The 71543-nt window shown below is 44.9% G+C and overlaps 2 protein-coding genes and 3 long non-coding RNA genes across 12 annotated transcripts; 1 reads left to right on the top strand and 4 right to left on the bottom strand.

The window, feature by feature from the left end:
• The first annotated feature begins 13970 nt into the window (after nt 1-13970).
• On the top strand, nt 13971-15950 carry LOC109786861 (uncharacterized). 2 transcript variants are annotated; one of them, XM_020345424.4, is made up of 2 exons: nt 13971-14341; nt 14490-15950. In XM_020345424.4, the coding sequence occupies exons 1-2, from the start codon at nt 14008-14010 to the stop codon at nt 15788-15790; spliced, it is 1635 nt and encodes a 544-aa protein (XP_020201013.2). In that variant the 5' UTR covers nt 13971-14007; the 3' UTR covers nt 15791-15950. The 2 variants fall into 2 exon arrangements, with proteins under 2 accessions (XP_020201013.2, XP_020201014.2); XM_020345425.4 differs by having other exon boundaries at nt 13977-14341; nt 14493-15950.
• A 5077-nt stretch (nt 15951-21027) lies between these two features.
• LOC109786860 (uncharacterized) lies at nt 21028-26491 on the bottom strand. Of its 6 annotated transcripts, none has more exons than XR_012204915.1 (10): nt 25968-26470; nt 25825-25865; nt 25604-25698; nt 25353-25468; nt 25174-25278; nt 22473-22645; nt 22240-22337; nt 21928-22082; nt 21761-21832; nt 21028-21661 (listed from the first exon to the last, which is right to left on the bottom strand). It is a non-coding gene; the product is annotated as an uncharacterized lncRNA (long non-coding RNA). The 6 variants fall into 6 exon arrangements; XR_012204918.1 differs by having other exon boundaries at nt 22549-22645; XR_012204919.1 differs by lacking the exon at nt 25353-25468 and having other exon boundaries at nt 22549-22645.
• A 2921-nt stretch (nt 26492-29412) lies between these two features.
• LOC109761032 (uncharacterized) lies at nt 29413-35464 on the bottom strand. The gene is made up of 4 exons (XM_073510424.1): nt 34724-35464; nt 31932-33646; nt 31589-31837; nt 29413-31463 (listed from the first exon to the last, which is right to left on the bottom strand). The coding sequence occupies exons 2-4, from the start codon at nt 32218-32220 to the stop codon at nt 31435-31437; spliced, it is 567 nt and encodes a 188-aa protein (XP_073366525.1). The 5' UTR covers nt 32221-33646; nt 34724-35464; the 3' UTR covers nt 29413-31434.
• Nucleotides 35465-42360: 6896 nt separating this feature from the next.
• On the bottom strand, nt 42361-44554 carry LOC120976683 (uncharacterized). Its single transcript, XR_012180975.1, has 4 exons — nt 43901-44554; nt 42727-43818; nt 42558-42633; nt 42361-42467 (listed from the first exon to the last, which is right to left on the bottom strand). It is a non-coding gene; the product is annotated as an uncharacterized lncRNA (long non-coding RNA).
• Nucleotides 44555-44645: 91 nt separating this feature from the next.
• Nucleotides 44646-60092, bottom strand: LOC120975769 (uncharacterized). Of its 2 annotated transcripts, none has more exons than XR_012180973.1 (3): nt 59801-60092; nt 59348-59725; nt 44646-45152 (listed from the first exon to the last, which is right to left on the bottom strand). It is a non-coding gene; the product is annotated as an uncharacterized lncRNA (long non-coding RNA). The 2 variants fall into 2 exon arrangements; XR_012180974.1 differs by having other exon boundaries at nt 59348-59671.
• Between the last annotated feature and the right edge of the window lie 11451 nt (nt 60093-71543).

Raw genomic sequence — 71543 nt, 5'->3', positions numbered from 1 at the left:
CCTTCTCATTAAAGACTGGATCTGCGATTTAATACGTACGACGTGTAATTAATTTTTTTTCCAACATAAACAGTGTGCTCTAACAATTTATGTAGGGACTAGGATAGTAATCGTGGAGATTCTGGTCCTTATCAGGATTTGGGTTGATAAAAAAAGAGAGAAGTGCATATTTCGACCCCCCAAATTTTGCTCTTGTCTAATTTGCAACCCCTAACTCTAATATCGTCTACATTACAACCCTAAACTCTACAACCGGCTAGGATTAAACTCTCCCTTCCCCATTGACCTGTTTTGAGCCGTTCACCATCCAGTCAGCATGTCCAATCCCACGTCAGCAAAAAAAAAATCAAATTTTCTGAAAAAAATTAATAACATTTCCTGAAAAATAAATAAATAAAATGTAAAATCCACAAAAATATAAAAATTCCAGTTTTTCCAGAATTTTGAATTTTTTCTTGGAATTTTTAGAAACAAGCCCATTTTTTATTTCCTAGAATTTGAACCTTTATTATATTTTACATTCTTTTGCTTTTACATAAATTTTTATTTATTTATTATTTTTCCTGGAACCTTTTACAGATTTTTCTGAAAACTTTGAATTTTTTGCTTACGTGGCTTGCCGACTGGATGGTCAACAAGTCAAAACCGTCAACAGGAAAGGGAGGGTTGAATCCTGACTGGTTTTAAGAGTTCGGATTTGTCATGTAGACTGTATTGAAGTTGGGGGTTGTAAGTTAAACAAGGGCAGGAGTTGAGGGTTGAAATATGTTGTTCTCTCTTACAAAAATTATAGTGCATATAATATAGTTTTCAAAGTTAAATTTTTTAAACTTTCTTCTAGTTTAAAAAAATACAGTATTAACATTTATGATCTGAGTATATACCAGAGGAAATTTGTGACAAATCAAATCTAATGGTATTGTGAAACATTGATGACTTTTTTTTATAAATCTGGTCAAATGTTAGAGAAATTAGCGAGGAGTGAGTACTAAAAAATAGCTAAATTAATCTAAAAGAAACCAAGTGCACTGAAGGAAATGATATAGTTTTGGAGGTGGAAATAAGCCGAGATATGCACACATTCAGTTTTTCTGAACTTATCTACATTATTGGGGAGCATTGGTACTTGGGTCGATAGTGTCACGATGGGGGACCGCTTGCCGTGGATGGTATGAGATTATGAGGCGTGTTTGCATGCTGCAACTTGACGCTGGTCCATCCGTGTATGATCGATCCGTTTTGAAGGGGACGTGGATCGATCGCGAGAAGTATCAATCAGCGAAATTAACGGCTCCATAGGCTTTGTGTCGAGCTACCAACGAGCCACGCAAACTGATTATATATAGGAGTATCATTCTACTTTTAACAGCAACTGTACCTAGTCCACAAACCTGACTATTTTTTACTACTCCCTCCATTTCAAAATATAGTGCGCCCGCGCTTCCCGAGGTCAAACTTTGACCATAAATTTATCGAACGAGACCGACTGCGGCGGGTGAAAAAATTACATAATTAAAAACTTCTTTCGAATACAAATTTACTGATATAATTTTTGCTCCCGCCGCAATCGGTCTTGATAGTTAAATTTACGGTCAAAATTGAAGCACGGAGATAGAGGAAGCACTATATTATAGAATGGAGGGAGATAGAGGAAGCACGGAGATAGAGGAAGCACGGTCGATGTATACTAGTACTAGTAGTGTTGTTTTGTCTGGCATCCCAAGCACAAGTCTCCAGGTACGGGCTTTACACGCCCCAAAACTTGTCACCTACCGCATTGTGCAGTATGAACACGTACACACATACAAAATGATGCTGCAGAGGTTGTTTCTGTAGTCCATATGCGGCTACAAAATCTCACTCTTGCATGTTTCTGCTTGGTTTACTGGTGCCACCGCGAGGAAAATGACAGCAGCTAGAGGATGGAGATTGTCACGTCCTATATGGAATTCTCTCTGGATGGATGATTAGGTGTCGTGTTGCTTACTTGACACTGTTCAAGACATTCCAAAGCAGCAGCAACCTCTTCCTGGGTTGTTGCTTTCCTGTTATCTCACTCGATCAATCACTGGAAAGCAATGATGTGCATCCAAGGTTGTCCTCTCCTCCTTGTCTAATACCACTCCATCACCCGTTTCTCTACTTAATAATTCTATTATAGCCGTGTACGCATATGGTAGTCAAGAAGAGGGCGAATCTTCACCGGCAAATCTACATTTAGTTACAGCTCTGGATGCATTCCCTGAATTTGTGCAGGTTCCAATATGTGTACTACATGGGGTCGTGTTCTAGCTAGAATACCATTTAGGCAACGATTTGATCCAAATTTGCGATAATAAAACTATCAAATGAGGTTCGTGATGTCTTGCTGTTCCTTTCAGACAATCCTCATGTATTTCCTCTGCCCATTATGGTTTTGGCATGACCTGGGGTTTAAACTTCAGTAGAGTGAGAGATGGGAAGCACATGCATCTTTTCTGGAGAATACATACATTTAATCGAGAAAACCCTGGACGAAGTCAATCGCTAGCGAAAAGAATCATGCTCATTAGTTAAGTTGACTTTTTTTGGAAAGGAGGTTAAAACCCCCAGCTTCTACATGGCTATCTTTATTTATTATTCAACAAAGATCTAACAAGAACATACATCAAGCCGCCCAAAGCCACCACTCGTACCTACAAAACTCAATAATCTAGAGTGCTCTCACTCCCCATATCTAAAACCGGTATCATCGCCGATCCATCCACATAACGTATTGGAACCAATAGCCGGTGCAGCAGACCTAAAGCGTACACCGCATGCACACCTTTTAGAAGCCGCCATCATCATCGGACCGCTGACCCATCTTCAGGAGAGAGATCCGCATCATCCTTGCCAGTCCGTCCATCCGTCGACGCCACCACGGCGCGCCACCGCCCTGCGCTCGTCTATCCAGATGCGAAGATTCTGGAGGATCTGTCGTGCGTAGCACCTGCCGGTCAGGCATGACTTGACATGTCCACCGAAGCTCCATGCAAGATGAAGCCGCTCCACCTCCTTCCTCTGTCTTCCAGCTGCTCAACAACCGATGCTTCCAAGAGAGAAGCGACACCGTAGTACCGCCATTGTTCGATCTGAAAGACCAGATCCTAGGGTTTCCCCCGGAGCAGCACGAGTGGGTCGACAGAAGTTACACGACGATGCCTTCATTAAGGTAACGGCACAGAACGCTGCCATCGCCTGCCATTGGTTCTGTTTTCACCGGCAACTCTGTATTCCCGACTCGCAGCCGGGACTAGATGACAGATCTCGAGATCTGACCATCCGGCCTCAGGCCGACCACCTCCGACGGAGGAGATGGCCACCACCGCCGGCTTCACCAACCAGATCAGATCTGTCCAGAGGCGCCGCCGAACAGCCCACCAGGCCCTCCACGCCGCCGATCCGACGCCCGATGGCTCGCTGCCGCGGACTGCAGCCACCACCCTTCCCGGTACAGTGACGCGCAACGCCTGCCGTTGCCGCCGCCCGAGGCAGGGCCGGACACCAGGCCGCCGCCTGCAGTAGCCGTCACCCCCGTGCCACATAGATTGGATCGGTTGTGCCACCACGCGTTTAGGGGCCTCACACCACCACTAAGACGCGGGAGAGAGGGAGTCTTCCGCCACCGTCGTCGGCCTCCGGGCTTAGCTCGGCGCGTCCTCCGGCAGCGACGGAGGTTTGGGAAGAGGGAGATTGCGCCCTCGGTGGATAGGGTTTGGACGCCGCCTGCCATCAATCTACACACAAAATCAAGCCATGCGGTCCACTGATCCCAATCAACACTCATATGAACGGGATATTCAACGTAGTCCCAAATATTACCGGGGAAAAGTGGCTATCAAATTTAATGGTGAAATATGCCCCTACTTTAGAACACATCAAGGCTTAAGGCAGGGGGATCCTTTATCTCCTCTACTTTTTGATCTTGTTGTGGATGTGTTAGCCATTCTAATTGGGGGAGCAGTAGAACAAGGTCTAGTAATTGGTCTAGCCAAAGATCAAAGGGAAGGGGATGTGTCCATCTTGCAATATGTTGTTGATACCATCCAGCTCTTCCAAGATGATGTGGAGCAAGCTAGAAATGCTATAAGAATTCTGATTATGCTTGAAGTTATGTTAGGTCTAAAAATTAATTTTCATAAGAGTGAGGTGGTGCGTGTGGGAATGGAGCATGATAGAATAAAGTTGTTTGAGGAAATTTTTACCCTTGGGAGATGTTCTTTCCCCATAAAGTATTTGGAGACCCCAATTGATGAGAAAATACTAAAGAACAGTGATTGGAATCCTCTTGCGGGGAAGATGGAAAAGAGAATGGGAGGATGGCTGGGTAGATTTCTCAATATTGTTGGGAGAACTATTCTGATCAACTCCTCCCTGTCTAGTCTGACATTATTCATGTTGCCCTTCTATGGTCTTCAAAAGGGATCAAGAAGTATGATAGACCCAGAGCTAGTTTTTTTTGTGGAGTGGGGAAAAGGAGAAACAAAAATATCATTTGGTTGCTTGGAGTGTTGTTTGTGGGCCAAAAGATTTGGGTGCTTTGGGGATTTTATATTTGGAATTAATGAATATTGATCTTCTTGTTAAAATGGATGTGGAAGCTTTTTAATATAGATGGTTTGTGGCAAAGAGTATTGTGGAACAAATATGTTGGTAGCTCAACTTTAGGGCAGATTCAGTTAAGATAGGGGATTCTCATTTTTGGCAAGGATTACTGAAAATTAAGGATCTCTTTCTGTCATGTTGTAAGTTTTGTGTTGGCAATGGTAATAAAACAAGGTTTCTAGAAGATAGATGGGTGGGGAAAGATAGTTTATCTGTGACTTTCCCCAGACTAAAATTTCCATCAATCACCATATTACAGTCCATGATGCCTTGTCTGTAAACTTTTAAGTTTTAGGAGAGCTATGGTTGGTGAAAAGGCAGATCATTGGGTGAGTTGGTAGATCTCTGTAAAAATGTATCTTTGAATGAAAAGGAGGATAAACTTTCTTGGTTGTTAGCCAGTTCTCGGGAATATAATGTCAAGCCCTTTTACTCTGCTATGCAAATAAGAAAAAAGTCCTGACATGTTTCTTTGGAAGGTCCAAATTCCTCCTAGAATTAAAACCTTCCTCTGGCTTGTCTTCAAACAAAGTATCTTGACTAGGGATGTGTTGTTACACCAGGGAGGAAAATGTGAGGCTGGACGCCTCTTCTGTGGGAAGAAAGAGTCTATTGGTCACCTCTTTTTCCAGTTCCTCTAGCTAGGTACATTTGGAATATTGTGAGTTGCATTTTAGTAGTTCGATGTGATTTTTATGATGCAAAAACTTGTTTTCATGTGTGGCTGAAAAGAATGGGCTAGGTGAAAAAGAATATTTTCACTATGGGTGTTGCTGCAATTATTTGCGGTATTTGGAAAGCTCGTAACCTTGCTTGCTTTCAAGGAAAGTAGCCTTATGAGTCGAGTGTTTTTTTATTTATAGTTTCATTTTGGATTAACGATTGGAGTGTCTTGTAGGGGAAGGAGGACGCAAAGCTGGGGCTACACCAGGGTGCAAAACTTCTGGAGCGAGTCGCCATTGAAATCTTCCATGCAAAATGGATATGAGTGTCGTGTGTGCCAAGACTGGAGGATGGCTGATCATGGATGGAGGCGTAGTGATCATTTATGAAGGATGTAGTTGCTTCCGGTTAAGACAATGCTTTTGTTGGTGTTTAATCTCATCGCAGATTTGGCTAGCGATGTATGATGTTGGGTGCCAGCCATCAATTTGCTTCCACTTGCCTCTTCCTAGGTTAGGGGGGGGTATTTTCAAAATCTATTGGTGTTGCGTTTTGGATGTACCAAACAATTTTGCTTCGTTAATGATATCAGGGGAGTAATCCCTTTCATTAAAGATAATAATTATACTTACAAAACCCTCTTTTCATTGCACAATATTGTAGAGGGGCGGGTACTATAAGGACAATGGTGTGTCCCCAGCTAAGTATCTTCCAAAATTCTTGTAGTACGACAATAACCAATGATAAAGAGGCCTATCTTAAAGAACACACCATTTGATCTCATCAAGCCCTTCAAAAAGGGTGAGTCAGCTGATACTTCAGGCATAGTTTTGGAATGAAGGTATTTTTTGTGTAATAACTGTAGCCACACACTCATCAGAAAATAGCTTGTATAGCCATTTGGTAAGCACATATTTTCTCTTAATGACTAGCACCCCTCCCCCCTCAACTTGGTCGTTAGGTCTACATAAGATATCCCACTTTGCTAAGTGATACTTTTTTTACGTTCGTCGCTCTGCCAGAAGAATCTGAACCACAAGTAATCAAGTCTTCTTCGTACCCCCTTTGGCAATTCAAAGAATGAGAGCATGAACATAGGTAATCTTGTGAGCACAAAATTTACAAAGACCCGGTGTCTTCCTTACGACATTAGTTGAGTTTTTCTCAAACTTGTCTTCGACGCATTTCCCTTCTTTATTTGTAAGCTTTCGAAAGTGAATAGATAACCCGGAATAGCTCAAGATAAGCTTATGGACCTTACATCCTAAAATTTGTTTATAAAGATGTTCTTCCTACTTTGCACACCCAAAGTAGAAGGTTTACTTTTTGAAAATTAATTTTAAGCCCAAATAGCTGAAAGAGGAAAATGATCAGTTTCATATTAATAACCTTGTTCAAATCATGTTCCATAAAAAAATAGAATCACTCACTAGAGATCACACCACCCACCATGACGTCCTCATTAGCCTTTGCTATTGGTACAACCAACAGATACGCAACAATGTTAAGGAAATTGACAACAAGAGTCCCACTGCACAACCCACTCCTAGGTTTGAAAGTAATAACTGATGTCATCATCACTGACTTTAACACCCACACTAGCACCTTGAACACATGCCTCCAACTGTTTCCTCCAGGTCGGGTCAAAACGCTTCATTCGCATAGCTTGTTGTAATAAAAGCCACTTGACTTTATCATAGCACTTCTCAAAATTGACTTTCAAGACCACTCGGGGAAGTTTATTAGAGTGTAACTCATGAATAGTTTCATGTAGTACAACCATCCCCTCCGGGATGTGTCTCCTAGGCATGAAAGTTGTCCGAATAGGTCGAACTATAGTGCATGTTACCACGGTTATCCTATTGGTAACCACTTTGATAAAACTAATGTTAAGCAAGATTGGACAAAATTGCTCAACCTGCACGACGTCCTCTTTCTTAGGAAGCAACGTAATCATGACTAGGTTGAGATTAAACAACTAAATCTATCCCTTGAATAAGTTCTCAAGCAATGCCATTAGGTTGCCTTTCATAGCCCCGACATCTCCTATAAAATCATGCCGGGAACCCATCTAGTCCCAGTAATATCTTCACATATTGGAGGATATCAGGAAGAATGCGAAGAACAAATAATAAAGGGGGAAATCACGAGGAAACACAAGGGAAGCCATCACAAATCAACACACAAGTGGCAACAAGAGATACACATGGATAGATCCTTGATCCCAATCATCCACAAAAGGAGCGAAGGGAGAAATATAGGGCTTTCCCAAAGTCCTAAGAAAAAGAAAGCTTGAGTTCCACATGAATAATCTTCTCCATGGAAGGAGGTCTTGTGCTCATGGAGCCTTTAGTACAAGGGTTGCCTTGTACTCCCCGAAGTCTTCGCCCGTTGGTTTCACACTCCAATGGAATCCTCTCACTCGAGAGGCCTTGACACCCACTAGGGGAGTTCCCAAAAGAGGAGACACATCAGAAAAAGCTCTATATTAGAGTTATAATATGTTATAACCTTGGAGAAGAGGTACGTGCAGGTATATAGAGGTCGACCCACGAAAGAGTAAGTGGAACGGCAAGATGCATGGGCCAAACCCAAAGTCACTGCATACGGGCAGGGGGGCAGAGACTCTATGGTGGGATGGAGTTTCCAGGGAGTATCTGGGAGGGCCTTGGAGGCTTCCAAAGGATGCCAATTGAGGCGGGAGGGGGGTAGACCTAAAGCCTATGGGGTGGCCCAGAGTCTATCTGTCCCGGAAACTCTAGGGCATCTCCAGGCAGCCTCCGGGGATTCCAGAGAGTTGCATGTGCTGGCAGAGTGGTGGAATGGAGGCTCTGGGGTACCTCTACAGTGAACCTCTGTCGCCGTCTTGGCCTTGCCACTGGGATGCAATCTCCACGCTCTGTGCCTTCGTCTTCCTTGTCTCTTTTTCACTTCGTTGCTTCCCTCTTAGACAACGTCATTGTTCTCTTGTGCTTAACCTCCTCCATTGCACGCGTTGCCGCCGATGTCATTCCTCTCAGCCTCCTTGCTCGTGGCCTACTACACTGACGCCGCCATCGCGCGCACACTGCACTTCTCCTCCCCGTCCTTTGCCTCGGCGCCCTCCTTCTCGCTTCTTCTCACGGACTTCTCCAGCGGCGACGGCGCAAGCAACTAGTTCGTTGCGCCGCCGACGGGACCACTCGTCTGACACTCTGTTCTCATCGCGTCGGACATGGCACTGCGGCCACCGTCCACTCCAGTCGCCGAGCCACTCTACTGGAATTGTGTGTCATGTGTATCTGTTAACTCTTAAGCATGTCTGGTGTATTCAACCAAACACCATGTAGTACATTATGCCAGCCAACGCATGCCACCAAACGCCATGAAAAAATCACTTCCCCAATGCAACCAGACTATATGCAACCTACCAAACTACATGCAAAAAATGGTTTTGAGCCTGCATTTGTTTAGCATGTCCCATTTGAGTCGCACATACAAATGGCCAAAAACAGAGTAGGCCACGAAACGCAAAAATATGAAGGAGAACCTAGGTACTGGCGCACCCTATATGCAAAAAATATTTAGTAATTCAAAAAAAATTAAAAAATTCCGAATCTTTTTTGGTATCAAACATGATCAAATATTGTAGTCATATAAAAAGATTTATCAGAGAATGTCTTTCATTGTATCCTGGGTCAAAGATTCGGCAAAAAATGCTATATTCAAGTACTATACACGTTATATTGTCATCATAAACTTGTCTTTTTTGCCCTAAAGTCAATAGGAATCATTTCTTGTCCAAATTTTTTATACGAGTACAATATCTGATCATGTTTGATTTAAAAAAGATTTGGAATTTTTTGAACTTCTTTTGAATTACTAAAACTTTTGGCGCATATACGGTGCGCGGTACCTGAGAGCACCAAGTTCCCGTCCACGAAACACACCCTTAGGGTGTGTTCAGTTGAAGGGATGGCCTGGAATGGCACGGGTCCGACCCGCCCCTATCCCCCGTTCTCGCGTTCAGTTGAAATTGGGATCAGCACGCACTGGTTTCTTCCGAGCGAATATTCCGCCCAGATGCGGAACGAAGTCATACCCCGAAAATGGCCGGACCACGCGGAACGGCTGCCTCCCTCGCACTCGTCCTTAGCCCCGCAGGTGCGCCGCCTCCCTCCCCTCCCTCCCCTCCTCCCTTCCCCATGGATCTGGGCAGCGCCGCTGGTCCACTCTCCCCGTCGGCCGGCGGTTGCCTCCCCCTCCCCCTCCTCTCCCCTCCCCTCCTCTCCCCTCCTCCCCCACTCCATCGCATCCATGCCGGCCGTTTCCTCCCTTCCAGATGCCTGATAATCTCTCTTTCTCTATCGTTTTGCAGCAGCTCGACGGAAGGACTCCAAGCAGCGGGTGCTCGACGGCCGGACTCGAACTGTGAAGGTAGAATAACCCCCCCCCCCACCCCCTGTATATGCAGCTACTGTTCATGTTTATTTGTTGTCCAATGTATGTTTGCAATATATATGTTGATGTAAGCATTATTGGTAACTTGTAGATGGTCATGAAGATGAACACAAGAAAAAAGATGGTTAGGGGAGCTGCTGTTTTTGTTGCACTAGCTGCAATGGCTGCTGTTTTTGATGCTTTTGAGAATTTCTTATGTGAACTATATGGTTGTATGTGCAACTTGTAGAAAATTATGTTCTGTGCTGTCATTCATGTGTTATAAACTTGTCAATATCTATTGTTATGTTGTTTTTAATCAAATTACAAACGAAATGCTGCCGAAATTTTAAATTTTAGGTCGTTTCATTTTTCATTACGTGCTTCCAACCAAACACCAGAACGGAACCGACCCGTTCTACTCTTTTGCTCCTACCAAACAAAGGAATGGAACGGACCCGTTCCTCTGGAATGGAACCATTCCTTCCATGACAGTTGGTCCCCCAACTGAACACACCCTTAGTGACTCAAATTGAATGACTAGCTCCGCTACCAAAGTCCATGGACGCATCTTGATGTGTTTGTGGAAATTTGGTGATGTCCGATTTGATGATCCGTGGGGTTGCCCTAAGATAGCTACCCTGCTACGAAGGATAGCTCCAGTTTTAACAGTGTACTGTAGCACTATCACATGCTCCTCCTCCCAGAGCTGCATCGTGCATATGCCTAGCATAGCTGGCTAGCTACATGTATGTACTCCTTACTACTCTACCAATACACTCCACATACACTAGCTGCTGCTAGCATACATGTATGCATGAAAGTGCCCAAAGTTAAAGCTGCCAGTAAAAGTGAAAATCTTTTTGCTCTCCTGACAGTTAGGCCAACTCCACCGCGCGACCCCAAACGGACGTCCGGTTTGGCTGGATTTTGTCCCTTTGGGGCGCCGATGGGTTTGCCCATGTCCGCGTTTGTCCGATGGGTCGTGCGTGCGCCCAACGCGCGGCCGCACTCCAAAACCTGTCCGGGGTGGACGTGAATAAAAAAATATAAAAACTTAAATGAAATGACTAAAAAAGTAAATAAACGCAGTTAAAAAACATAAAACATATATAGGGATTACGGCCACAAAACGGCCCAGTTTCTCAGTCCACTTAAACGGCCCAGTTTCATAATTAACATAAAATCAAAATAAAAAACGCCTCCCGCGCGCTCCTGCCGCGCCCGTCGATGCCGTGGCCGTGGCCGTCGCCGTCTTCACTGGCTGCCGGTGTCGTTGTCGTCGCTGACGAGGTCGACGTAGTCTGGCGGCGTCCACAGGTGGGCCGGCGGTCCATGGTGCACGGGGACGGCGGGCTGGAAGGTGGCCGGTGCCTGCACCACCTCCTCCCGAGGCGAGGCCTCCCGCTCGGGCGACCGCGGCGGCGTGGGGCACCAGTTCACGGCCCCCAGGGCGGCCGCCATCTGCTCAGCGGAGCACGACCAGCTCCACCCCTGGCCCACCAGGTCAGGGTGGAACGCGGCCACCGGCGGCTCCTCCACCACCTCCTCCTTCGGCGCCATCTCCAGCTCGGGGATCGCGACGTCGCCGGCCGCGGAGAGGGCCATCGTCTCCTCGAGGTCCGCCCATTAGCGCTAGTCGTGCGTGTGCTTGGAGTCCTCCAGCACACGCGCCATGAGTCGGGCCTCCTCCTCCGCCGTCATGCGAGGAGGTGGGGGTGGCGATGGAGATGGCGACGGCGACGGCGTGGGCGTCAGGCCGCGCACCCGCGTACGCCCGCGTACCTGGGGAGCCGCTCGGGGCTCACGTGGCCGCCGCGGCCCCGTTGACGTGCCGGCAAAGAATGACGCCCGCCGCACGTCGTGCTCATTGCAGAGCCAAGTGTCCCACAATGGCGAGTCGGGGGTGTACCTCTCGTCGTAGTAGAGGTCGTCCGGGAGGAGGCGGCGGCGGCGCTGGATCTCCTGGTGGCGCGCACGGCCGCTCTGCGGGACGGGCGGGATCGGCACGCGGTCGGCCGACAGGTGCCAGTTATTGGGGAGGTGGACGTCGCTCCAGGGCAGCGGCGTCCTCGTTTCCCAATACCGGCGGCAGACGGCCGCCTCGATGTAGTGCCGGTCGCGCTCGCCGGCGGCCGTGGGCGCGATGGAGAACGCGGGCGGGGCGGGGGCCCGACGTGGTGGCGATGGCGACGCGGGCTCCTCCTTCTTCACCGAGCCGCGGCGGCGTCCCGACGAGGAACCAGCCTCGCGGTCGTGCTTGCCTTTGCGGCCGTAGTTCCAGAGGCCCATGGCTGCGGGCGGCCGGCCGGCGAGTTCTTGGCTAGGGTTTGGGTTCGGCGCTGTCGGGTTTCGAGGAGGCCGCGGGGTGGCGTGGGGCAGTGTGGACGACGACTCGTCCACGCTTCCCACTTAAAGAAGGACGGCGACCTTTCGATGTGCGGATGACAGGTGGGGCCGCCCGCTCGTGCGCATTGATGTGGGCGGGTGGGAGGTAGGTGGCCGCTTGCCACGCAGCCTCGACGCGGACGAGGCGCGTGTCCGTTTGGTGTCCGTCGCGACCCAAACCCGGCGCAAGTTTGCGCTCGAAATGGGTCGGCCCGAACACAAAACGGACAAGATGGGTCCGGACCGTCGCACGCTGGACCACCTCGTTTGTCCGTTTTACCCCATACGAACGGGGGGCGAACAGGATAGGGTCGCGCGGTGGAATTGGCCTTACTAGTACAAGGTCACTTCTAGGCTGGCTAGTCTAGGAGCAAGTAATTCATGCACTCCACACATATGCACACATGCCTGCGTGTAGTTTATGCGCAGACGACAAGCGGCAGTGGTGCTCATGAGCTCAAAGCCAGCCCTGTCACTGATCTCCTATATCTCTTTCTCACACTTGATCATAATCAAATCATAACACCCAGATGCAGCTAGCAAGTAATTAGTGAAAGACTTATTTTAGTTTCTCCCTCCTCAGATGTCAATTGAAGTACTATATATAATCCAAAGAAATCTCTTACCCTAGATGATAGGATTGGAATGCTTCACACAAGTACTATACTCCCTTCATTTTAAAATAAGTGTCTCGATTTTAATACAAATTTATACTAAAGTTAGTACTTGATACAAAGTTGAAACACTTATTTTTGAGACGAAGGGAGTACTGATTAAGAGTCGGCCGACTGGAATAAATAAATTAAATTTGTCGATTAGTTCTAGACGGTCCGATGAAAAAAAACGGTGGTCAAGAGTGGTATTCTTCAACCTCCTGATATCCTTGTTCATCTTCTTCCCCAAGACCTTCTAGGACCACCGGCCTAACCACCTGCCTCTGTAGCCTGCGGCCGGCGGCGCTTTCGTGCCAGCCTCGCCGCCCTGCCCTCCCCTCACCACCGCTCGCCGCCGCGCTAGCCCCAGCCCCGGCCATGCTTCTAAACCGGTGAACCACCAAAATTTCTTACGAGACACCCCCTCGCTCCCCATACCGTCAACCTTTGGACTCGCCTCCGCCTGCACGTCGCCGGGTACGACTCCTTCCTGGAAAATGCCTTGCCAGCGCCCTGGTCCTCACTACGCTCAGACTAGCCACAATGGGTAGTAACATAAAGTAGTAACATGCCCATGTTACTACTCTATGTTACTACCTCTATAGTGGGGAGTAACATATGTGTGGTAACATGCAACGCTTCATTTATTAGGCTATAGACTCATCTTGTATTGATATGTGTGATGTTACTCATACTAGTAGTAACTAGCTATGTTACCATATGCCTCTCTTTCTTCATTTATTGCTTGTCACATCATCTATTTTATCTAAATATGTGTGATGTTACTATCTATGTTACTCCCAGTGTGGGTAGTCTCACCGCATGCTTCCTTGTGACTGACCCGAATTCTAAAACCCGGCAACTTACCCCTAGATAAATTTTGAAATTACTGATGTACCGGTAGTACTTGTATAATTGAGCCCTACCCCCTACCTACACAGCCCAAGGCATATGAGAAGAGAGCAGTACCCTGCTATCCGGTAAGTACTAAAAGCCCTAGGCATGTTAGCAAGCTTATATTTCAGAACCCACACAATCAAGAGCATTAATATGGTAGGCATACCATAGTGAGTGATAATAGGCAGTAGCTAGCTGTGCTGTGGGTATAGCTAGATGTGTGCATCGCTGCACTGCACACACAGTGTGTCAAGCGTGAGGACCATCGATGAGGTAGTGTGCTGTGTAGTAACAAGTACTACTACTATACAAGTGTATGTACTAGACAGTACAGTACACCACCATAGGCATAGGTGCAACCATGCATCTATTCTTTGGCCTGCCTCTTTATAAGAGCCTGCTTGCTTTCCCCTCCGGCCTGCAGCCTTTTGCTAGAGAGAGCACACCACACACACACACACACACGCTGCGCGCAGGCAGGGCCCTAAAAGTAGCTTCAACACTGCAGGCATCTTGTCTTATTGCGCCATTAGCATCTTCCTCCTCCAGCGAGCTAGCGTTTAATGCGCAAATGCTCCCTCTGTTGCTCCAATATATCCACACACGAGCTAGCCTACCATCACCACCAGCAGCATCAGCAACAGCGGCAGAGTGCTCCCCTCTTCCTCAGCTTACCTGCGTCCCATTAATTAAAGGTACGCGCCATTTGGTCGATGCGCTCATCTGTGCATATGCATGTTGCTGGGTCGGTAGTTGCATGTGCTTCATCATCGGATCGGCCTCACACAGATCAGAGCCTCGCTAGCTACTTGGATGTATAGCTCATATCCGATTTCTTATTAGTAGGTGCTGGCAAGATGGATCCTGGCTTCTGCAACGACATGATCCTAAGCGAGAGCGCGTGGAACAGCGGCGGTGGAGACGGTGGCGCGGCCGGTGATGTCGTTCATGTCGTGGACGGGAGCGGCATGACGGTGCTGGAGAGGCTGGTGCTGGACGAGGCGCTCGCCGCCGCGATCATGGAACTGCAGGGCATCCAGGTGCCGTGCGGAGGTGGCAAGCCCATGGCCGGCGGCCTCGAGGCGGCCAGCCTCGCATTCGGCGCTACGGGGACAGGACCCGTCACGCCTGCCTACGCTGAGGTTGACGGGGTTGTCCTGCAGCGACAGCAGCATCAACATCGCCATCAGGGCGTGATGGGGATGCCTGCCGACTACGACCTCGTACCAGCAGCACGAGCTGTCACGTTGGCTACTGTACCTGCGGCACCTTCCTTCCCAAAAGGCGCGGCTGCCGCCGTTGACCGCGCCGGCGTCGTCGATGCGGCGGTCTTTGACTCCGGCAATAACGGGCCCACATCGGCGGCAAAAACAGGGACGACGAGGCAGTGGGACGAAGCCAACGGTGGTGCCAAAAGGCAACGCCGGTCAAGTAGAAAGAGGAGGGCCGCCGATGCACCATGCCCAGCCGCCGACGGGCACTCGCAGGAGAACCCTCTCTGCAGCATCCTCGCGTCCACCAACACCGGGGATGGCGGCATCCAGATTGCGTTCAGCAGCGGCGGCGGTGCTGCGTCGTCCTCCAAGCGCACCAAGCCGTCGCTGAGCAGCACCTCGTCCAGCATCAGCTTTGACGGCAGAAGCTCCGTCAACAACGGCTGCGACGACGTCCCCCGGTACGAACCGGACACGGAGGCCCTGGCGCAGGTGAAGGAGATGATCTATCGCGCGGCGGCGATGCGGCCGGTGAGCCTCGGCGTCGAGGAGGAAGACACCGGCGAGCGGCCAAGCAGGCGCAACGTGCGCATATCGTCCGACCCGCAGACGGTGGCGGCGCGCCAGCGGCGGGAGCGCATCAGCGAGCGGCTGCGCGTGCTGCAGAAGCTCGTCCCGGGAGGCGCCAAGATGGACACGGCCTCCATGCTGGACGAGGCCGCCAACTACCTCCGCTTCCTCAAGTCCCAGATCAGGGAGCTGCAAACCCTAGACCGCCGGAATTACGGCGCTAATGCCATATCGAACACAGGCATGGCGCCACTGATGAGCTACAACAACATGCCGGCCTTCGCCTTCCCGGCGACAGGAGCCGGCGAAACCCTAGGAGGAGGAGGAGAGGAGGCTTTCATGAGCAGCCGGTTTAGATAGATTATTGATGAGGGACATGCACGTACGCAAGTGTTTTCATGTGTTGTGCCCAATGTAAGACCATGCATCGATCAGAAGATAGATCGATCCATCATCATTAGCTACTGATTAGGGATGATCATGTCGATCGATGAAATTAATCATGATGTCGTCGTCTTCACCTTTCTTCTTCTTCTTCTCCTTCTCCTTCTGTTAGATTGATGAATAATTCTGCATGCATGCATCCGGCCTGTACGTGCTTTTACAAATTTTATTAGAGACTCTTTGGGCGAGCAGCAGAAAAGGAGCGAGGGCTTGGAAAGTTTTTTGCTCCTCCTTTGATCAGTTTAATTAGTCGTCGTCGTCTCCATCTTTTCATGTGGCAAGCATGTAGACGCGTGAAAGCAAAAGCTTTTCCAGCGGGCGTGTGTGCTTTCTAAGTTCCGATCCATATGGTAATGGAGTAGCAGCAGCTCCAAACATCATCATGACAACTTTCTAAGGCGTAATTATGGCCTCTTTGAAAGAGAAATGCCTTTCTTTGTGCATGCAAAACCCTACCGAAAAGGGCCGGGATCGATCGAGGAGGAAGGAAGAAGAGAGGGCAAAAATCATGGCTTCATCATTGCACACTTTCTGGTCGTCGTCGTCGTCGTTGCTAGGGAAGCAAAGCAGAGGGAAAGAAAGCATGCAATGCATGGTTAATTCTAAAACTGTTTGAGTTGTATATGATCGAGGAGACGTGTGGTGTCGTGCCGATGCCGATGCCGATGGTTCGTGCAGTGTTTGAGCCCACTCGGCCGGGTCAGGTTTCAGGCTTGGGCTGGGTGAGCTTTTTAGACGGCCGGGGTCAGGCACTCGCTGCATCAAAAGGCATGCGTCTAAAAGGAATCATTCCCTTTCCCTTTTGATTCAAAAATGCACGCCTTTTGGTCCTCGGGCTGCGTGTCAAAATTCTTGATGAGATGCTGTCGTAACCTTTGAATCTTGATGAGATTTTTTTTTTCTCGAATACTACGAGAATGCGTACTATATATATTGAAGAAGAGGATGGGGTAAAGACGCCCTTCACATTGAAGATTACAACTTACATAACCCCAACTCCACCCACACAAGGATTACACTCCTATGGCTAACTTCTCTCACTCACCCACCTTTCTACCGCCGAGAAGATCGGCTCAACATCTCCCTTAAAAAGGTTTGCTCTCTTACATGTTCTACCCTCAAGGACTACCCTACGTAGCATATGTGAGCTCGAAGGTGTGGCTCCGTCAAAGACTATTGCATTCCGGTGCTTCCATATCTTCCACATACCAAGGATCAACAAGGCTCTAGTGTCCTTAGCACCCATCCTCGTGTCTGTTTTTGTGTTGCACCACTCCTCAAGTGTTGTGCCCGCTCTCGGTATCCACTCCGGTCGATTGGAAGCTAGGCAGACTCCCGTCCAGACTTGTCTCGCAAAGACGCACCCAATGAGCAGGTGATTTATGGTCTCCTCTTCTTGGTCACAAAACGGGCAAGCTTCTTGGTGTTCCAGTCCACGGCGAGCTAGCCTATCGGACGTCCAGCATCTGTTCTGCAGGACCAGCCAGGCAAAGAAGCGGCAATGTAACGGCGCTCTAGACTTCCATGTGAATGCCGCCATGGGAAGGACCTCCCTGGCACCGAACTTTGCTGCATACGCCGATCTCGTGGAGAAGCATCCACTCGTTTCCCAAGCCCAGAAAGTGGTATCCTCCTGCTCCGGTTGAAGTTGTATCTCAGCGAGGAGTTCCCAGAGGGTCATATACTCCTGGAGCATGATCACACTGAGCTCAGGCCCCACATCAACTGCCCAGGTGCCATTGTGCAAGCCTTGGCTAACCGTGCGCGTGCAACGAGTGCTCTGCGGCACTTTCATGTACAGGTTTGGGGCGATGTCCTCCACGCGCGCCCCATGAATCCACCTGTCCTCCCAGAACCATGCATTGTTTCCATTGCCTACCATGGTCTTCGTTGCGGCCTTAAAAAGCCAGGTTGATTCCTGGTTGCAGATTTGTTCCTCTTGATGAGATTTGTTCCTCATGACCGACCTCTGCTCTAAACCTAGAGTACGTACGTGTGTGTTCCACCTTAGGATCCTAGGACATGTATGTGGCGAGCCAGGATTTAAACATGGGCCGAAGAGACAAACATCAAATCTCACATAACGCACAGAAACGATCTGAATTGTATTGCAGAGAAGCTAATTCAGTCGCTGATAGTTTAGCTAGATGTTAGACTATATAAATACGTTAGACTATATCACCCGCAAAAAAAAGGATGTTAGACTATATAAATATGTAGCCTCTGTATATGTTTGTAATCTGTATCGTACACTTACATGTACCCCTTTATATGAGTTGTTTTATGGCACCCTCAAACTAATATAAGCCCTCCATTTGTTATGATCTGATGGATAGGATTGTTTGGCACTCCAGTATAGGTGCCTTGGAGTACTACCCTTAAAAGTTGGGGAGTACCACCACTTCAAGGGTAATTTGGTAGTCTAGGACTAGATCTTAATTCTCCACTAATTAAGGGATATAATTCTCCACTAATTAAGGGATAAAATCAACATGCAGGGGGCGATTTAGCTGGCGATCGAGCCATGATTCACGGGATGCATAGAGAAGGACTTCTTCACATCCCAAAAACAAAATCAATACATCAGATCTCAAAAGATATAAAACGCAATGCAGTCAAATGCAACTATTAGTAATTATGTGATTGTTGGAATTGGAAACATGAACTGATTGCTTGACAACGCTAGGAACAGAGGTGCATGCAGTGCGCAGATCCAACGAAGGGCCGGGTCGCCGGCGCCCGGCGGCTAAGTTGCCAAATTTTCATGCATGTGCGTGATAGGGCCTGGGGATGGCTCCTCCGGGAGGATGCGGCAAGCCGGCAATCATCATTGCACACCATAGAGGCGACGTGGACGTTAAGGGGTCTTTCCACATGTTTTGTGTGGTGTCTAAGAGGATTAGCTCACATGCGTACGTGTGGGCAAAACAAGTAATGCCCACATGCCTTTTTTTTCTCGCGGTCCCTCTCACACGCTTACGTGTGGGCAAAATAGATAACGCCACACGCCCGTACGTTAGTCCTCCTACCTCATGGTCCCGCATGTCCTGCATGACAGTCACCATGCGCCCCGCAGTTGCCATGGTCCGGACCCTCTTCCATGTTCGTTTAACTGCAGTTGCCATGTCGCAGAACTACAGTTGCCATGTCGGACAACTACAGTTGTCATGGTTGCTCAACTGCAGTTGCCATTTCAGGTTAAGTGTCAGATGTCCTTTGTGGACAACTGGAGTTGTTGCCATGTATGGTCTGGTTTACTATAGTTGCCATGATTTGAAAATTTTAAGGGTTGCCACCTACTAACACTAGGCAGTTGCCATGTATGGTCTGGTTTACTACAGTTGCCATGATTTGAGAACTTTAGGAGTTGCCACCTACTAACACTAGGTAGTTGCCGTGTAGCGCTACAAAGAGACATGACAAAATAACATGTTCGGATAAAGAGAGAGTTGCCATCTACTTACAAGCACACTAGGCAGTTGCCATGTAGCCTGCAAAACACATGGCAACTGACATGTTCGGGTAAAAGAGAGAATTGCCATATGCTTACAAGCACACTAAGGCAGTTGCCATGTACCCTGCAAACACATGGCAACTGGCAGCTTTGGGTGTGGGAGAGGAAACGGGCATGTGGGCGAACTGATAAATGCCCACACACCAGCCCCTGTGCATGAGTGAAAACTGACGTGTGGGCGAACTGCTAAACGCCCACACACTGGTCCCTCCGTGTGGTGAAAACAGACGTGTGGGCGACCGGATGAATGCCCACACACCAGTCCAGTCCTACGTGGCACCACAAACATGCCAAGATTCGTGCAACCACAAACGGACGTGGATCCACGCGTGTGGGCGAGATGCAAACGCCCACACATGTGGGCGTTAGTATTTCCTTTTTTAGCTGATGGGATTAGAAAATTAGATCACGGAAATATCTCAACATTATACCTAAGGGTCTGACTATATAACATCTAGATGTGAGATATTATCTCACATCTAAGTTGTGACATCAGCAGAAGTGAACACTAGTCCAGCCCACCACGTCGCTTTCTTATTATTTACTAGCAAAAGGGCCCATGCGTTGCAACGGGTTAAAAAATCACATGCATTAAACACAACAAATATGGCTCGAGAAGCTCCACCTGTGTCGCCCGTCTATTCTTCTTCCTGCATTGTTGATAGTGGCAATAGTGTCCACCTGATTACAATACGCCCAAGGCCATTGCCAACTTATACTGTTCTTAGGGATAAGATGAAACTATGTTTCTTAGGACAGAGAGTAGGGCATGAACAATAATGGCGAAAGCAAATGCACATAGTAGATAACCTTATAGAATGTATAGAAAGAGAGGCTAAAACAGAATGGTTCACAAAATGTACAATCTTAACTCTACTACAGACTATAGAAAAACCAAAGATAATCGGATGCATGTTCTTCCAAAATAACTTCAATTGGTTGCACTGCACTTAGATGAAATACAAACTAATAGCCGCATTTGTTCAGGACAAAATGTCAAGCATTCATAGTTGTCTTACGATTGTTATGGTCAAATACAAATCATGGTGAAGAACTATTATAACTTCTCTATAGCAATAGCAAGACACTATATAGATCTAACCCAATCAATCACATACATAGGAAAAAGCAATAAGGCAGAAAATAGGCATCTCAAATCACAAGAAACACATCATTGCCACGGATATTGCTTTTGCAACCTTGGCACTTCGAATATATTGCTAATGGAGAGCCATGCTGAAGTTGAAATAGGGGCCCGTCCCCAACTCCTGGACTATAGCCTTCACGACATCCAGCATGGTGGAGCCGGACCGGAGCAAGTCCATGTCAGAGACACGCAGTGGCAACAGCCACAACCGACCATGCGCGGGTCGTGAGGTGTGGATGGAGACACATGAACCGAAGTGTTATATATAGATAGGCATGGGCATTCGGTTCTAACTCAACCGATCAATTCGGTCCCGGGTTTTGACAACTTTGGTTACTCCTCCCCACAAAAAAAAAACTTTGGTTACTCCTCCTCACAAGGGTAGCTATAGCTTGTTGGTATTGACATGCATATAGATATATCAACAACAACAGTTTTTATGAAACATGCAAATAAATTATATGCATCATACCTCTGTAAGTGACGACAATGGACAACAGCATAAAGTTTTGAACTAAAGCATATAGTAATCACATTATCTATGGCTGCTGCACGCCAATGTTTTAATAAGAACAACAACAAAAAAGCATTCTTATCACAAGAGTGCTAAATACAATACAACCTTACTTTCTTTTTATAGATTAAGATTACAAATGAATAGTCTAATTAGTTAAGATCCACAATCCTTGGTAGCACAATCTTGGACAATAGCGCCCCAAACCCCTATTTACCTCTTACAGAATCGTTGCCCTACTGCAGCGCGCCGTGATGTGACTATTCTGGAGTGCAGCAAGGCCGAACATGCAGACACCGCAAGCGCCCTCCTTCGGCGAGGCCTCAGCCCACGCACGCCGTGGTCGTCCAGTCCAGCAGGGTGCTTTTGCCGAGTCGGCTGTTGTGTCGGGCGCGTGTGTGATAGCTTGCTACATGCTACTGCTGCGTACGTGTGCTTGCTTGGTGGGTGTTTGCTGTGTTAGCTGTCATGCGCACTTGCGTTGTGCTGGATAGGAAAGGAGATGACTGCAAGTCATAGGCGCTTACTTGTCTTGTAAAACTACAGAAGTTTTCCATTTTTCATCACATCTTTCCAAGCATTCTTATCAGAAGCAAGCGAAGCGTCAACATCCTGCAGCCAAAGTAGAATCTGTACTCAAGGCAAGGTAAATAAACAACAGTAGGTTGTCTGCACTTAATGCAAACTGAAGAACATGGGTTGATATTTCACCAATATATGAAGCCAACTGAAGAACATGGGTTGAGATTTCACCAATATACGAAGCCAACTTGTCTTCTAACACTAATAGAAAGAAACGAAAAAATTATGACTCCACGAACATATCATTAGGTTGACCTTGCCTTGACACTTTCAATACATAGTTAGAGCATAAAAACCTGAGCTTCAGGACTGTCCTCTGTAGCATGGTGAAGGCTTCAATAACACGTCCCAGGCCCAGGCAGGCGAGCGACAATAGTGTGGACGTGGCCCAGCCTCGCCCCGAAAGCAGCACAGATTGAGAAAAGCCTCCTTCCAAAGCAGCATCATACTCCTTCAATGATTCGATGTGAAGCAAACATCAGTTACAATGAACCAGGGTTGCTCGGCTCCATTCCAATTCTATGTACTTGACATTGTCGAGGTTATCAAAATAAACATCATAACTTTGGAATTTTTGCTAAAGAAAGCCATTTTATATTTATAAGTACCTCTGAAATTATGCAATGGCCTCAGCTATCTGTCCAAGAGAATTGACCATGATGCAACAATGCTCATGCAACGGTATGCATAAACTCTAGACTCCAACCTATGAGTGGAAGGTAAATCTAAATAAAGCTGAATACAACATAGTATTAAATTTTATGCAGATTAATCCACTTGCATTTGAAAGAAAGAAATTAAGACCAAGGAAAAAAATTCAAACTTTAGCATTCAAATTTACATCACAAATACTAAAGTTTTCATTGCTGATTGACACTTTATCCCTTCCTCTTTCTTATCCACGGTCCATCTTCTACCTGCTACATCTCTCCCACCTCCTCCCCCAGGAGATACACTGTCATTTTTTTAGGCGCTAACTCCAATATAACACGACTTCGAGTAAAACCTTCAGCCCTGTGCATGAATCAAATACCATATTAGCTTCAAATTGGAATAGTAAATAACTATGAATTTCCCATGTTTATGCAAATCGAACATAAAATCTGCTCGTTCACAAAACATCTGTTTCATAGAGAGTTGCCTTATAAACCTCTGCTCTGGAATTACATAGAGAGTTACCTTGAACCTGAATTGCGGCTTACAGTTACAATATGCGCGGCAAAAGTTATTAAGAAAATTGCGTTATTTACTTGCTCGCACCAACTTAAACTGCCAGTTGCTGTAGCTATTTTCAAAAAGGAAAGAAGATGGCAAAATAATACAAAGTTCCATCCTATAACCATAAGTAAACTCGGTCGTAAATCAAAGATAACTACTACAGGAGCTGATCCACGCTTTCATCCTCATATGTGACAGTCTCTTATAATTAACCAGTTCCCCATATTATAACAACCATTGCATTATAATATTATAACACTAATGAACAAAAGAAATCATTTTATCGAAAACAGGGAGCAATTATAACAATACTGCAAATAGTGGACTATCCATGTATTCATCTTGACATAAAACATCTAATAATCTTGAAAAGCTAAATATAGGATGCATAAGCTACTCGATGGGGGCATAGCTACTCCATGACCTGATCCAGCCTTCCAACATCAGAGTGTTATGTACCACAATCACTGTTGGAAATATGCCCTAGAGGCAATAATAAATAGGTTATTATTATATTTCCTTGTTCATGATAATCTTTTATTATCCATGCTAGAATTGTATTAATAGGAAACTCAGATACATGTGTGGATACATAGACAACACCATGTCCCTAGTAAGCCTCTAGTTGACTAGCTCGTTGATCAATAGATGGTTACGATTTCCTGACCATGGACATTGGATGTCGTTGATAACGGGATCACATCATTAGGAGAATGATGTGATGGACAAGACCCAATCCTAAGCCTAGCACAAGATCGTGTAGTTCGTTTGCTCAGAGCTTTTTCTAATGTCAAGTATCATTTCCTTAGACCATGAGATTGTGCAACTCCCGGATACCATAGGAGTGCTTTGGGTGTGCCAAACGTCACAACGTAACTGGGTGGCTATAAAGGTGCACTACGGGTATCTCCGAAAGTGTCTGTTGGGTTGGCACGAATCGAGACTGGAATTTGTCACTCCGTGTAAACGGAGAGGTATCTCTGGGCCCACTCGGTAGGACATCATCATAATGTGCACAATGTGACCAAGGAGTTGATCACGGGATGATGTGAGTTACGGAACGAGTAAAGAGACTTGCCGGTAACGAGATTGAACAAGGTATCGGGATACCGACGATCGAATCTCGGGCAAGTAGCATACCGATAGACAAAGGGAATTGTATACGGGATTGATTGAATCCCCGACATCGTGGTTCATTCGATGAGATCATCGTGGAACATGTGGGAGCCAACATGGGTATCCAGATCCCGCTGTTGGTTATTGACCGGAGAACGTCTCGGTCATGTCTGCATGGTTCCCGAACCCGTAGGGTCTACACACTTAAGGTTCGATGACGCTAGGGTTATAGGGAATAGATATACGTGGTTACCGAATGTTGTTCGGAGTCCCGGATGAGATCCCGGACGTCACGAGGAGTTCCGGAATGGTCCGGAGGTAAAGATTTATACATGGAAAGTCCTGTTTTGGTCACCGGAAAAGTTTCGGGTGATATCGGTAATGTACCGGGACCACCGGGAGGGTCCCGGGGGCCCACCAAGTGGGGCCACCAGCCCCAGAAGGCTGCGTGGGCTAAGTGTGGGAGGGGACCAGCCCCAGGTGGGCTGGTGCGCCCCCCCCCCCCACCAAAGCCCAAGGCGCAGGGAGAGTGGGAGGGGGCAAACCCTAGGTCCAGATGGGCCTTAAGGCCCACCCTAGTGGCACCCCCCTCTCTTCCCCCCTTGGCCGCCCCCCTAGATGGGATCTAGGGCTGGCCGCCACCCCTTGGGGTGGGAACCCTAGAGGGGGCGCAGCCCCCTCCCCCCCCCTATATATAGTTGAGGTCTTGGGCTGCCCAACACATGAGTTTTCCTGTCTCTCTTGGCGCAGCCCTACCTCTCCTCCTCCTCCTCTCCCGCGGTGCTTGGCGAAGCCCTGTAGGATTGCCACGCTCCTCCACCACCACCACGCCGTCGTGCTGCTGCTGGACGGAGTCTTCCCCAACCTCTCCCTCTCTCCTTGCTGGATCAAGGCGTGGGAGACGTCACCGGGCTGCACGTGTGTTGAACGCGGAGGCACCGTTCTTCGGTGCTTAGATCGGAATCAACCGCGATCTGAATCGCTACGAGTACGACTCCTTCATCCGCGTTCTTGCAACGCTTCCGCATCGCGATCTACAATGGTATGTAGATACACTCCCTTTCCCCTCGTTGCTAGAATACTCCATAGATTGATCTTGGTGACGCGTAGAAAATTTTGAATTTCTGCTACGTTCCCAAACAATCACAACCAGCAGTAGGAAAATAAGACCAAAGACATATTACTGTAGATTGCAGAGAACCAAATACCATGAATTCAATCCTCCTTGTCTACATACATCAAGTGGAAAACCGGCCTACGAAGTTGCGGCGAACCGTAGAACACTGTCGGACGAGTTTAGTTCACTCCTGGCCCTACAGCATGTAACATTTTGATCTCTCTAAGCTTCAGTTTGGGAAGATCAGTGATAACAAAAACTGATACCCACCATGCAGCTACAAAGGCAATATTGTAGCTCTGATTTGAAGGCCACACTATAACCGAATCTTGCAGTATAATTCAGAAAGAGTTCAGAGAATTGCAAGAGTTGCGCTGGCATGGACTCTATCAAATTGCATAGTCAGAACAATTTCCTCAAAAACTATGTGCTAAAAACGAAAATGCATAAAAACTGCTTGCTTAAATGTTGGTGCACCCATTGGCATTTAAATAAAATGCTAGTATATTATGGAGTCGGACCTCATCATCATGAACTACTGGAGCAACACGCCAAAGAAGTGGTTCCCCTCAGACCTATTTTTTTTCTTAGCATGCAACTGAACAATCCTGAAAGCCTGAAACGTGAATAATTACGTACAAAATTAGAACTGAATTTATGCAAGATAGTGTGAATTCTGGATGACCCATGTGAATCAATAGCGGAATCCATGTGAAATTCTCAAGGGAACTAACTAACTTACTGTTGCAAATCCCCTTGGCGCATCACTTGGACCCGATAGAGCTGCAATCAGGACAAAAGGGAGAGAAGCGCTAGTCACAATTCTGCATTTATCGACAAGTCCATTGGAGGAACAAGAAAAAACTCAGGGGAAAGGGGACTGACCAGGAAATAAATTGGGCCTGGAGTCGTCGGAATTGCACGAGCTTGGCCTCGAGGATGAGCCGCCGCAGCTTCTTGAGGTCGCAAAAAGAGGGAGTCGAAAGAGACAGAGGCCGGGCCTGCAGGTCGCCATTGAGGTCCTGCCTGGGGCAGATTCCGGTCGAGGACCCTTCCTTCTTATGATAGCCAAGTCAAATCCGGGTCGGTCACTCCATGGCTTTGTGTTGGAGAAGAACACAGACCCTAACTCGATCCAGGACTCCCATCTCGATCCAAATCAGAGAAGCACGGGAACAAGAGGTTGGAGATTGATGAGGCTGTGGGTGGCGCCGAAGAAGATTAGGGGCAGATGTGGAGGGGAAGGAGGACGGACGGCGGACGGCTGGAGAAGAAGACCGGCGGGCGGCGGCGGACGGCCGGAGAAGAAGACCGAGGGCGGCGGCGGGCAGAGGCGGCGAAGAGAGCATACATCGAAGGAAGCCATCCGTCACTTTAAAAAGGACAGCGGGCTGAATATACTAAAGTACAGGGCATTGTTTGCAAAAACGAAACGCTTTTCCCTGGCTACTCGGGCTAAGGCCCAACTGGATCGCAGCCCAGCTAAGCGACCAAGAAAGAACGTAGCGGTCAGAGACAAAATTTAGTACCACCTCGAATATGTTTTAAATTCAAACTGAAAGCGTAAAATCACGGGAAGAAGCGTATTGCGACGGTGAACCCAACAAAGTCAATCCGTGCTTTATTATTACTAGCAAAAGGGCCCATGCGTTGCAACGGGAGAAAAGAATACCACATACTCTTAATTTACAAAAAATGGTATATAATCTGAGTATTTGTAGCTATGGCCCAAACAAAGATGGTCTTTGCCTACAAAAGCGCAAGTTCAAGATTCCACATGTCTTCTATTTAAACACGACTTGTATGTAGATTTAATACGTACTAAGAAACGGGCAAGTGATCTTCAATTCGTCTCCAATCCTAATTTTGCTGAGATGTTCATCCACAATCTGGATCAGTAACGATACGAAAGAAAGACGGATAATGCACTATTGATTAAGATTGCACCCTGGATAGTGTTTTTTAAATGGTTAACAGGTAAAATAACATCATATTCAGATTTTATATATTTTTCTAATCAAATTCTATATATAACATGTTGAATTTGGAGTTACGGTTTAGAAGATATGTGTATTTTAAAAAACAATTGATATGTACTGCGGGTTTAATGTTAGAAACATCAGGGGGTTTTCTATAAAATAGCATGACGGACTAAGAATATCTATTTCTTTTATTAGTAGGTATAGATGTAGATATATATTATATAGTACAAATGCCCGTGCGTTGCACCGGACGAAAAATTAAATATAACCTCTTCTACGTGTCATTATGCAACACTTTTTTAATCTAACTTTTCGCAAACGTCATAAATAAGGTTACGCTGAGTACTTCTTTTTGGACAATGAAATTTGGACGTATCCTAACAATGCTCGTCCTGACCTATTTCAGCTCCGCACTTTCATTTCATCCGATGATAGAGTAGTTGTGTATGGAATAGTCTTTCAAGCCATTTTTATTTTTTATTGTCCAGAAAAACAAGAATTACTATTGTTTTTGTTTGAGAAGGTGTTTTTTATTTTAGTTTTGTCTATTCGATCCAAAACATCAACTTTGCTACGGGACAAAAATATATTATTTTCATATCCTTAGCTCAAAGCACTCATATGTGCATGGATCATATAGTCAAGTGATATTATCAAGATTTGTCATAGCTAAAAAGTTCATTAAGCTTAATCCACTTTTTGTTAAAGCATCATACATGCAGCCATGCTTCGCTATGAAGCCGACATTCCTGAAAAAGGATGACACTGTAGGCCAAGTAATTTTTTTCTAATTTTTATTTGCGAATGCAGGCCAAGTAATTTAGCTGATGTTCCATTGAAAGGTTAAAACATGCGTGAATCACAAGGTTCCAGGATAATAAAAACATACAGATACCCTTTTTAAAGTGTTGTATTAGAAGAAAAGCAGGTAGATGGATCTCACTGCCTAAAAGTCATTTTTCTGCAGCCAGGCCGGCCCAACTCTCCTCTTTCTCTTTTTTTCCACAGCAGCCTCCAGGCCCAACAGCCTGCCCACCTCCACTGAGCAGCCCGAGCAAAAATCCTCCCCTAACCCTAACCGGTTGAGCAACTCCAATCGACCCCTCGTCTCGTCTCTCCCTTCCCACGCTCGATCCCCTCTCACCGCCGCCTCTCACACGTGCACACACAGCGCCACCAGAGAGGCCCTGGATCCCCTGGACGCCTCCCCGTCCCCTGCTCTCTCTGTCCGGCTGGTTGAATGAACAATATTTTGACAATAGATTGAATTCTCAGAGAGGAACATATAAACTGCTATTCTAACTAAAATTGGCCACACATCTGACAAAATTTGGGCATATATTGACAACATTTTGATAGAGAGGAACATATAGCTGCAACTCCGGCACACATCTGACTAAATATGGGCACATTTTGACAGCACTTCTCTGAATTCTGAGAACTGAGACAACATATAATTGAAAATGCTTGAAAGATAACACTGTTTAATGGAAGATAAAAGAAAACACATTTAACTAAATTTTGTTTGACTGAACAACATATATGTATGACTGGATCTGCATGAAACATAACACATATCAACTGACAATTCATGAAACACATCATATATCAACAGAAGTACATATTCTACGTTGGTGCAGCCACTTCATCTGGCCGTTGTATCGGGGCACCCATCCGCACCACAAACCGCCACCCGCGGTTGCATCTGAAGCCGATTCCTTCCTTCGCCATCCCCGGGGCACCCGGCAACCTCGCCTGCCGGCGATGATCACACCACCGCCTCCATAGTGTAGCGGCTCCGCTCCAAGCACGCACACAAAAACTCCACGAACAGTGGGGCGGAGGGCGCATGAGACAGCTCTTTAGAAACGCCAGGGGGGCGAACGAAAAAAGACAATCCAGTCGCACGATCCACACCAGTTGCCCTCGAATCTTTTGTTTTTTCCTCTGCTGGCGTGGCGGTCCTGGTGTATACAATTTGTACACGGAGACGTATCCAAGGACCTATTGCCCAAGTTTGTGTATGCAATTTGTGCACGGAGACGTATCCAAGGACCTATTGCCCAAGTTTGAGGATCGTATTGCCGTTCTATTTTCAACTTCCAGGACTGTAATGACGCCATTCGCGAGTTCTAGGATGGTTGTGGACATTGCCACCAACTTGCAAGACCATAAGTGATTGTGTTTTAACGCACGCATAAAATATTACGATGATTGCATTGGTTGGGTTTCTAGAGAAATAACATTGCACTAATTAAATTCTGGTACAACAGTATGTGGTTATGCTTGGAAATTCTATGGGTAACATTTTGGAATGACCATATTGATCAATTCAAGAAACCAGTCTATAAACACTAAAGCCAAAGTCATTCAGATGTAAATCAAGCTATAAGCTTGCAAAGAGAAGCATGACCATTCTACAATGTTTATAGATTATTATCATCCTTAAAAAAGTCTAATGAAAAAATGAGATAAAATAGAGAAAGAGGTCAGCACTGAGTAATGAAATGAAGGACAAATCTGTCCAACTGACAACCTCTCCCTCATGTAGTCAGTGGCCTTGAAGGGGATCTGCATATCATAGGATCAACTGGGGATTTGTTAAAACAGAGCTATGTGTATCCAAATAAAGAGAGTGCTGGAATAAGTAGGTTACATTTTGGTTTAACCTAATAGGCTTGCATAAACACTGCATATAATTTCAAATGAATATTTTTTTTTTGTAGGATCAAGGAGAACATAGTTGGTTAATCTTCAGAGTAAGTTTCAGCTACAGTAATTTGAAGGACCATTAAAAACTAATTGTTGTGGTAAGTAACTAAAGAGTTGCAACTGTAGTTAAATTCATCAGATAATAATGGCATTCATGATAGCATAATTTTCAGCTGTAATTAAATTCAGCTCGTGCCTCCCGCCGTCATAGTTGGTAATTGGTAATTAAATTCTACCTGCCTACCATGCCCACAGCTCGTGCCTCGCGCCGTCTTCATCTTTTTCACGGCACTACTCCTCTACAATTGGGTTCTCCCAGCCGGCCAAATGTCAGTCTGCTGTTGTAGCTCGTACAGCCGCGCAGCTGCCCCTCCGCCTTTGGCACCATCTGTAAGACCAGCGTCATTGCCACACCAGCCATTAACGCATACCATATGAAGACGTCCGCTCGACGATGGAGAACACGGAGGTTGTGTAGAGATTCATACAGTCGGAGGTTTAAATGGTAGATAACTGATACTTCGTGACCTTTCCAAAACCTACTAACTAAAGTTGTGTCATTAAGAAAATGTTGTGTTAGAAAATCAATATCAGTCACCCGTGAGATAATTTGATTGCATGGGAGACAAAGCATCATTTTTGTAGACGGAAGGAGGAAATACCAAATCCAGTCTTTACTAAAATTGGGCATGCACTTTCAGTATTAAAAAACTAAAGCAGAATATGAAAGCTAGCGAATCTCAGTTCCTAACACAAACAACCATCGGTAAAATATGTAAAAAAACACAGAAGTAATACGACATAACCAACATTGCGCAAAGAGAGATACTACAGATATGATGTTCGTCAGTCAAGTAGGAATAGTACTTGCCTGAATATAAGAGGATTCTCATTGTAAGGCACCTATAATTTACTTTGTTATCATCACAGCATGGAAAATCTGACGTGCAAAGAACATTATACTTGCATAATCTAATCACCGTAAGTAGAACAATATTCTTCCGCGATCTCAACATAAATTCAATTGCAACAGAATCAGAACCGACGCATCACAGGATAGATCAAACAATTCCATGGTAAAGTTATTTGGAGCGAGTGTTTTTTCAGTGGAATAAGTGTTTCATTTGGAGTGGAATTTTGAGATGCCTGCACGTTGTACTATTTTCTGATGTATTATATCATATTCTTAGAAGCTAAATGCAGTTTGAATATAAGACAAACACCATGAAGCTACCTATCATTATGCTTTGCTTTCTCTACCTGCAGCTTTGTTTTCACCTCAGATCCGTAAGGAGGAGTGTAGACAGAGAATTGTACAGACGGAAAAGATTTTCAGACACACTTAGCTTATCACCAAACAATCCATCGAAGTATTAGCATAGAATGTGGAACTACAAATTACCATCTCCACTCCACCAGTAGTTCAAAATCTCTCGGGACTTTTAACCTGACACAACATATGCTAATATACCTATACATGTATCAGCTGTAATTTTAGCTAGCTATAGGAGCAGAGGTAGTTAGGAAGCAAAGCTTGTTATTGTTGTACCTGGAACTAAGGCCAGATGAGAACCACCACAGCAGTTGTTCCAATTTTGTTTTCTCTGTTCAGAGAACAACACTATCTGAAGGAATTGCTGACAGTTCTAGCGCTTCGTTCAACAGACCAACAACACAACATGGGTGTCTACAATCACAGGAAGGCAACAATATCTAAACTGACGTACTTACCTCTGAACTCCATATTAGAAGGTACACAGAGAAACAGGGGACAGAAAAATAACTCAAAACAGGGGTCAAGGGGATACATACCTCTGTTGTAGCCAACGCACGCGAGATTGGACAGCTCGACGGCTGTTCTTCTACCTTCGGCGAACTCGGCGCTTCTTCTACCTCCGGCGAACTCCGGGCTTCTTCCTGCGGCGAACTCGGTGTCGACATTGGATGCTTCGTCCAAAATTGACCTGATGGAGATTCGAGCCGAGGACCCTCCCTTCTTATAGAAGCCAACAACAATCCTGTTCGGCAGCTCCATTGATTTGCGTTGGACAAGGACACGGACTGCAATCCATCCAAATCGATTTGTGTTGGACAAGGAGACTGCAATTCCATCCAAATCATACACGGGAGCAGATGCATAGGTTGAGAAGGTTACGTCGGGGGAGGCGGGAGAGGACTGGCTGTGGCGGACAGGTCACAGCGGAGCGTGCTCGCCGCCGGCGCTGGCCGACGGCGTACCCAACCTGAGCTGTGCCCCCTTCGCAGCGCCAACGAGGTCCGGCGCCCTTCTCGCGCGCAAGCACGGCAGTCGCCTTCTTCGCCAAATTCCTGAGCACGGCACCGCACAGGGACAGGTGCCGGCACCGGAGCAGCAGAACACAGGCGACCCACGGCGACGGCGCAGGGGGGCTGCAGCAGCTGGTCCAGCGTGGCCACAAGCTCATCACCAAAACTCTTCTTCGCCCGCCGCGCCGCGCCTGAACATCTTCTCGGCCATCTTCTCCTGCTCCGTCGCGCCGCCCCTTCTGCTCCGTCGCGCCGCCTCTTCTGCCACAGCTCCGCCCTCCGCAAAGCGTTTGGATAAAACGTACTTTTTTTAACGAAACGTAGAGACGTAGCGGTCAGAATAGAGAGACGGGCCAAGGCCCAACTGGATCGCAGCCCAGCTAAACAAGAACGTACCGGTCAATCGAGTTGCAGAGACAAAATTTAGTACCACCTCGAATATGTTTTAAAATTCAAACTGAAAGCGTAAAATCACAGAAAAAAGCGCATTGCGACGGTGAACCCGACAAAGTCAATCCGTGCTTTATTATTAGGGAGAGACTAGCAAAAGGGCCCGTGCGTTGCAACGGGAGAAAAATATCCCCAAAAATCAGGCTCTCTTTTCTTAGTGAAAATTCACTAGTCAGTGCTAATATGTGTTTCCAGGCAGGTGCATGATGTTCAGATCATAAGATATTTAATAGCGTAAAACAAAAAGGTCATTGCTAGCAATTTTAATTACAAAAAGTAACTGCTTTTAGGATTTGTCTTGTGTTTTCAGGGATTAGAAGTATATGTAAATATGGGAATGCATCAATATATCTCATCCGAGATAAGAAGGACAGTTCTTGAGAAAAATGATTGAAAATTTGAAAAACAAATGTTAGTCATGCATGCTTGCATAGTTACCATAGATGGATGAATGCACGATGCATTTTTTTTATTAGTTATCACTTAGACGTTAATAGTTTGTAAACATTTTGCATATACCAAACTCAAAGCCTATTTGAATATTGTAAATGGTATAATTGACTCAACCAATATCATAACACCAATAACTATATTAGCATACATATGTATTCACCCGCAAAAAAAAGCATAGATATGTATTGGCTGAGCAAGTAACAAAAGAATTTAGTCCACATATGTATGTTTATGCACAAAAATCTGGGAAAGTTGTTGTCATAACAGGCATAACAATAGGAGTTCTGTACCAACATGGGTGTGTACTAACATTCAGAATGCGTGGCAAAATGAATAGCTACAACACTTAGGCCACAAAATTCACTCAAACTAAATAAAGCTACTTTTGAGAACACTAAAGTTCTTTTGAGCTCCTCAATTGATCTCTCCGATAGCTTGACTTCTTCATCCTTCTCCTTTCATCTGCTATTTGTAAGAGTACAAAAGAAGGGTTCTAAAAGAAGAAAAACGAAGGCATTATTAAGAGCAGAAAACATTAATCAAATAGCATGAACACCTGGCTGGCGTCCGTAGCAATTACTTCCCTTTGTTTTGCCACTGGCAAAGCATCTCCAGCTTTTCTCAGAGAGGCACCTGGGAGTCACATTATTGCTTCTCTTCTGAGAGCTTGGAGAAGTTATTCTGCAAATTTTGAAGCAAATCGTTCCTTTCATCGTCAAGTAAATTTCTCAGCTCAATCAACACTTCCTCCAATATTGGAGTGGCATTTCTATTATGGGCTAACTCCTATTTCACAGAGCAATCAATCCGTTCAATATGGCTGAGCTGAGGTCGCAAATCAGTGTTCACTATAGAAACTGCATTTGGTTTGCAAACTACACTTGCTGGCTGCTCCTCCAACACCAAAATCTTTTTTTACTCTTCATAATTTAAGAATGTGCATGATTAATCAATTTAAACTCACTGGATTGGATGGATGGAGTGTCTAAATAGTAGGATTAAACAATTGGTCCTTTACTGACTGATTAATTAGTGAACTAAACATTTTTCTGAATCTTTGCTTTAATGGATGTGCATGATTAATCAGTTAACACTACAGTGGGGGAGGACATCCTGATGGAGCGGCGCAACCTACTTGACCAGCAAGCCCCACGCCTTCAAATTATTTTAGGAGATCTAACAACATTAAATAAGAAGCATCATCTCATTAAAGTCCTCTTTATTTATTTTATCGGAGGCTCGGAAGAACTTAGTCTCTTCAAAATAAGAAGCATCATCCATGGTCGATTTCTGGACCAAAATAACTACATGCATAAACGGACTCTCATGACAAGTTGCAAACAGATCAGGGAAAACACCCACAAACTTGAATAAAACGTTGTGATTTTTCAGCAAAAATAATGTTATGTGATCGAAATGAAACAATTGTTGTTCAGATATATCAGTTTCGATTGAATCTACTATGGCATTGACAGAAGCAGTAGACATCCAGCCATAAACATATCACTGGCCATAGGTTTTATTTTTAATTTTTGGCATGCACTGGCTATAGGTAGATAACATAAGAGCTAGGATCCAACAGTCAGGCAGAACAAGTAAGACACCAAGTCGCATAATCAAAATATGCCCATTTGCACACATGTAAATAGTTTGAACGTACTGAAACACAAAGAAAGTAAATAGTATATTATATTGTCCTAAGTTGATCTTGCTTGATAGCATTATCTAGAGAATATCAAAAGGAAAAGCATAACTAACCTTGACCTGTTTGTAGCGATCCAGATTTTACACACTCTGGTCGTTTCATCTGAAATCACATGAACAAGTGTTGCTTTTCTTTGGCCGCTGAAAGAGAAAGTACCAATCTCCACTTCGATCCTCCCTCTGTAATATTATAAGAAAAGCAGTCAACAGAGCATCGCCCTCCCACCATGCCTGTTCTGATAGACACACAAAAGAATACACAAAGCATCTTCCATCAGTTTTTATAACTTGCTAGAAATACATGCAAACATCATCCAACAAATGAACGGCTTGTGCAATTTGTTTGCAAGCAAATAGAACGAATTATTGCAAACCTGAACATAATTCTATTGTCTATGCATCTTTTCTCTCAGCTCTACAAAAAAAATCGTCTAGCAATTTCTAAAAAGAATTTGAATGAAGCTACTGTACGTTTGTAGACAGCCACACAACAAATTGAAGGTCACAGGAGCAACAAAGCATCAGGGATCCTCCTGCGGTACACACGGTCCTCAACGATAGAGTTGCCTGGTTAGTGGGCTGCCGACAGAGCATCGACCAGAGCGTGAATAATCAACGGAGTTTGTAATGGTAGCCCTACACACGAAATTCCATGAGCATGGATAAACTGATCTTGTGATTTGGTAGAAGCAGCAAATTATAGTACCGGCTGAATGAACAGCTTGTGCCATTTATAGATAAACTGAAACCCTCATGTAGTCAGCCAGTACTATAATATGGTAGTAGCAACAGGCAGCTCACCATCTGGAACCCAGCCGCGAAGGTACCACCGGTCGCCGCTATACCGGGGCTCGTCCTGGAACTCCTTCGGCGCACTTCTGGAGGAACCTCGCCAGCTTCTCTGGCAGCGTCACCGGTGGCAGCTCCCCTCTAGTCGCCGGATCCCTTTGTAAAACGGACTCGGTTCGATCAGAGAGGAGGAAGCTAGGGACGTGGTGCGGTGCGGGTAGCAGCGAATTAGCGCCGCCTCTTCCATCCTCAGCCGCCAGCTCGCCGACCGCCCTCTCCATCCCCGGCCTCGATCTTGCCGGCACCCGCCCACTCCATCACCGTCCACGATCCCGCCGGCGCCACCCTCCAATCCCCTTACTCGAGCCCGCTCGTCTCGAGCGCAACACGCCACGCCATGCCTCCCGCGAGGTCGCCGACGCGCAGATCGGCCCTCTCGAGCTCCTGGAGCTCCTGGAGTCGGACGCCAGCGCCGCACCCTCCCATCCTCTGCCTCCCACGAGGTCGCGACCAGTAGGTGGAGGGGAGCGGTGAACGGCGAAGAAAGCCGCGAGATGGGATTGGGAGGCAGGAGAAGGCCGGCGGCGCGTGGTGAGGGGCGGAGCGGGGCAGGAGGCGGCCGGCGGCGCGAGGGGCGTAGCAGGAGGTGGGCGGGGCGGGGCGGAGCGGAGCGCCGCGAGGACGGGGAGTCTGGATAAGATGAAACAGATGAATCGCGGGTTGAATACATACAGATGTAGGTTTTTTTCTTAAACGAAACATTTTTTCAATATCACGGGCACCCGAATTAGTACCACCTCGGATATATGTTTTAAATTCGAACTGAAAGCGTAAATTTACGGAAAGAAGCGTATTGTGACGGTGAACCCGACAAAATCAATCCGTGCTTTATTATTAGGGAAAGACTAGGAAACATGCCCATGCGTTGCAACGGGAGAAAAACTAAGCAACGGATGGGAAACTCATCACTCTCTCCTTAGCCCAATAAGCACCCACATCAAATACTCCAGCATGAAGAAGAATTGTGCTTTCAGTGAAAGCATATTTGCAAAGTGGCTATTTAGTGTATGAATTGTTTAGTTCATGGTTTTTCTTGTAATCATAGCATCACATCCTAGCCATCTCTACAAAGCGGCTACGAAATGTATAATTTTTTCAGTTCACGGCTTTCCTAGTAATCAATATCACATGACATTCTAACCATGTGTTTTTCAAATCTTGATAACACTAATTCATAGAAGAAGGCATATCGTTGGGTGGTATCTTATTTGATATTTGTACTCCCTCCAATCCATATTAATTGTCGCTGACTTAATACAACTTTAAGTATTTTTTCTATTCGAAGGACCCTGCATCTCCTGTACATTTTAAGTTTTTAACAAATACCTACATGCTGTGCCATGACAAAATAAAGTCGTAGAATGGTATGCATACAATTTAGAAATTATAGAACGTGCATCCGATTCCAGTGAAATCACTAACTACTGTAAATTACAAATAAAGTAATTCTTAGATGACCAAGGATATAAAAGGAAAATACCAGTAAATATCACATATGGCAGAGAAAAAAACAATTACCAGCAGTAGCATTCACCTAAGAAGAGAAATAATAATTGATATAAACATATGGAAAATCCAATCATGCATAGCTCAGATTAGCTGTTTACATTTATACCGCGGTCAAAATTCATTTTGGTCACAAAATACCTCATCCGAGATTGTGTCGCAACAGATTGCTTGAAGTCGACCATTGACTTTCGGATTTAGGACCAGTCTTTCTGTTGCTGGAAGTCAGCCACAAGACTCGGCATCGATTTATGCTAACAATGTATACATAACTACTGCTATCTAGTGTAGTTTATACCGAAAAAGCTATGAAAGCTACAGGGCACAAGGAAGGGTGGACAAAATGAGAGGTTTGGAGAAGAGCGATAAAATTTTAACAACTTGCAAGCACCGCGAGTTGATCCTAGTTTGCAAGTATAGTGGAAAGATACATATGATTGCATTGGCATTAAAACTAATGTTCTACCTGGCAAGTAAACTGGCTGTGGATCAACACGTGTAGCAAGTGGAAGATCTCAGACTTGCAATACACAATTTCTGTGTTTACTAATAGGTATCCATCTGCAGTCCAGGGTCATATTTGAACTCCTTATAACACGCTCATTTGCCTGACAATAAAACAGGAAACATGAATCAGCTATTATGCATTAACTGCATTTTTACAGCCAGCTACTCTCATATCTAATTGTGATTTAACCACACAAACATTACACAATTTCATAATAGACCATGCTTAGATTCAATATGCACAGAAGAAATATGACAAATGAGCAGAATGTATGACTATGCCTACAAGATTGCAATATAGCTTAGCTATTCTCAAGACTATCACACATTCAAGCATTCGGATATGTAGAAGCCAAAAAGCAATGCTAGCAGACAAAGAAAAACCAATAAATTCAATGTGATGCTTCATATTGCACAGTGCATGCACATGCCATGAAAGACAAGCACTTTGCCTATGTATATCTGCATACAAAACTCATGTAACTTGATGCTAACAATTTATTGGGTAGCAAATAATTATAAAGGTGAAGTAAAAGGATGATTGTCAAGAATCTGAGCATCCAAGAAGGAATCTAGCCATTCCATTCATGAATCCTCCAATACTGTTCCATGTACATAAAGCAGGGGTCAAGCTAAGTACAGAGGAAAATCAAATAACAAACCTGTTTAAGTAGTTGATGCCGGATCCATATTTTTCAGTTCAGAAGTATGACAACACCGTATGAGAGGTAAGATCAGCGCTAAAACACACCATCATCAAGTATGACCACCGTAAGAGAGGTTAAGATCAGCGCTAAAACACACCATCATCAACACTATAAACCAGATCGCTCGTCACATCTCGAATCCTACTTCAGGACAATCCTACTTCAGGACAGTAAATCTGAAAGCTAAGCCCATACATTATATAGCTCACCATGGATTTTTTTTGCGGGGTAAAAGGATTGTATTGCTTAAGTATTTGTCACATTACAATCCCGAAGGGTAAGGCCTAAAATTTCATCAGGACCCGATCCTAACCAAACTACTGTGCGATCTTCTTGGCGCCCAAAGCGAGCTAGCAGGTGGCTTGCTGGTTCTGTTCACGAGTGATTTTGTTGATGGAAAAACGTCTTCCCTGTCTCATGAGATACTTCACCTGCTCAACGAGATGTCCCAGCTGTGAGCAGTCATGGGAGGAGCTATTTATCATTGCAGCAAGTTCAGCTGAGTTAGTTTCCACCATAACATCCACATGGCTCCAATCTAGTGCAAGCGACATGCCCTCCAAACAGGCACATAGTTCGGGCTCAAGGGCTGACCAGCAGCGTTGCAATGATCTGCAGGAAGAGAACACAATCTGTCCTTGTGCATCTCGAAGGATCATGACAACACCCACATCGCCTGTACTCCCCATGAATGAGCTATCAAAATTCAATTTCATCATGCCCTCGGGTGGTTTCTCCCACGACTTGGCTATAGCAGTACACTTTGCTGGGGTGGCAGCAGGAGCAGGCCATCTAGCACACTGTTGCCCCTAATAATATGTTATGTTGTCTGCGTTCGAATCTGCCTTAAACTCGCCAGGTAGCTGCAGGGTAAGTGTCGGGAGCCTCGAACATAGGGGAAATGCTTCTCACGTCGGCGTATAGATAACTTGAGTATAGGAATTGGTGCCACGCATCGTTCTGTTCTTTGCTTTTCTCACGTCGGCGTCAAACTGGTGTTCCCATCGTCGACTATCTCATTGACCCTGCCGCACGCCACCCGCAGCTGCTCCCACCCATCCAATTCCTCCCTAAAGCACTTCTGAGTCCGGCCATCACCGCTGCCACCGCAGGAGCATCGTCCGCGTGCTCGTATGGCGACGCGGCCTCCATCCGGCCGCCCAATACCAACGGCTTCTTTGCTTCTGTCGCCCCTGTTGCTGCTTCGAGCGAGGCAGGCCACAAGGCCCCGCCGTCCAGCAGCAGCGCGGGTGAGGGTGGCATGCGCCAGTGCCACGAAGCGAGGAAGAGAGGGGATTGGTGGCGGGGGCGGACCTGCGGCTGCGTCGACCCGCGTGCGTGCTCTCCTCGCGAGGTGTCCTTCGGTGTGCTAGGGTTGCGTCTTCGGCAGCGACGCAGGCGAAATATAGCTGACGGGATTCCCTTGCTCTGCTCCAATTTGTAAAGAAATCTTCTCTGAGTTGTAGAGGAATTGAGATTAGAATTTCTTTTCTTTAGGGAAAAAAGGAAGAAGTGAGAGAAACATAAAGAGGGGGCAGCGTGCAGCAACGTGACTCAGGCGAGTCCATTAGCCCAAAAAGCCCAATGAACAAAACGTGTGACTGATAGAGATAGAGATTATAAAAAGTTGTACGTGTATGGGCTGGACTAAAGCAGGCCCAAGTCTGCCATCGTGCTACCACGGAGGCAAAAACGAATTGTTCCGTTAGTACCACATCAGTTAATTCCAAAACATAAACGTAAAAGCGTAATATGACTGGGCGGAAGCGTATTGTGACGGTGAACCCGACAAAGTCAATCCGTGCTTTATTATATATATATATATATATATATATATATATATATATATATATATATATATATATATATATATATATATATATATATACTAGCACATATGCCCGTGCGTTGCAACGGGAAAAAATAAATCCTCGCATGTTCCAAGCGACCCATCGGTGTTACCACTCTCTTCGCCATCGTGGTCACAAACGAAGACAATGATCGTGTAGGAAACACACCTGTGAAGAATTCAGGTGTCTCGAGAGGTGCAGGGAGGCGTGACAGTTTAGTGAGTGAGTAGGTGCAGAAGGGAAACGGAGCTTCTGGATCAGTATTAGGATCGTCCGTACTGAACCTATTGAACCTGATCATGTGTATCGCATAGACAGGCTTGAAATAACATTTGTTCAGAAACACCAAGAACTGTGAAATTTCATATGCACATCCTGCCTTTAGTTTGCCCATAAACTTAGGCACAAGCTTCTCACCAATCTCAGCATAGATGTGGTTGCCCGGCCAAGAAACAACATGCAATAATTACCAAGCATAGAAGGCTGAAGAAAATTACAACCAATGCAGGCGCCAAGGCTGGAGAAATCATATACCTGGGCATACAAAAGGACCATGTCAGTGTGTTTGATAGGACCGTCATCAGCGTCTCCACGGTGATGCCACAAACGCGAAACATACACACGGATGGTCAAGTTCCTGTCCCCAACAACAAGAGACTGCAGACCAGCCATCGCCATCTACAACAAAAGGGTCATCACCAAAACACACGACCACCGTTAAACTAAATAAACCAGTATGACATAAGCCACGCCAATACATGCAAACACTCAAAATATCAACCCCACCACACGGAACACACTTATTCAGCCATCGCCAAATGCCGTGTAACAAGATATCGTCCAACTCACAAAAGCATACCACTGCATTAGTTTATTCCATCAAAGAATGCCAAGCTCTGCAAAACGATGTTGTTTCCTTTAGTAAGTAATGTCATCGATTGTTTAGTCTCAATTCCGGCGTTGGTTTCAAAATGTCGAGGATTAATTGTTTATGTGGATGTAAAATTAGTGGTTTCTAGAATGTAAAGAGCAAGTCTTTTCTATATCAATTTGATAATTTTACTTTTCATACTGCAGATTGGTCTGGATGGAATCCCTATGATTGATCCCAGTAGGGCAGTACAAACAAGACCCTAAGGATTTATCCCCTCGATACACTGACGAAATGGGAGGTTTGTTCATCAGGATCTTTTCAGAATTTTTTGTCATAGTTTCTCATCATTGTTATGGTACTTAGTAGTTATGGTACTCTAATTGTTGGCATTTTGCTTATTTAGGTTTTGGATTCAACTGTAATTGTGATTTGTGCGAAAACTTTGGTATACATTGAAGCAAAGCTAACAAGGCTGAAGTCAAACAACTATACCTCCAATGCTTTGCTTGATACTGTGACAGTAGCAACAGTAAAATGTCAAACACATCTGTAAGTCAACATGAAATCGTAAAACACGTCTGCTTGACGACCCTTTGACGTGACTCGCTTGCCTTAAACGCGAACGTGAGCTTATACGGCTTCATCCACATTTTTTTGACAACCCTTGAGTTGGAAGATGTGATTGTCCAAGAGGTGAGCATGGAGAGGGTTTCCATGGCCTTCCTATTTGGGCAACCGAAGAGTGGTGGATCAGGCTCTTTGGCTCTCCTGATTTTTAGAACATCCTGATCTAAGATTTTTTGGGATCAATCTCAACTCAAAATTATGTGGTTATCGTTTTATGTAGTTGAAGCTAGATTGAACGACCCTAAGCTCAATAATAGTCAATATAACTCCACGTGCCATTGTGCAACACTTGAAGCCAAATAAAATCAATAGCAACAAACTATAAAATAATTATTGGTCGACACAGTACACGATTATGTACTATTTGTCATTTCCACAGTATTGTCATGTCTGAACCCACAAACATCGAATTTGAAAGCAATCCATCATCTCTTATAATTGGCAGTCCTAAAAAATGTATATCATGGCAAGCTCCAAAAGTTTACTACATATATATAAGTGATATTTTAAGTACAAACCAAAATCCAGTATTAATTTCTCAAAGGTAAAAAAATCCAGCTCTACATGCTCATTGTCTCCCTGCTCATTCCCTATTAACCGTTGGCTGCAAGAAATCTCTCTGGCAAATCACCTTCCACTGATTGAGCTCCCTACAGAAGCATATTGGTAGGAAAACAAGGTTAGCATATTGGAATTAGATATTTGAGTCATTTGACATTTCGAGATGAATTGATACTATTTGACATACCAGTTTTACTTTGGATTTTCCTAATACAATTGATGAATTCCAGTACACCAGCAGGCATGTTATCTTCACATTCATTATCCTTGAATGTTAGCACTTGGCCCAAAATTAGTTTTCTGAGTTCATATCCATCCTATTTATTCATTTTTTTGTAAAAGAATGACATCAGCATCAGATGTATAATAATCATAGAAGCACATGTCTATACGGTTGCAATATTTACCTTTAAAAATGGCAAATGTGGTCTTTCGTCTTCCCATGTGGACATGAATAGGGGAACAAGATAACCAGACAATTCCCTTATATAGGAATATAAATACACTTTATTAATATTTTCTACATACTCAAATCAACAAATAATCAGTATCTAGTATTCATCTTATGAAAAATACCTGTTGTAAACTGGAATATCATCTAGGATTTTATGTTGCCATAGGCGAATATCCTCGTTCCATCTAGACCCAGGGCATGCTTTTGACATTGCTTTTTGTAAGTGTTCGGAAATCCATATAATTTTTTTCATATATTTTGCGAGTGGGTTGTATCGGTACATTGGATTAATAGGAGTAGGGTCCAAAATGTACACTGTTCTGGTATCTTGGTCCAATGTGAATAGAATGAATTCATCCATGGTTTGTACTGGAATATGGATATGAAATAGGCTACATATTAGATGCAATATTTTTTTTGCTATAAAGTATATAAAAGTGCTCGTACCGATTTAAATGTTGAAATATTGATACCAGACCAACTACGAATAGAATTTGCTAGTTGCTCCACATCTAACTTTTTATGGTAATCTGGGTGCCTTCCATAATCAGTAGTCATCTAATATATAAAATAATTGGTTAAAATGATAAAAAATCATTATATAAAAAAGTATATAATGAATATAAAAACATACCCAAAATTTCATGTGCAGATAATGCTTTGCTATCAATTGCTTTTTTTTGTGTCGTTTGGATGTCATCCAACATAATCTTCCGTACGATCAAATTAAAGCAATCTCGGTCCATGGGTAAATAATCCTTTAGCATTCCTTGTAGTTTTTTTAGAGACAAGCTAATTGGATATGGTTTTGAACTATGGATCCATACTTTCCTGATCATGATACAAAGTAAGAAAATAAACCATTAAGAAAACAAGTAACATACTTTACAATTGCAATACTAATTTAAAATGACTTACTCTAAAATCTCGGTGTAATTGATTGATTTAATGAAGCTACAGAGTCTAGCTGTTAACTCATGTAAGGTCATATTAGAAAGAACTGATATTAGTGATCTGTATTTATTTTCAACAGATAATGGTAATTTTTGTTTTGTTTTTTTAAAATTATCTAAACTTTCCAATATTTGAACATCATCAGGATCTCCCTTGGTGTCATCCTCACTTTCTTCAACGATTGTAGTCATTGCTGCAGTGTTTGTTTTCCAACATAATAGTATGCTAGCTAACTTAAACCTGAAAGAAGTAATCATTTCCTGTGCAACACGAACAATTATTAGTAAATTAAAAAGAAAACCAAATACCTTTTATTATTAAAAAACAAAAAAGGATATATACCTGTGTAATTGGGTAGGATAGTGCATATCCGGTGAAATATTCCATAAATTTAACCATAAATAAACCACATGAAGAACTATCTTTTTGAATTGCCTTTTGTAATTGTTCTGTGATCTTCCATTCAGTAAGATCAATGTCTTTCCAATCGTCGCTTACCAAATTTTGACTTTTAAGAAGGTCCAAATGAAATTGTATTCCTCGTAGCTAAAAATAAAATAGTGGTAAGAAGAAATGATACACATCAGCGAAGTATATTAAAAATTGTGATGTAACTAACCGTATTAGCGAGATCATCTCTGTCAGAATTCCAGCATAACGAGTCTAGTACTTGAACTTCACGTTTTTTTGTATTCACAACAGCTAGATACCAATGTGTGTTGCTGGCATTTATTGGAAGTTTAATCTGTAATAAAGATAATTAGGAAAATAGTAAATGAAAATGTATGAAACCTAGAACATGTAAATTATGAATATGGATATTACCATGTCATGCTGCATACATTCGAGGACAGTCTCTGTCATGAAGGCACTATCTTCTTGTATTCCAAGGGTGCCATCTCGTTTAAATAGTGAGGTAACAAATGGACTCTCAAAATATACTTTATTATCATTCTGGAGATGTATTTGGTCCTTTATACAACATACATATGCATTGATCACCTATAATTAAGAATTTAAAAATACATTACTAACTGATATTACTGATTAGAAACTTTTTCCTGTTTGAGTAAGGGTACTTACATCATCATTTACCCACTCTTTTTTATCTAGCGGGCACATCAATTGATGTTGCAAGACAGAACTTCCATCTATCTGAACCAGCAATTCTTTTCTCAAAGATGATTCTATTGCTATATGAGCACATAGATCATGGTCGGTCAATGTATAGTCTGCAGAAAATCAAATAATTTAAGAATATATTGTATACGAAGCACACATAATAAATTAAACAAATACCTTGTGGGAGATAATCATAAACTTTGATCTCTTTATGTGAATCTGGTTCCTTAACATCATGTAATGGAAAAACAGGAGATATTGTCGATCTAGGTGATGATAATGTATCATGATTCATCTGATTATCTGATTCCGGCACAATTGATTCAAAACACTCTGAACCTGGAGAAGATGTTGACATAGTTGGTGACATAGGTGATGGCTCCAGAACACTTGATTCGGAAATTTTTGCCTTTTTGGAAGGTCGGTTATCAAAATCCTCTACAATGTTCACTTGAGCGATGTCATCTAATTTCTGCAGTCACAACAAAAATAAAATGTAAACCTCCAACTGTTAGTACATCATACTGAGTTTACAGTTGGGATGTTATTGCATAAACTGGATTTATCCAAGCTCAGAGAACCATGATATGCATCATGTGGCAGTACCATTGTTTAAAGGAGACAATATTATTTTTTGCTACTAATGTCGGTTCCATCAGCCTAATATTATTGCTCCAGTTTATACATGAAGCCCCATTGTTTAGTGTAGATGGCAGTTTGTATGTGTTTTAGAAAGCAAGAGCTCCAGCTTATTTTTCAGCATTTTACTGTGAAGTTAAAATATTGCTTTTGAGGAACATGCACAATCTTGTATATCATGTGGAATGCTCAACCGTCGTCACTGCACATACTAAAGCAAAGCAACTAATGTGTCTCTTCCTGATCTTTGCCTCTTTGGACAGGGGATCGTTACAACTGTCAGATCTCTCGATAATAGGCTGCCCGGTGTGATGCAAATGCTGGCAGTATGTGTACTTCTTACTCAACTATTTGAATTAACAAGCATGTCAGTATTTTTCTCCTCATATTCTATTTTTCTTTTCATTGTTGAAGGACCAGAGCTGCACCACCAATGCAAAACCCATGATGAACCAGACAGCAGCAGAAAATGGAAGCCCCCAGATGAACCAGACACAAGTAGCAGACGGAAGCCCCCTGATGAACCAAACTGAACCTATAAATCTTGAATGTAATGACCCGACCCAAAATCGGTCAAGTCTCTGTGTAGCTGTACCATCCCAAGATCATGTTGGCACACACAGTACATTGATGCAAAGATTCAAAGTTCAATCACACCTGAATTTATTACACAATTCTCATATCGAGTCTTTATTACATCATAATAAATTCGGCCGAAGGCCAACTCATGAGAAATAAATTAAATAAAGCTGCGGAAGCGTAGACGAATAGCGAGTCCATCCGACTCCAAAGGGCAATCGCCAAGCGGGGATCGTAGCCCCACTCCTGGTCGGAAAACTCCTCTGCAACATAAGACGTTGCAGCCGTGTAGGTCAGCATTTTGAATATGCCGGCAGGTCATGAAAAGAGAACAACAATAAAATTACTAATACTATATGCAATTTGGCTGTGGGGCTCTAAGTTTCATTGTTTTGCGAAAAAGCCGGTTTTTCCCTACGACAAGGACTTGTTTGCAACTACTACAAAATGTTGGTAGTTATTGAGATGGTTCCGCCAACCAATGTCTCGTTCCCAATTTTTAAATAACCCCCTCAATTAATTTATTAAGTTCAGTGTTGAGATATCCGAAATACTCCAATTCCAGAGGCTCAGTTGTCCGTAACCGGGGACACGGCTAATCGATTAGGTTGTTACTCTGCAGAGGTTTGTGCACTGTACTCGCAAGAATCGTTCCCTCCTTTAAGTCTTCGCACTGCCTGGTGTTTGAAGACAGGACGAGCGAAACAGGGTCTTCTGAAGGGTTCCTCTGGGCCACTGCCGGTGCCCATCCAATCCTACCGTTCTTCTACATCTCGTAGCACCGTCCGGCCAGAGTCACGCCTAGGGTCAACCCAGCCAGAGCCCATAATGGCTTGCGGCTGCACAGGTAAGCTTCCGGTCAATGGGGTATCCATCCGTCTCTTCGTGGCTGGGTGAAGCTTTCCGCAAGATGTCATGGCACTTCTCCATGCATCCCGGCCATCCGCTGGTTTCTCCAGGGTGCCCGTCAACCGTCCTCCACCCAGTAGTGAATTTTGAAGTCCATCTTGAGCTTGACGTCATGGGGTTGTCATCATCTTGACTCTCGCATCTCCCTTATGAATCACTCAACCAACCCCGTCTACGAGCATAGCAAAATAAACTACATCGTCCCGGGCATTGGTAACAAGGGAGAAGGGTTCATCCTACCTCATGATACTACTTAAGAACATAACTTAACAAAATTCTCCTACTGCATGCATGGTGGGGAGGTATAACTCTAATGCAATAAAATCATAGGTATTGTAAAAACATGATCAAATGACTTGCCTGGCTGACGGTCTTCGAAAGCTAGCGACTCGTAATAGCAGGCTTCGCACTTCGGAAATTCTACCGAGTCAAACAATAGCACAAATAAGTATAGCACAATATAACATAACAGCAAGTTGAAGTAAAACACCCACGTACTCAAACCAAAACCAAAGAAAAACTCGGAGAAAGCAAATCAAGGTTTTCATCATATCAAGCAACAACTAAGAAATAGTTTTACACAACTAAAACCTTTCTTAACAGAACCTAAGCATTGGTTTTGCTAACTAACAGAAGGAAAAACATCATACAAACTAGGAGCAAAAAGAATCACATCAAAAGCTATTATAGAACTCCTATTATGCCTAAAGCAATGCTAGCAAAGAAAAGAAAATAAAATTTTTATTCTACTGTAAATAAAAGTTCATCCTTTGTAGCTACAGAAACTAATCTAAATAAACTATAACATAATAAAAATAAAATTATTTACTAACTAGAACAGTAGGAAAACAGTAGCTAGCTAAATAAAAAAAGAAAAGCTTGATTTTGATATAAAACTAATTGTTTATTAAATCTAAAATACCAAAACAAGTTCCTACTGCTAGGCATGGTCAAAACTAAGCAGTAGCAAAAAGAATCACCTAAAAATAATAATTCTAGCTCTATTTATAGCAGAAAAACTAATCTGACTAAAACTAAAATAAAACTATTTTTTATTAACTAAAACATGGCAAATCCTAATTTCTACAGAAACTACAAGAAATTTGCAAACTAGAGCAAAAAGAATCAACTAAAAATATTAAATAACCTAAAAGATATATATTTTACAAAACTGAAACTTTTCTGTTCTAAAAACAGATACGAAAAAAAACTAAAAAAAAACAGACAACGCTACTGGGCCTAGGGTGTTGGCGATCTGTAACTATTCTAAGCTCGGCCGAAACTAGCTAAACAGCGCTCGGGCGGAAGGAAACATACACGTGCGGTTTTTTTAGAACAAAACCGATCTACCGGTTTGATCTGAACCGTAATGGACCACAAATAAAAACCGTAACTACAACCGTTCTAAAGAAAATAAAACGATCTACTAAACCGATCTAATCTAACTTAACGATTCAATCTAAAAAAACAGAGGGGGTGCGCTCGTGCTTACAGAGAGGAAACGGGCGTGTAGGGAAGGAGAGGCCGGTGGGCGGCGGGGCTCCGGTCGTCGGCGGCGTTGGCGAGGATGTCCAGGTGATGCGGGTGTTCGGGGGCGTCCGATTTTCTGTGGACGGTGAGCTGAGGGGATGTCGGGGACGGCGGAGACGACGAAGACGAGGCGGTGGAGCTCGGTGCTCCGGTGGAGCGTGCGGGGTTGGGAGTGGCCTCTGTAGATGACGAAGACGAACAAAAACATGTCAAAAAGGTTTGCGAGGTCGGGCTAGACCGATAGCAGAGGTTAGAGAGGCTGGGGATGCTCACCGGTGAAGCAAAACGGCGGTGAACTTCGGTGGCTGGGGCGAGATCGGAACGAAGATGGTGGCGGCTGTGGAGGGTTTTAGAGAGGGGTTTTGAAGGGGATCGCGAGAGGACGGGTAGGGCTACTTATAAGACGTGTTACTTGGGCGAGGGGAAGGCTTTAGCTAGGGTTTTGGAGAGGGGCGGACGCGGCCAGCGTCGAACGGAGCGAGATACGGGCACGGGAGTATCGGGACGAAGGAGATGATGCTGTGGGGTCCAGCGATCAGAGGAAAAAGAAAAAAAATTGAGAGAGGGGATTACGTGAGGGGATCGAGCGAAGGGAGCGTGGGGATCGAGCGCTCGCCTCGCCTGGCGGCCTACTGGCCCGCGGCTCGGGTGGTGGCTGGGCCTGCTAGCCTGGCCGCCCGCTAATGTTTTTTTTAAATAAAGTCAGGAAAAAAAACAGAGAGAAAAAAAATACTTTTGTATAGGACATATATATATATCAATAAAATCAGAAAAAATAAAACCTATAAGGTGAACTATTTTTCAGAGGCGAAAAAGAAACTTTATAAAAACATTTTTTTTTGAAATTCCAAATAAAATTCAAATTTTGAATTCAAACCCGTTGGCAATATTTTCTTCTGACATTTTTTTTGGAGTGTCATGTTAGCTCCTCTCATACTTTTAAACAAGTATTTGTCAGGGATATTTGAAACAAGATTCGAATGCCAAGTTGAATTCAAATTCAAATAAAACTCAAATGCCTCTGAAAATTTCCAAATGCCACACATTTCAAACAAAATGCATAGATGCTTAACTAATAGTTGTAAAACATTCCAAATTGAAAATTTGGGATGTTACAAACCTACCCACCTTAAGATGAATCTCGCCCTCGAGATTCGGGTTGGCTAGCAAATAGGTGCTGGTGGTCTCGGCGGAGGTCTTCTTCTCGCTCCCAGGTGGCTTCCTCCTCGGAATGATGACTCCACAGAACCTTGCAAAACTTGATGATCTTGCTGCGGGTGACTCTGTTTGCGGTCTCGAGAATTCGGACGGGTTTCTCCTCATAAGTCAGATCACTGTCGAGTTGTATGGCCTCTAGGGGCACTGTGTCTCTCAACGGAATTTCGGTCATCTCAGCATGGCATTTCTTCAGCTGAGAAACATGGAAGACATCGTGAACTCCGGACAATCCTTCCGGCAATTCCAGCTTGTAAGCGACTTCTCCACGACGTTCGAGGATTTTGTAGGGGCCAATGAACCTGGGTGCCAACTTTCCTTTAACACCAAACCTCTTGATTCCACGAAGTGGGGACACACGGAGATATGCTCGGTCTCCAACTTCATACGTTATCTCCTTGCGTTTACTGTCGGCATAACTCTTCTGTCTCGACTGTGCTATCTTGAGTCTATCTCGAATCAGCTTGACCTTCTCTTCGGAGTCTCTGATAAGATCGGGACCAAAAAGTTTTCGGTCTCCAACACCATCCCACAGCAATGGTGTTCTACACCTCCTTCCGTATAGAGCTTCGAAAGGGGCCATCTTCAGACTGGTCTGATAGCTGTTGTTGTACAAGAACTCTGCATATGGCAAGTTGCCATCCCAGCTAGACCCATAGTCTAGCGCACAGGCTCTCAACATGTCCTCCAAAATCTGGTTGACTCTCTCGGTCTGTCCATCTGTCTGCGGATGAAAAGCTGTACTGAACTCCAGCCTCGTACCCAAAGTTTCATGCAACTGATTCCAAAACTTTGAGGTAAATTGTGTTCCTCTATCTGACACGATACTCCTCGGAACTCCATGCAGACATACGATCCTGGTCATGTATATCTTGGCCAACTTGGCGCTGGTATATGTGGTCTTCACGGGAATGAAATGAGCTACCTTGGTCAAGCGATCAACCACTACCCAGATAGAATCATAACCTGAACGGGTCCTCGGTAATCCTGTGATAAAATCCATTCCAAGTTTTTCCCATTTCCACTCGGGTATTGGCAAAGGTTGAAGTAACCCTGCCGGCTTCTGATGTTCCGCCTTTACTCGCTGACAAACATCGCATACTGCTACGTACTCGGCAATATCCTTCTTCATACCTGTCCACCAGAAACTTTCCTTCAAATCCAGATACATCTTGGTGTTGCCTGGGTGAATCGAGTATGGTGAATCATGGGCCTCCTGAAGAATTAACTTCCTGACCTCTGGGTCATTAGGCACATAGATGCGATCCTCAAACCATAAAGTTCCGTGCTCATCTTCATGAAAACCTTTCGCCTTTCCGTTACACATCTTTTCCTTTATCTCTGCAATTTCCTTGTCTGTCTTCTGGGCTTCACGGATTCTTTCGGTCAGAGTGGACTGTATATCCAAGGTGGCGACAAATCCTCTCGGTACTATCTCCAGTTGGAGCTCTCTGAGATCGTCGGCTAATTCCTGAGGTAATCCTCCAGCTATGAGGGTGTTCACATAACTTTTACGGCTCAAGGCATCTGCTACAACATTTGCCTTCCCTGGGTGATAATGCAATCTCATGTCATAGTCCTTGATCAATTCAAGCCATCTCCTCTGCCTGAGGTTCAATTCCTTCTGCGTGAAAATATACTTCAGGCTCTTATGATCCGTGTAAACATCACAACTGTTTCCGACGAGGAAATGTCTCCAAGTCTTGAGCGTGTGCACTACGGCTGCTAACTCCAAATCGTGTGTGGCATAATTCATCTCGTGAGGTCGTAGCTGTCTGGAGGTATAAGCTACAACTTTTCCTTCCTGCATGAGCACTCCTCCGAGTCCTTGACGAGAAGCATCACAATATACCTGGTAATCCTTGTGTATGTCCGGCAAAATTAGCACCGGGGCGGTAACCAAACGTTTCTTCAGCTCCTGAAAACTGGTTTCACAATCCTCGGTCCAAATGTACTTGGCTTCCTTCTTCAACAGCTCAGTCATGGGCTTGGCAATCTTGGAGAAATTCTCAATAAACCTCCGATAATATCCTGCGAGTCCGAGAAAACTGCGGATCTCCTTGACTGAGGTGGGGGACTGCCAGTTGGTGACCGATTCGACCTTGGTGGGGTCGACTGCTATTCCTTCTCCTGAAATCACATGTCCGAGGAATCCGACTTCCTTTAGCCAAAATTCACATTTGCTGAACTTGGCATATAACTGATGTTCCCGGAGTTTCTCCAGAACTAGACGCAGATGTTCCTTATGCTCTTCCTCGCTCTTGGAGAAAACCAATATGTCATCGATGAACACCACGATGAACTTGTCCAGATATTCCATAAATACCTTGTTCATCATGCTCATGAAATACGCAGGGGCATTAGTTAATCCGAATGACATGACGGTATACTCATATAAACCATACCTGGTGGTGAAAGCTGTTTTGGGTATATCCTGTTCACGAATCTTCAACTGATGATACCCTGATCGAAGATCGATCTTGGAGAATACCTTGGCTCCAACTAGTTGATCAAATAAATCATTAATCATCGGCAGAGGGTACTTGTTCTTGATGGTCACATCGTTCAATGAACGATAATCCACAACCATTCTCAGGGTTCCATCCTTCTTTTCTACCAAAAGAACTGGGGCTCCCCAAGGTGACGAGCTTGGGCGAATATATCCTTTCTCCAATAGCTCCTTAATTTGCTTCTTGATCTCTTCCAAATCATTCGGGGGCATCCGATAGGGTCTCTTGGATATTGGGGCTGTGCCGGGTAATAACTCAATCAAAAACTCAATGTCTCTGTCCGGTGGCATTCCTGGTAATTCCTCTGGAAACACATCGGGAAAATCTTGCACTACGGGCACTTCCTCCTGAACAACACCCGTGAGGGAATTCACCCGATTCTTCATCGGTGTGCGTTTGGATACATACTTGATCCTTTTCTGCTTCGGGGTGGTGAGCAAAATCGTCTTGCGAGCACAGTCGATGTTTCCTTCAAACTTGGTCAACCAATCCATGCCTAGAATTACATCCAAACTCTGGGATTCCAATACTATGAGGTCTGTGGGGAAATCATGGTTTCCGATGCTGAGGGTCGAATGACAGCCTAAGCCTGCCGTCATCTCTCCTCCTGGGGAAGTGACCTGAAGCGGGGTTCTAAGGGTTCTAGTGGGCAACCCGTACTTTTCCACAACTACCCTTGATATGAATGAATGTGTTGCACCGGAATCAAAGAGTACCAATACTGGATGTGAATTTAATAAAAACTTACCAACCACAGTGTCTGGCTGATCATAGACGTCCTCCACGTCAAGATGATTCACGTGAGCACGAGAAAAAGGGTTGGGCTTCTTTGCTGAGCTTCCATTGCCGTTGCCGTTTCCATTCCTCTGCTTGGTCTCCGGACAATCGGTGGCATAGTGTCCTGTCTTCTGGCACTTGAAACAGGTGATATGACTCAGATCCTTCTGAGCCGGAGCAGGACGGTGCTGGTTGCCATTGCCTCCATTGCCTAACTTAGAGTTGTTGTCGTGGTTGCGATTGTTCCCATTCCCTCCATGGTCCTCCTGAGTATGGGGTATAGCGGGGCTTCTGCTGAGCTTCGGAGTTGTACTTTCCCTGTCCATATTTCCGCTTGCGGCTATCAATCTGCTGCTGCTTGCCTTCAAGTATGGTGGCCTTGTCTACCAGCTCCTGGTAGTTGTTGAAGGTAGCCACCATTAGCTGCATTCCTAGCTCATCATTGAGTCCCTCGAGAAACTTCTCTTGCTTTGCGGCATCTGTGGCCACATCATCTGGGGCATAGCGAGATAATTTGCTGAACTCATCCACGTACTGCCCCACAGTACGGTTCCCCTGGCGTAAGTTGCGGAACTCACGCTTCTTCAGACTCATGGCTCCAACTGAGACATGAGCGGTGCGGAAGGCCTGCTGGAACTCAGCCCATGTCACGGTGGCGGCCGGATAAGTGGCGGTGTAGTTCTCCCACCAAGAAGCTGCAGGTCCATCAAGCTGATGTGCGGCAAAGCGCACCTTCTCTGCATCTGTGCATCCAGCAGTGGCTAACTCCCTTCCGACCTTGTGGAGCCAATCATCGGCCACAATCGGCTCAGTGCTGCTAGAGAACACTGGCGGATTCAGCCTTAGGAAGCGGGTCAAGTTGTCAACAGGGGGTGGTGGCGGTGGATTGTTGTTGTTGTTGTTCTGGTTCTGGATGAGCATCTGCATCAGGGCATTCTGCTGCTGGATCAGCTGGGTGAGCTCCGGCGGAAAGTTGAAACCGGGGTCACGTCTCGGAGGCATCTGGTGTTTTGGAGTGGATGAGAAATTAGAACAGAACAAGGGTCTAATGAGAAAATAGCACTACCCATATGAATGCACAATCATAATCACACCAATCATTTATTCATTCATCTCAAACAAGGTTCAATCTGGGATTACAAAAAATCTCACGACTAATCGAAAATAACGCCCTAACTGATCGACGAAAAAATAATAATAATAACATGGCGGTCGACTAAATGTCTTCATCAATTATTCTTGCGTCCTCCGGTGCGGCGTCCTCTGGTGCGGCGTCTCCTCTTGCGGCTTCCTTCGGCGGAGCTCTCTCATAATCCTGGTCATTGCTTATGAGAGGTCCATCATCTCCACTCGGAAAAAGGTCTTCTCCCAGGTCTATCTTCTCCTCCAGTGTGGCAATATATTTATCCCGAACCTCGATTCTCTCCATAAAATCCTTGACTTATTCTTCATGTTCAAGGAAGTCCGCGCGTGCTTTCTCCTCCAGTTCCAGTTCACGGAACAACAACCTCCTGTGTACCTTTGAGTTTCGGCGCGTCTGGATTTCCCGGTTCCTGATGAGACTCTCCAAGTCTTGGACATATGAAAGAATGGAGTCGTCCTCTACGGTACGGATGATATCTCCATTCCTAGATCTACGAGAAATCATGGCGAGGTCTGATGGGTCGAGCTCGGCCCTGTACTCTTCTCGGAGATGTCCAAGTGCACGATAAATCGCCATGTCTCTACCGAGGATCCAAGTGAAATCGGTAAACTCAAAGTCAATGGGCTCTGAATGTCCTCCGAAGGTCCTCCCTGGAATGTGCACCATAATCCTGTAGCGGGTATCCGTCGGAAGTGCATTGATAGGCTTCCCGGTGATTGAGGGCAGGGCAATCTTCAGCTTCTTCACGATCTGAACCAGCTTCTTGCCGAGAAGCATCGTCTCATCTGGCTGGCAAAACTCCGGTAGCAGAACTGGGGTGAACTCGGCGGCCATCTAGAATGTTGAAAATCGGAGAGAAGTCAGGAATGAACAGGGGAGAATTACGGAATGGTAAGGACATAAAATAAAATAGTCTCTTCCTATGGCTTTCCGATCCTAGGGGTTACGTCCTACGGTCAGCGTGTGCTCTGAATACCATCTCTGTAATGACCCGACCCGAAATCGGTCAAGTCTCTGTGTAGCTGTACCATCCCAAGATCATGCTGGCACACACAGTACATTGATGCAAAGATTCAAAGTTCAATCACACCTGAATTTATTACACGATTCTCATATCGAGTCTTTATTACATCATAATAAATTCGGCCGAAGGCCAACTCATGAGAAATAAATTAAATAAAGCTGCGGAAGCGTAGACGAATAGCGAGTCCATCCGACTCCAAAGGGCAATCGCCAAGCGGGGATCGTAGCCTCACTCCTGGTCGGAAAAATCCTCTGCAACATAAGACGTTGCAGCCGTGTAGGTCAGCATTTTGAATATGCTGGCAAGTCATGAAAAGAGAACAACAATAAAATTACTAATACTATATGCAATTTGGCTGTGGGACTCTAAGTTTCATTGTTTTGCGAAAAAGCCGGTTTTTCCCTACGACAAGGACTTGTTTGCAACTACTACAAAATGTTGGTAGTTATTGAGATGGTTCCGCCAACCAATGTCTCGTTCCCAATTTTTAAATAACCCCCTCAATTAATTTATTAAGTTCAGTGTTGAGATATGCGAAATACTCCAATTCCAGAGGCTCAGTTGTCCGTAACCGGGGACACGGCTAATCGATTAGGTTGTTACTCTGCAGAGGTTTGTGCACTTTACCCGCAAGAATCGTTCCCTCCTTTAAGTCTTCGCACTGCCTGGTGTTTGAAGACGGGACGAACGAAACAGGGTCTTCCGAAGGGTTCCTCTGGGCCACTGCCGGTGCCCATCCAATCCTACCGTTCTTCTACATCTCGTAGCACCATCCGGCCAGAGTCACGCCTAGGGTCAACCCAGCCAGAGCCCATAATGGCTTGCGGCTGCACAGGTAAGCTTCCGGTCAATGGGGTATCCATCCATCTCTTCGTGGCTGGGTGAAGCTTTCCGCAAGATGTCATGGAGCTTCTCCATGCATCCCGGCCATCCGCTGGTTTCTCCAGGGTGCCCGTCAACCGTCCTCCACCCAGTAGTGAATTTTGAAGTCCATCTTGAGCTTGACGTCATGGGGTTGTCATCATCTTGACTCTCGCATCTCCCTTATGAATCACTCAACCAACCCCGTCTACGAGCATAGCAAAATAAACTACATCGTCCCGGGCATTGGTAACAAGGGAGAAGGGTTCATCCTACCTCATGATACTACTTAAGAACATAACTTAACAAAATTCTCCTACTGCATGCATGGTGGGGAGGTATAACTCTAATGCAATAAAATCATAGGTATTGTAAAAACATGATCAAATGACTTGCCTGGCTGACGGTCTTCGAAAGCTAGCGACTCGTAATAGCAGGCTTCGCACTCCGGAAATTCTACCGAGTCAAACAATAGCACAAATAAGTATAGCACAATATAACATAACAGCAAGTTGAAGTAAAACACCCACGTACTCAAACCAAAACCAAAGAAAAACTCGGAGAAAACAAATCAAGGTTTTCATCATATCAAGCAACAACTAAGAAATAGTTTTACACAACTAAAACCTTTCTTAACAGAACCTAAGCATTGGTTTTGCTAACTAACAGAAGGAAAAACATCATACAAACTAGGAGCAAAAAGAATCACATCAAAAGCTATTATAGAACTCCTATTATGCCTAAAACAATGCTAGCAAAGAAAATAAAATAAATTTTTTATTCTACTGTAAATAAAAGTTCATCCTTTGTAGCTACAGAAACTAATCTAAATAAACTATAACATAATAAAAATAAAATTATTTACTAACTAGAACAGTAGGAAAACAGTAGCTAGCTAAATAAACAAGAAAAGCTTGATTTCGACATAAAACTAATTGTTTATTAAATCTAAAATACCAAAACAAGTTCCTACTGCTAGGCATGGTCAAAACTAAGCAGTAGCAAAAAGAATCACCTAAAAATAATAATTCTAGCTCTATTTATAGCAGAAAATCTAATCTGACTAAAACTAAAATAAAACTATTTTTTATTAACTAAAACATGGCAAATCCTAATTTCTACAGAAACTACAAGAAATTTGCAAACTAGAGCAAAAAGAATCAACTAAAAATATTAAATAACCTAAAAGATATAGATTTTACAAAACTAAAACTTTTCTGTTCTAAAAACAGATACGAAAAAAAAACTAAAAAAAACAGACAACGCTACTGGGCCTAGGGTGTTGGCGATCTGTAACTATTCTAAGCTCGGCCGAAACTAGCTAAACAGCGCTCGGGCGGAAGGAAACATACACGTGCGTTTTTTTAGAACAAAACCGATCTACCGGTTTGATCTGAACCGTAATGGACCACAAATAAAAACCGTAACTACAACCGTTCTAAAGAAAATAAAACGATCTACTAAACCGATCTAATCTAACTTAACGATTCGATCTAAAAAAACAGAGGGGGTGCGCTCGTGCTTACAGAGAGGAAACGGGCGTGTAGGGAAGGAGAGGCCGGTGGGCGGCGGGGCTCCGGTCGTCGGCGGCGTCGGCGAGGATGTCCAGGTGATGCGGGTGTTCGGGGGCGTCCGATTTTCTGTGGACGGTGAGCTGAGGGGATGTCGGGGACGGCGGAGACGACGAAGACGAGGCGGTGGAGCTCGATGCTCCGGTGGAGCGTGCGGGGTTGGGAGTGGCCTCTGTAGATGACGAAGACGAACAAAAACATGTCAAAAAGGTTTGCGAGGTCGGGCTAGACCGATAGCAGAGGTTAGAGAGGCTGGGGATGCTCACCGGTGAAGCAAAACGGCGGTGAACTTCGGTGGCTGGGGCGAGATCGGAACGGAGATGGTGGCGGCTGTGGAGGGTTTTAGAGAGGGGTTTTGAAGGGGATCGCGAGAGGACGGGTAGGGCTACTTATAGGACGTGTTACTTGGGCGAGGGGAAGGCTTTAGCTAGGGTTTTGGAGAGGGGCGGACGCGGCCAGCGTCGAACGGAGCGAGATACGGGCACGGGAGTATCGGGACGAAGGAGATGATGCTGTGGGGTCCAGCGATCAGAGGAAAAAGAAAAAAAATTGAGAGAGGGGATTACGTGAGGGGATCGAGCGAAGGGAGCGTGGGGATCGAGCGCTCGCCTCGCCTGGCGGCCTACTGGCCCGCGGCTCGGGTGGTGGCTGGGCCTGCTAGCCTGGCCGCCCGCTAAGGTTTTTTTTAAAAATAAAGCCAGAAAAAAAACAGAGAGAAAAAAAATACTTTTGTATAGGACATATATATATCAATAAAATCAGAAAAAATAAAACCTATAAGGTGAACTATTTTTCAGAGGCGAAAAAGAAACTTTATAAAAACATTTTTTTTTTGAAATTCCAAATAAAATTCAAATTTTGAATTCAAACCCTTTGGCAATATTTTCTTCTGACATTTTTTTTGGAGTGTCATGTTAGCTCCTCTCATACTTTTAAACAAGTATTTGTCAGGGATATTTGAAACAAGATTCGAATGCCAAGTTGAATTCAAATTCAAATAAAACTCAAATGCCTCTGAAAATTTCCAAATGCCACACATTTCAAACAAAATGCATAGATGCTTAACTAATAGTTGTAAAACATTCCAAATTGAAAATTTGGGATGTTACATTGAAATTCACAAGAGGAAAGCTACAAGATATTCTTATGCCTCTCCAGAAGGGGTATTAAACCTACTACCACTCTTATGTTCAGGAGGATCTTGTGATAAGATGCTTCTCTTTTTTTTCTTTCATTACAAAGCTAGTTAGTTCTGGCCTTTCAAATCTTGAGATGTCCAATATTCTAATGCCTGTACAGTAGAGCGTTATCTCTGTTTTGACAACAAGATTAATTAGATTGGTGTCTTTCAGTTATAATGCTAATGAAAAGAATGCATCCACTTTCTGAATATGCATCTGCCTTTGCTTTAATCTTCCCTGATCCTTATTTGATTTGAGATTGTACTGACTAATTAGGCTTGTTTATCTGTCGGTGTTTCTAGCTGGGTTGAACGAGTGTAAATGTTAGCAGAGATGAGATCACCTAACACGGTGTTGCTACATAGCTAACGGCTCAAGACCAACATCACTGAATTATTTTTCATGAAATAAAAACATCACTAATTTACTGAATCATTTGTCCTGAAAGAAGAACATCACTTGGCCTGAAAGAAGAACATGCCTGATTAACTAACTGACTGAATTTACTTGAGCACACTTGCTGCTGCTGCTCTAAAAAGGCCTCTAGTCAACATATTAACATCATGGGCAATGTTTCTGAATGGCTCAAAATATTCACTGTCAAATTTTTCAGTATAATGTCAACTGAAAATAACTGCCTGAAGCTGACTCTCTTTTTCAGTTTTGACGATAGAAACAACATCTAAAATAGGGAATTGCATCCAATCAATATCAAGGGGATATATACCTCTGTTGTAGCCGCCGGCAGCGACATTGGATGGTTGGACGGACGTTCTTGTTCCTCCGGCGAACTCTGCGCTTCTTCCTCCGGCGAACTCGGCGGCGACATCGATGCTTCGACGAAGATTGCAATTTCGACGGGATTTGATTTGATGTGATGGAGCTTCTGGTCCGAGGACCCTTCCTTCTTATAGTAGGCAACTCAAATCCGGCTCGGGAAATCCATTGATTGGTGTTGGAGAAGAACACGTATTTGCTGTTGGAGAAGAACACGGAGTCCAATCACGACACGGGAGCAGCAACTCTGCCGTCGCTGGAAGCTTGCGACGCCCTGGGCAGAGAGAGAACATGGGAAGGAAGATTTGTGCTAGTACAAATGCCCGTGCTGGATAAATATGAAGATTCAGAGAGGGAACATGGGAAGGAAGCAGAGAGAGACTGCGGGATAGGGGCTTCCTACCGGCGTCATGGAGGAACTCCGGTGAGGCTCGACGTGCTGCGGGTTGGACGGGAGGACAGCAGCCGCGCCGCCGTCGCACCAAGGCTAGGTTCGCGCGCTGCGTCGAGCTCCGCCTCCCCCCAGCGTGCAGCCGCTCGCGGGAGCACGCGAAACCACAACGGCCATGGCTGATGGCCTTCAGGTCGCCGCGGAGCTTGGCCTTCAGGTCGCCGTGGAGCTCCTCCTGTCGCCTCCTGTCGCCGCTCGCCTCCGTTCGTCGGAGCCCGCCTCCCGTGTACGCGCACTCCTCCCACTCTCTCCCCCCACGCATCAGCATCTGTTGCCCCCTTCGCCTTATCCATCCTTGTGCGGCAAAGGAAACAGATCATGTTGCCGCACATCCCATCGAACGGAAAGAAAGGGCAGCCAGCCCAGCTGGTTCCGTCGCGTCGATAGTAACGCAGGGCGCGAGTTCGATCCCCGCACGCCTCAATTTATTTTTCCTTGCGGACGAAGGGTGCTGGATCGAAACGTTTTTTTGCCTAAACAAACATACTTCATGGAGTGCGGGTCAAATAGCAAAAAACACAAGGACTATTCTGCAAAAATGCCGCGACGGTGAACCCGACAAAGTCAATCCGTGCTTTATTATTAGGGAGAGATTATTATTAGGGATATATATATATATATATATATATATATATAGGCAAAGATTTTCGCATCGTTTTTTATTTATTTGTTTTTTTCCTTCAGCCGGGCTGACTGTCGTAAAACAATTTTGCAAGAGAGACAATACAATGCCTAGGAATGGAACTCGTGATCAACGCACGCACCTACCACTCCAACCAAAAGTTGCTATTGATTTTTAGGAAGATAGGAGCATATAAGAACATACTAGAGCGTTGAGATTAGAAGACAATATTGCAATATTCTGAAACCTTTTTCACAAATTCCAAACAATTTTGAAATGTCAAATATTTTTGAAAACACCAACAATTTTAAAATTTCGAACAGTCTTTTTCAAATGTGAATGAACTTTGTAGTTTCTAACCTTTCTTTAAAATAAGAACAAAATTTGATATTCTGAACAATTTCATCACGATCAAATTTTGAAACATGAACATTTTTTAAAATCCCCGAATAGTTTCTAAAGTGTGGACAATTTTGAAAATTACAAAACATTTTTTGAAAACACGAATATGGAGTTTATTTTTATTTTTATCATACATTTTCAAAAAAATGGATTGCACATTTTTAAAAATTGACATTTGAAAAATGCTCACGCATTTCAACATGATGTTTGTGATGTTTAAAAAATGTATTATACAATGAAAAAAAAGGTTTCATAACATTCAAAGAAATGTTTGCAGTAATTTTATAGAGAAACTTCACGCATTTCAAAAAAAGTACAACATTTTCTAGAAAAAATATTTATGCAATGTAAAAAAATGTTCACCTAATTTTTCTAAAATGTATCCTACCATTTAGAAAAATGATTAGCGGGAATTTGAAAAATGTTTGCCTGATATTCTAAAAATTGCTCAGGCCTGTATTTGCAAAAAATATTCATCATGTATTTAAAAAAAAGTTCAACATGTATTAAAACCCCCATATATATATAAAATAAACAATGTGTATTAGAAAAGTTGACATGTATTTGCAACAACATACAACTAGATTGGGGAACGAGTTGCGTGCCGAGAGTGAATATGCAACTAAGATGAAAAATAAAGAAGAAGCCTAGTTGCGAGTCGAGGGTGGGCTTGCAACTGGGAGAACTACGAGCTGAGTTGAGTAGATGATGGACTTAAAACTGGGACAACTACAAACTACTAGCCAGTTGCGAGTCAAGGATCGACTTGCAACTGGGATGAAACAAACTATGATCCTAATTGCGAGTCAAAGATGGACTTGCAACTGGGATGAAAGACAAAATACGAGCCCAGTTGCGAGTCAAGGGTGGGCTTGGAACTAGGATAAAACAAACTAGGGCCTAGTTGCAAGTCGAGGGTGGACTTGTAACTAGGACAACAAAAACTACGAGCTTAGTTGCAACTCGAGGGTGGACTTGCAACTGAGATAAAAAAATGCCCAATTGCGAATCGAGGGTGGACTTGCAAGTGGGACAACAACAAAATATGGGTCTAGCTGCAAGTCGAGGGTGGACGTGCAACTACGGTCAACTACAACCACGAAAAGAACAAGCCCCTAGTTGCGAGTGAAGGGTCGCCTTGGAACTGTGGTCTCCACTTGCGAGTCAGGGTCCGACTCGCAACTAGGTCAACTACATCTACGGAAAACAAGCCCCCAGTTGCGAGTCGAGGGTTGACTTGCAACGGGGGCCTCGGTTGCGAGTTAGGTGTTGGCTTGCAACCTACAACTACAAAAAAGAAGCCCCCGATTGTGAGTTGATGGTTGACTTGCGATAGGGGCCTCAGGTTGCAAGTCCATGCTTGACTTGCAACTAGGGTCACCTACAACCATGAAAAACAAGCTCCCAGTTGTGAGTCGAATTGTTGACTTGCAACTGTGGCCTCGAGTTGCGAGTCAGGGGTCTGACTTGCAACTGGGGCAACCTAAAACTACAAAAAAGTAAGCCGCCCAGTTGCAAGTCGAGGGTTGACTTGCAACTAGGGGGCATGGAGTTGTGAGTTAGGGGTTGACTTGCAAATTGGGCGACTTACAAGTACAAAAAGAAGCCCCAAGTTGCGAGTCAAGAGTTGACTTGCAACTGGGGCCTCGAAGTTGCAAGTCGCAACTTGGGGTCAACTACAACCAAGGAAGAACAAGCCCCTGTTGCGAGTCAATGGTTGACTTGCAATCGACGGCCTCGGGTTGCGAGTCAGGGTCCGGCTTGCAACTGGTTCAACTACAACTACAAAAAAACATGCCCCCGATTGCGAGTCGAGGGTTGACTTGCAACTAGGGGCCTGTGACGCCCTCGATTCAATCGTACACTAATCGTACACGCAAATGTGTACGATCAAGATCAAGGACTCACGGGAAGATATCACAACACAACTCTAGACACAAATTAAAATAATACAAGCTCTATATTACAAGCCAGGGGCCTCGAGGGCTCGAATACATAAGCTTGAATACACAAGAGTCAGCGGAAGCAACAATATCTGAGTACAGACATAAGTTAGACAAGTTTGCCTTAAGAAGGCTAGCACAAAAGTAGCAACGCTGCCTGGGAGCCTCCTAACTACTCCTGGTCGTCGGCGGTCTCCACGTAGGAGTAGGCATCGACGGTGGCATCTGGCTCCTGGGCTCCGACATCTGGTTGCATCAACCGGAAAGAAGAAGAAAGGGGGAAAAGGGGGAGCAAAGCAACCGTGAGTACTCATCCAAAGTACTCGCAGCAAGGATCTACACTACATATGCAACATTATCAAAGGAAGGCTGTATATGTGGACTGGGCTGCAGAAATGCCAGAATAGAGGGGAGAACCTAGTCCTATCGAAGACTAGCATCTTCTGGAAACCACCATCTTGCAGCAACAGGAGGGAGTAGAGTAGCATAAAGTAAAGTAGTAGTAGTGTTATCAACCTCGGCCAGAGATCCTTTCTCGACTCCCTGCGAGAAAGCAATCCCAGAGCCATACTATCCAGTTATCATCACAATCCTTTTCTCATCACAAGTATCCAGTTCTAGTTGTATCGATCGGGATACAACTCCAAGTGTCCGTTACCGTAGGACAGGCTATCGATAGATGTTTTCTTCCCTGCAGGGGTGCACCAACTTACCCACCACGCTCGCTTAACTCCGGCCGGACACACTTTCCTGGGTCATGCCCGGCCTCGGCCAAACAATACGCCGCAACCCGACCTAGGCTTAATAGAGAGGTCAAGCACGCCGGACTAACCCTATGCCCCCAGGGGTCATGGGCCATCTCCCTGGGAACTCCTGCACGTTGCGTACACGACCGGTGAGCAGACCTAGCTACCTCCTTCAACAAGGCAGGTGCTTACGCAGTCCAACCCGGCGCGCACCGCTCAGTCGCTGACGTCTATTAAGCTTCGGCTGATGCATACGACGCAGAACGCCCATACTATGCCCACGTGATGGTTAGTGCTATCAGGCCAGAGGCCCCTCGGATCAAATATCCAAATCGTAGTGGATTAGGAACGCGCGGTAACAAGTAGAGACTCACGAAAGATGTGACCCCGTCGCCCCGTCTCGAGGACTTGCGGCAAGGGCTAGGAATGCCCGGCCACGCCTCGTAATTATCTCGCGGGCACCCTCCAGGTCAACCCGTCTCCACATCACTCGCGGGTACCCCTCAGGGTCGACCCGCCCTTCCAAGTAACAGTTGTAAAGTCCAAGTATCCGTGTGTCCAAACATCAAGGGGAAAACCCGAGGAATCACCCTCGATGAATTCCACTCGATGTAATCATCAAGGTGAACGTAAGAGGAACCACCCCCGAGGTTCACACTTGAGGGGTTGCGCGACAGAGTCGTATCGGAAGTGGTTAAGGCGGAATCACCCCCGATGACCACGACCGAATAGCTACACTACAGGGTTAACATCAGAAGTGTTGTAGAGGTCTCACCCTCGGCACTCGATAGTAACCCAGTAGTGTCGAGTAACTAAGGGGAAAGTGATGTGTGGTGTCGGGGCCTGGTCCTCGATCCCGTTGATCGGATCTTCAATGATGAAGCAGGGGCAACAAGGACAAGGTGGGGGTCACTGATGGATCACTAACCAACCTATACTAAGCAGTTTAGGATAAGCAGGTAAGGTACAATGAGCAGGTTACCAAAAGCAGGCTATGCATCAGAATAGGAGCAAACAATAACAGTAGCAAAATCTAATGCAAGCATGAGAGAATGGAATGGGCGATATCGGGATGATCAAAGGGGGGCTTGCCTGGTTGCTCAGACGAGAAGGAGGGGTCGTCGGTGACGTAGTCGATCACAGGGGCATCAGCATCGTCACGGGGTCTACCGAAGAGAAGAGGGGGGAGAAACAGTAAATACATAGCAAGCAAGTGCATAACTGGGCAACAGGCAGAGCTAGACATGTTCTAACGCGGTGCTACACGATATCGGCGAAGGGGGAAGTCAACCGGGAATGTTTTCCCGGTTCTGGACCTGTGTTAGACAGATGACCCGAGGGGAAAGTTCCATGTTCAGCATGCTAGAGGCATGTGACAGATGAACGGACCGCATATTCGGATTTGTTGGATTTTTCTGAGCAACTTTCATATAGAAAACATTTTCATCTGAGCTACGATTTTCTAAAGATTTAAACATTTTTTGGAATTATTTAAATTAACAGAAACAACAGAAAAGGAATATGACGTTAGCATGACGTGGAGATGACGTCAGCAGTCAACAGCCGCACTGACCAGGTCAAACCTGGCCAGTGGGCCCACATGTCAGCCTCTGTTAGTTAACAGAGTCTATATTAAACTAATATGAGGTTAAATAGCTACTGGGCCCCACATGTCAGTCTCTAAATAGAAACTAATTAGATTTTAATTAATAAAAGGTTTGTTAAACTAATTCTGCGGCGGGGCCCGCATGTCAGCGTCACTGGGCTGCCCAGTCAGCACGTTGACGGGGCCCGTGGGGCCCGACGTCAGTGACTCGGAGGTGGGCCTAGTCGTGCCACGTCGACGGGCGGCGCCGGAACAGCTCCGGCGAGGCTTTTCGCGGCGGCCGAACGCCGGCGAGCCTCGGATTCGCGCTACGATGGGTCTCCGGACGCGTGGCTAGGTGCGTTCGATGCGGCTCGACGTCCCGCGCGCGATGGCGCTACCGGTTGGACTCGGGGATGGCCGGAACTGCGCCGGCGACGAGTGGGGGCGGCGGTGGCTTTCGGGAACGCGTCGGGAAAAGCCTATGGGGCGGTTAAAACGAGCGCTGTGACGTGCGTTCGAACGAGGGGAGCCGCACGCATCCAACGCCGGCGGTCCCACGTGCTGGGATGGCCTAGAGCCACGGCAGCGCTGACCGGAGTGGCGCTGGAGTTCGGACGTCGATGGATTCGAGCGTCCAGGGCACGGCAAGGGTGGCGGAGGGGCGCGTTGAGCAGCTAGGAGCTCCAGGAGCTCGGTGGTGGTGTTAGCGCGGCGCGAGGAGCATCAGGGCGACGGCAATGAGCTCAACGGCGGAGCTTGGCTCAGCCATGGCGGGTCCAGTCGCTCCGGGCGCGTATGAGAGCACAAGAGAGGGGGAGGAGTGTAGCTCACAGTGAGCTTGCAGATGTGCTCAGTGGGCTTGGGGGAGGCGCAAGGTGGCCGAATTCGACGCTGGCGTTCGTCGGAGCAGAGGAGGAAGAAGAGGTCGCTGCAGTGCTGCGGGGCCGCCCCGGTCCGCGTGGCTCGGCGGGGAGGATGAGGAGGTCGAGGAAGAGCCTGGGAGCACGTCGGCGAGGCAAAGGCCGGCCGGTGGCCACGGTGGAGTGCGGTGAGCGGCGACGGAGAGGCGCGGCCGAGGCGGATCTGGAGGGGAGAGGGAGAGGCGGAGAGGGCAAGCAGTAGCTCGTGGGGACGGGGGGAAAGATCTCTCGGGGGCAGGGGGTCGACGCTGGCATCCTTATCCTCCCCGCGGCGCCTGTAGCAGCGTGGCCGGCGAGGTGGGTTCGGCGGCGACGCCCCTGTTGCGGTCTGAGACCGAGGAATAGGGCGGGGGGAGAGACCGGTGGGAGAGGGGGCAACTGGGCTGGCTCGGGTGGGTTAGGTGGGCCGGCCCAGGTGGGTTAGGTCCACGGGGTTGCTCTCTCTCTCTCCCTCTCTTTTCTTTCACATTTTTTAAACTTTTCTATTTTCTTTTATTTGCAGGAAGCAAAATAGTTTTATAAAACTAATCTTGCACCGAAAATACCACTTTAACTTAGGCCACTGCTATAATTAACTTGGCACCAAAAATAAAGTAGTTTAGTATTTTTATAAATTAAAAAGCACTTAAATAAATGATTTACTCACTGTTTTAACTAGTTTAGGGCACTTAGACATTTTGGAAAAATGTTAGTTCACTACCATTATTATCAAAAGAATATTTGCCACATGATGACCATTTTAGATTTCATGTCCGACAAATATGAATTTTTGACTTTAGATTGGATTTGAATTTGAATGGTGATTTGGATCAAGTGAAGATTAGCAACAGTAACATGATGACATGGCATCATTAACAGGGGATTACTGTAGCATGACACTGGGGTGTTACAGGGCCCCAGGTTGCGAGTTAGGGGTCGACTTGCAACTTGTCAACGTACAACTACAAAAAAGCTCTCAGTTGCGAGTCAGGGGTTGACTTGCAACTAGGGCCTCGAGTTGCGAGTTAGGGTCGACTTGCAACTCGGGCGAACCTATAAGTACGAAACAAGCCCCCAGTTGTGAGTCGATGGTTGACTTGCAACTGGATCGACTACAAACTATGAAAAACAAGCCTCCAGTTGTGGGTCAAGGGTTGACTTACAAATGGGGCCTTGGGTTGCAAAGTCGAGGCTTGCCTTGCAACTAGGGCAACTACAAAAACTACGAAAACAAGCCTCCTAATTGCGAGTCGAGGATTGACTTGCAACTAGGGTGCCCCAAGTTGCGAGTTAGGGATCGACTTGCAACCGGGGCAACCTACAACTACAAAAAAGAAAGCCCCCAGTTGCGAGTCGAGGGTTCACTTGCAACTAGGGTCTCGAGTTGCGAGGCAGGGTTTAACTTGCAACTAGGGGCAAACTACTTTGAACAAAAAAGGCAAGAATATTAATATATGGATTTAAAACTGATTTGCGAAAAATATAACTCATAGAAAAAGTTCATGCAAGCAAGTGCTACTGGATTACCACTGAAGAGTGAAACGCGTCCCATACATAGACATTGAAGTCATCAAATTTTCCAACCTGGCAAAAGTTGTCACGCAACCCACACGACAACTGCTTACGCCAATAAAATAAAAAAGCGATGAAAATAGATGACTTAACTATTCATTATATTACAATAACTTGAAATAAGAAAATGAGAATGAAATAAAAACATGTGTGCTACCCAGAATTGTTTAAATAAAAAATAAACTAATTATATTATACTTCAAATTCATATCCCCCGACGATTCTAAAAAAATAGAAGGGTGGAGGTTGACCATTTGTGCTCCTGAAGTAATAATGCACCGACCGTGTTTGACGCACCGTGCGAAAACTTGACAAAAAAACTTGTTCATGTATTCGACGCATAAAGAATTAGTCAGTCCGTGAAACTTGTCAAGAAAAAAAGCATTCATATTGTACAACTATGACATGTGCCCCACTAAAAACCTTGGTATGGTTAATTACATCATTGATGGAAAAAGGCTACGGTCAGACAAACCTATTTCTCTTCTTACTAAAAAAACATCCATAGATCTTGGATGAGGGCACTGTTTAAAAATGTTTAGCGGAGCTTTCCACCACAACACAGAAAGTTTCAGCTTGATCACATATATCAGAACCAAGTGTGGTTAGAACAGGCCAACAATCGGCAGCCAAATCCTATTCGGCGCCTTTTGCGCCTGATACTATTCATTCTACTAACGGGCGCACACCCCTCGTCACGCCTGGGCCGGTCCATTTTTCTGTTTCTAAGAAGCAAAAACAGCGCGAGATCTGGGATTCGATCCCGCGACTAGCTGGCTAGTGTATTACGTAGATGTCTCACATGTTGTGATTACGTAGATGTTTTGCCTTCTTTTCTTCTTCCTCCTTTCTTTTTTCTTTTTCTGTTCTTTTATTCTTTATTTTTCTAATTCAAGAAACTTTCTTTCTTCATGATTTTTTTTCTGCAAAATTGATGAACGTTTTCCAATTTTTGATGAACTTTTTCAAATTCAATGAGTTGTTGTCAAATTCGGTGAACTGTTTTTCAAATTCGACGAACCTTTTCAAAGTTTGATGAACTTTTTTGAAATTCCATGAACTTTTTTCCAATTTTGATGAACTTTTTTCAAATTCGGTGAACTATTTTTCATTTTTGATGATTTTGTTTTCAAATTTTGATGATTTTTTTTCAAATTTTGATACTTTTTTTCAAATTCCATGAACTTTTATTGAAATTCGATGAACTTTTTCCAAAATCAATGAAGTTTTCACAAATTTGATGAACTTTTTTCCAAATTCGATGAACTTTTTTCAAGTTCAATGAACTTTTTTCAAAGTTGATGAACTTATTTTCAAAAACGATGAACTTTTTCCAAAGTCGATGAATGTTTTTTCAAAATCGATGAGCTTTTTCAAAATTTGTGAACTTTTTTGAAAATCGATGAACTTTTTCCGATTTTTATGAACTTTTTGAATTCGTCAATTTTTTTTGAATACATGAACTTTTTTTCTAATTCGTGATGTTTTCTAAAATCTGTGGACATTCAAAATTTGTTCAGATTTCTTTTCAAAAGAAATCCTATTTTTCTAAAGAGCGCGTTGTTAGACCTTTCGCGTTGCAATCTTTTTGGGAGAGTTGCATTGGTCTAGCGGTTAGCCAGCCATGCGCAGGAGCTTAATGGTGCGGGTTCGAATACTCACGGGAGCATCATTTGCGTTTGTTTTTTCCTGACATGATACATTTTTGCACTACCCTGCTGTTCATGGGACGGCCCATTCGCGAGCTGCAGTGCGCGCCAGTTGCGCCAACCGGCGCATAAGGCGCCGAAGAGGAGGTCTCCAATCGGCACGCGATAGTCCCTTCAAATTCCAATGCAAAAGCCCAACAAAGAGACCGCAGCTCGCGACTTGACACAGGGCCCAAAAAAACAAAACAAGAAACAACCCACCCCACCCACGTTACACTGCAATTTGCAAACGGGCGCCTACAGCCGAGTTAGCTGGGCTCGGCCCGTTTTGCTTTTTTTCTTCTTCTGTTTTTAAAAGACATCAAAAAAGTGCATGAACGAGGGATCGAACCCAGAAGCTCGTCGGTGCGTTCTCAAAAAAAAGAAGAAGCTCGTCGGTGCGAGCGCTACGCTCTAGCCACCCGGCCATGACTGCTTCTGTTAATAGATATTTCAGTCCACATATTTATTATCCACGTCAGTTCAGTTTTTCCTTTTCCTTTTTCCTTTTTTCTTTTTTCCTCGTCCTTTTTCAAATTCTGTGAACTTTTTCCGAAATCAATGAATTCCTTTTCAATTTTGATGAACTTTCTTCAGATCTGATGAACTTTTTTTTGAAATCTGATGAACATTTTTTAAATTTGATGAACTTTTTTTCAAATCCAATGAACTTCTTTCAGATTCGGTGCACTATTTTCAAATCGATGAACTATTTTCGAAATCAATGAACCTTTTCAAATCCGATGGAATTTTTTCAAATTTGATGAATTTTTTTCCAAAATAATGAATTTTTTTCAGATTCGATGAACTTTTTCCGAAAATCTATGATTTTTTTCCAAAACAATGAACTTTTTTTAGAATCGACGAACTTTTTTCAAATTCGATGAACTATTTTCATTTTTGTGATTATTTTCATTTAAATACGTCAACCTTTTTTTAACCCGTGAACTGTTTGTTGTGAATGATTTTTTTTAATTCCTGAATTGTCACACCGTTCAATTGGTGAACATGGTTTCTCAAATTAGTGAACTTGTGCGCAATAGTTTTTTTAGAAATGCGCGCTGCTTTCGATCACTGGGACGTGAGCGATATAGTGGTAGCTAGTCTCTTGCAGTACTGTCACGGCGCGAGTTCGATCCTCGGCAACGTCCCCTTTTTCTGTATGTTTTTGCGTTACAGTATTTCGGTACGTGTTTGATACGTCTTTAATGTATCTACTTTTTCTCATGTTTTTCTTTTTAGACTCTAATTTGCGTGATTTGAATGAAACTAACCCCAGATTGATGTAGTTTTCAGCAGAACTACCATGATGTTGTTTTCGTGCAGAAATAAAAGTTCTCGGATGGAGCGAAACTTTGCGAGGATTTTTATATCAATAATAAGAATTTCTGGAGCCAAGACCCACCAGAGAGGGGCCCCTGGTTGGGCACAACCCACCAGGGCGCGCCCCCCTCTCCTGGCGTCTCAGGTGGTTTGTACCCACCTGGTGGCCCCGCTGACGACCCCCTGATACTATAAAATTACATATTTTCAGAAAAAAAATCAGGGAGAAAAAATTATCGCGACCCACGAGACGGAGCCGCCGCCAAGCCCTGTTCTTCCTCGGGAGGGCAGATCTGGAGTCCGTTTGGGGCTCCGGAGAGGGGGATCTTTGTTCTTCTTCATCACCAGCTCTTCTTCATCGCCAATTCGATGATGCTCCCCACCAGGAGTGAGTAATTTCTTCGTAGGCTCGCTGGTCGGTGAGGAGTTGGATGAGATTCATCATGTAATCGAGTTAGTTTTGTTAGGGCTTGATCCCTAGTATCCACTATGTTCTTAGATTGATGTTGCTATGACTTTGTTATGTTTAATGCTTGTCACTTTGGGCCCGGGTGCCATGAACTCAGATCTGAACCATTTATGAATTCATCATTATATCCAGGTTTTAGATCCGATCTTGCAAGTTATAGTCACTGTTGGGGAACGTAGTAATTTCCAAAAAATTCTACGCACACGCAAGATCATGGTGATGCATAGCAACGAGAGTGAAGAGTGTTGTCCACGTACCCTCGTAGACCGAAAGCGGAAGCGTTAGCACAACGCGGTTGATGTAGTCGTACGTCTTCACGATCCGACCGATCCAAATACCGAACGTACGGCACCTCCAAGTTCAGCACACGTTCAGCTCGATGACGTCCCTCGAACTCCGATCCAGCCGAGCTTTGAGGGAGAGTTCCGTCAGCACGACGGCGT

The sequence above is a fragment of the Aegilops tauschii genome, chromosome 3 (assembly GCF_002575655.3).
Source record: "Aegilops tauschii subsp. strangulata cultivar AL8/78 chromosome 3, Aet v6.0, whole genome shotgun sequence".
Classification (NCBI taxonomy): Eukaryota; Viridiplantae; Streptophyta; class Magnoliopsida; order Poales; family Poaceae; genus Aegilops; species Aegilops tauschii.
Note: the sequence above shows the minus strand (reverse complement) of the source record. Positions and strands in the feature narration are given on the sequence as shown.

What these genes read in the sequence shown, in the direction of transcription:
- LOC109786861 (XM_020345424.4), top strand. Translation starts at nt 14,008, where the DNA reads ATGCATCTATTCTTTGGCCTGCCTCTTTATAAGAGCCTGCTTGCTTTC. An exon ending in CTGCGTCCCATTAATTAAAG is followed by an intron (nt 14,342 to 14,489) that starts GTACGCGCCATT and finishes ATTTCTTATTAG; the next exon opens with TAGGTGCTGGCAAGATGGAT.
- LOC109761032 (XM_073510424.1), bottom strand. Translation starts at nt 32,220, where the DNA reads ATGAGCTTGTGGCCACGCTGGACCAGCTGCTGCAGCCCCCCTGCGCCG. An exon ending in CCTCTCCCGCCTCCCCCGAC is followed by an intron (nt 31,838 to 31,931) that starts GTAACCTTCTCA and finishes GATGGATTGCAG; the next exon opens with TCCGTGTCCTTGTCCAACGC. An exon ending in GTGCGTTGGCTACAACAGAG is followed by an intron (nt 31,464 to 31,588) that starts GTATGTATCCCC and finishes CTGTGATTGTAG; the next exon opens with ACACCCATGTTGTGTTGTTG.